This window comes from Rutidosis leptorrhynchoides, chromosome 6 (assembly GCF_046630445.1).
Source record: "Rutidosis leptorrhynchoides isolate AG116_Rl617_1_P2 chromosome 6, CSIRO_AGI_Rlap_v1, whole genome shotgun sequence".
NCBI classification, from domain to species: Eukaryota; Viridiplantae; Streptophyta; class Magnoliopsida; order Asterales; family Asteraceae; genus Rutidosis; species Rutidosis leptorrhynchoides.
The window spans coordinates 5,167,757-5,239,845 of record NC_092338.1 but is presented as its reverse complement, the minus strand read 5'-3'; the positions used below and the strand labels follow the sequence as shown (position 1 = coordinate 5,239,845).

Below are 72,089 nucleotides of genomic sequence, written 5' to 3'. Positions count from 1 at the left end.
ATCCGATTCATCGGAGAATTGGTAATCCTCCCAATATTTTACTTCCTTGGCAGAAACACCATTGACCATAATTAACCTTGGTCGGTTGGTTGAGGATTTTCTTTTACTTAACCATTTTATTATTTCCCCCACCGGTTCTATTTCTTCATCCGGTTCCGATTCTTCTTCCGGTTTCGATTCTTCTTCCGGTTCCGACTCTTCTTCCGGTTCCTCTTCGGGAACTTGTGAATCAGTCCACGAATCATTCCAATTTACATTTGACTCTTCATTATTATTAGGTGAGTCAATGGGACTTGTTCTAGAGGTAGACATCTATCACATAATATCAAACGCGTTAAGAGATTAATATATCACATAATATTCACATGTTAAAAATATATAGTTTCCAACAAAATTTGTTAAGCAATCATTTTTCAAGTAAACACGGTCGAAGTCCAGACTCACTAATGCATCCTAACAAACTCGATAAGACACACTAATGCAAAATTCTGGTTCTCTAAGACCAACGCTCGGATACCAACTGAAATGTCCCGTTCTTATTGATTAAAAACGTTCCATATTAATTGATTTCGTTGCGAGGTTTTGACCTCTATATGAGACATTTTTCAAAGACTGCATTCATTTTAAAATAAACCATAATCTTTATTTCATCAATAAAGGTTTAAAAAGCTTTACGTAGATTATCAAATAATGATAATCTAAAATATCCTGTTTACACACGACCATTACATAATGGTTTACAATACAAATATGTTACAACAAAATAAGTTTCTTGAATGCAGTTTTTACACAATATCATACAAGCATGGACTCCAAATCTCGTCCTTATTTAAGTATGCGACAGCGGAAGCTCTTAATAATCACCTGAGAATAAACATGCTTAAAACGTCAACAAAAATGTTGGTGAGTTATAGGTTTAACCTATATATATCAAATCATAATAATAGACCACAAGATTTCATATTTTAATACACATCCCATACATAGAGATAAAAATCATTCATATGGTGAACACCTGGTAACCGACATTAACAAGATGCATATATAAGAATATCCCCATCATTCCGGGACACCCTTCGGATATGATATAAATTTCGAAGTACTAAAGCATCCGGTACTTTGGATGGGGTTTGTTAGGCCCAATAGATCTATCTTTAGGATTCGCGTCAATTAGGGTGTCTGTTCCCTAATTCTTAGATTACCAGACTTAATAAAAAGGGGCATATTCGATTTCGATAATTCAACCATAGAATGTAGTTTCACGTACTTGTGTCTATTTTGTAAATCATTTATAAAACCTGCATGTATTCTCATCCCAAAAATATTAGATTTTAAAAGTGGGACTATAACTCACTTTCACAGATTTTTACTTCGTCGGGAAGTAAAACTTGGCCACTGTTGATTCACGAACCTATAACAATATATACATATATATCAAAGTATGTTCAAAATATATTTACAACACTTTTAATATATTTTGATATTTTAAGTTTATTAAGTCAGCTGTCCTCGTTAGTAACCTACAACTAGTTGTCCACAGTTAGATGTACAGAAATAAATCGATAAATATTATCTTGAATCAATCCACGACCCAGTGTATACGTATCTCAGTATTGATCACAACTCAAACTATATATATTTTGGAATCAACCTCAACCCTGTATAGCTAACTCCAACATTCACATATAGAGTGTCTATGGTTGTTCCGAAATATATATAGATGTGTCGACATGATAGGTCGAAACATTGTATACGTGTCTATGGTATCTCAAGATTACATAATATACAATACAAGTTGATTAAGTTATGGTTGGAATAGATTTGTTACCAATTTTCACGTAGCTAAAATGAGAAAAATTATCCAATCTTGTTTTACCCATAACTTCTTCATTTTAAATCCGTTTTGAGTGAATCAAATTGCTATGGTTTCATATTGAACTCTATTTTATGAATCTAAACAGAAAAAGTATAGGTTTATAGTCGGAAAAATAAGTTACAAGTCGTTTTTGTAAAGGTAGTCATTTCAGTCGAAAGAACGACGTCTAGATGACCATTTTAGAAAACATACTTCCACTTTGAGTTTAACCATAATTTTTGGATATAGTTTCATGTTTATAATAAAAATAATTTTCTCAGAATAACAACTTTTAACTCAAAGTTTATCATAGTTTTTAATTAACTAACCCAAAACAGCCCGCGGTGTTACTACGACGGCGTAAATCCGGTTTTACGGTGTTTTTTGTGTTTCCAGGTTTTAAATCATTAAGTTAGCATATCATATAGATATAGAACATGTGTTTAGTTGATTTTAAAAGTCAAGTTAGAAGGATTAACTTTTATTTGCGAACAAGTTTAGAATTAACTAAACTATGTTCTAGTGATTACAAGTTTAAACCTTCGAATAAGATAGCTTTATATGTATGAATCGAATGATGTTATGAACATCATTTCTACCTTAAGTTCCTTGGATAAACCTATTGGAAAAGAGAAAAATAGATCTAGCTTCAACGGATCCTTGGATGGCTCGAAGTTCTTGAAGCAGAATCATGACACGAAAACAAGTTCAAGTAAGATCATCACTTGAAATAAGATTGTTATAGTTATAGAAATTGAACCAAAGTTTGAATATGATTATTACCTTGTATTAGAATGATAACCTACTATAAGAAACAAAGATTTCTTGAGGTTGGATGATTACCTTACAAGATTGAAAGTGAGCTAGCAAACTTGAAAGTATTCTTGATTTTATGTAACTAGAACTTGTAGAATTTATGAAGAACACTTAGAACTTGAAGATAGAACTTGAGAGAGATCAATTAGATGAAGAAAATTGAAGAATGAAAGTATTTGTAGGTGTTTTTGATCGTTGGTGTATGGATTAGATATAAAGGATATGTAATTTTGTTTTCATGTAAATAAGTCATGAATGATTACTCATATTTTTGTAATTTTATGAGATATTTCATGCTAGTTGCCAAATGATGGTTCCCACATGTGTTAGGTGACTCACATGGGCTGCTAAGAGCTGATCATTGGAGTGTATATACCAATAGTACATACATCTAAAAGCTGTGTATTGTACGAGTACGAATACGGGTGCATACGAGTAGAATTGTTGATGAAACTGAACGAGGATGTAATTGTAAGCATTTTTGTTAAGTAGAAGTATTTTGATAAGTGTATTGAAGTCTTTCAAAAGTGTATAAATACATATTAAAACACTACATGTATATACATTTTAACTGAGTCGTTAAGTCATCGTTAGTCGTTACATGTAAGTGTTGTTTTGAAACCTTTAGGTTAACGATCTTGTTAAATGTTGTTAACCCAATGTTTATAATATCAAATGAGATTTTAAATTATTATATTATCATGATATTATCATGTATGAATATCTCTTAATATGATATATATACATTAAATGTCTTTACAACGATAATCGTTACATATATGTCTCGTTTAAAAATCATTAAGTTAGTAGTCTTGTTTTTACATATGTAGTTCATTGTTAATATACTTAATGTTATGTTTACTTATCATAGTATCATGTTAACTATATATATATATATATCCATATATATGTCATCATATAGTTTTTACAAGTTTTAACGTTCGTGAATCACCGGTCAACTTGGGTGGTCAATTGTCTATATGAAACATATTTCAATTAATCAAGTCTTAACAAGTTTGATTGCTTAACATGTTGGAAACATTTAATCATGTAAATATCAATCTCAATTAATATATATAAACATGGAAAAGTTCGGGTCACTACAGCTTAGGCAAGATTATTAAGCTTACTTAGTAATCTTGTCTATGGTATGACTTAGCTTAGACACTTGAGTGTCTATGTACATATGCATGAATGAAATGTGATTAAAGTAGCTTAGGCATAAGAGTATGTCTATGGTTGTGTTTAGCTTAGACATAATCACTAGGGTTGGCCTAGTAAGTTATGTCTATGGTAAGTGATGGGTCGGATCCGAAAGTATGTAAGCAACCATTTGGTTGGAAAGACAAAGTAATGTAATGATTATGCCAACTTTGTATGCTTTATTATTTTCCTATAACTCACTAAGCGTAAAAGCTTACCCCCGTGTTTTTTTATGTTTTATAGGAACGAAAGGTCATCGCGAAGGTAAGGTACCCATTTGTGGATAGCGGAGCATTGGCATTGTAGTAAGTGGTAGTGCAAGTCCCTATTTTGAATCTAGCTCAAATGATACCGCTTATCAACGCTAAGTCTTTTGTGTTTGATGATTATGTTTCTTTTAAGCTTTGGGACCAAATGATGTATTTGAAATTGTGTAAACACGTTTTTCTTGATTAAAGGATCTTCGTAATGTTTAACGATGTAAGAAATTGGTTTAACTAAGTTTGTTTATGATTTATGTTGTTTAATTGTGTTGGGTAAGGAAGAAATGGTGAAAATGTGATTTTTGTATCAAGTTGCAGAACAGTACCAGCAACCGTGAAAGGTCGCGCCGCGACCCCATATGTCGTGCCACGACATATCAAAGATTTTGATTACAGAAGGGCTGCTAAGAAGGGATGATTTCTTTTGTAATGTCGCGCCGCGACCAAGGCTTGCCGCGCCGCGGCATAACACTTGGTCTGGGCGGACACTTTTTAAAAAAAAAAAAAAAATTTATCGTTTAAAGGGCGTTAAAAGTTGGTATCAGAGCTATGGTTTAAGGGACTTGGATAACCTACTATAAGGATTATCTAGGCTTAAACCATTGTTGTTAAAGGATGAGCGGTTTTAGGACTTGCATGATAGTTAAGGTTGAATGATTGTGCCATGCTCCATAGGATAGAGTTGTTGACGAGACTTGTAGTGTGATACTAAGATCGTGGTTGATTTAAACAAAGAGTTTAATACTCATTAACCATGGGTCATAATGGATTAAGTGCGTAATAAGATGGTGTAATGACGACCGGCCATTGCCATTACTTCATTTTAGTACGCATGAACGTCAACTATGGTCATGGTGTAATGAGTTAGGAATTCTTTCGGTTTCTTTGTTATGATAAATTGATGATGCATGTAATTGAACTAATGAGTTGGATGTCTTGTTTCAGAATGGCTATCGTATCCCCAAATAGAGGTAATGATGAGGACGATGAGTATGTCCACACCCCGTCAATGGAGTCTATAGAAGGCTCACACTCTGAATCCGATGAGGTTACTATGGCAAATGATATTTCGGGACAAATAGGACAAGCTTTGATACGATACACCCCAACCCTTCTAGAGAAGATAAAGACATTGATTAATGATCAATTGGATGAAAAGTTAAAGACTCTTATGACCAATAATCCTACGTTAAGAGGGGAAGGGAGAAGTGGGGTAAGACAAGACGAAGTAGAAGCCCTGAGAAAGAAAGATGAGCGCTTTGAGTACAAGAATTTTGCTAATTGTCATCCACCGGAGTTTCACGGTAAGGTTGATCCGATTGTTAGTCAAAGGTGGATCAATGAGTTAGAAGAAACATTCATGTTGTGTGAATGTCCCGAGCACTTAAAAGTAATCTACGCGGCTCACCAAATGAAAGGAAGTGGTTATGAATGGTGGAATTTCATAGTTAAGTCACATGGGTGGGAGGTGGCAACAAGTTTTCCATGGGAAAAGTTTCGTGAAATGTTTATGGATCAATTTGCTCCACCTGCCAAGGTTAGTAGGTTAAAGTCCGAATTCATGAATATAGAGCATGGGAGTAAATCAGTGACTGAATTTAATGCCGAGTTTAATGATAAGTCTCGTTTTTGCTCGGACTTTGTTTCAAGTCCTAAGTTGATGATGGATCACTATCATGAAAAGTTAAATCCTGAAATAAGTGAGTTCATTGACAAGGGTACGTATAAGACTTTAGCCGAGGTGATGAATAGGGCCCTTGTGAGGGAACATGAACTTAGGAAGAAAGTCGCGTTTAAATGAAAGTTAGATCAAGATTCAAAGTCAATGCAAGGTATGAGCCCGAAGAAGGGCAAGTTTAATTCCGAGTCCCCGCACAAATCAAAAGGGGGTTTCATGACGGGGAAGAGTGGTGGTAAAGAAGTGAAGACATGTAATAGGTGTGGTAAAAATCATACGGGCGAGTGTAAAGCAGGTACTACCGATTGTTATTCATGTGGGAAGCCGAGTCATAGAGCCATCAAATGTTCTAAGAAGGGCAAACAGTGTTACTATTGTTTTGAAAAGGGTCATTTTCAAGCCGAATGTCCAGAGTATAAGAAAGATTTGGCGAGTGGTAGTGTTAAGAAGGAGGTTAAAACGGAACCAAAGACTAGTGATAGCCGACCAAGAGCCCGAGCTCATCAAATTACCGCACTCGAAGCAAAGGAGTCCCAAAATGTGGTGTCATGTACCTTTATCGTAAACTCTTTACCTGCGCATGTTTTGTTTGATTCCGGTGCTACGCGGTCGTTTGTTTCTTACTCTTTTTGTAAACATTTTAGCATGACCCCAAGTATGTTAGAGCATCTTTTAGAGGTTGAGATAGCGGATAATAAAACCGTTATGGTGTATTGTATCATTAAGGGATGTGAAATTATTTTGGATGATGAGAAGTTTGTTATAGATTTAATACCCATGCATATGGGAGAATTTCAAGTAATTGTGGGTATGGATTGGTTAGATGACAATGAAGGAATAATTTTGTGTCGTAAGAAAATTGTATTAGTTCAATCACCAAGTGGGAAAGTTATTTGGATTTATGGGGAACGGGCTAGACGTGTTATCCCTATATGCACGTATGCTAGAGCTAAAAGATTTTTGTCTCATGGGTGTTGTGCATTTTTGGCACACGTGGTAGATGATTCGAAGAAGGTTGTTGAATTAAGTGATGTACCGATAGTTAATGAGTTTTCGGATGTGTTTTCGAATGAGTTGCCCGGTGTTCCTCCCGAACGAGAGGTAGAATTTTGAATAGAGTTGATTCCCGGAGCCACGCCAATTGCCAAAGCACCTTATCGACTAGCTCCGTTGGAAATGAGGGAAAGGATGACTCAACTACAAGATTTAATAGATAAAGGTTTTATACGTCCTAGTAGTTCACTTTGGGGAGCTCCGGTTTTGTTTGTGAAAAAGAAGGATGTAACAATGAGAATGTGTATAGATTATCGTGAATTGAATAAGGTCACTATTAAGAATAGATATCCATTGCTGAGGATAGATGATTTGTTTGATCAATTACAAGGTGCATGTTTCTTTTCAAAGATAGATCTAAGGTCGGGTTATCATCAATTAAAGGTGAAGGAAGAAGATATCCCTAAAACGGATTTTCGCACGAGGTATGGTCATTATGAATTCGTGGTTATGCCTTTTGGGTTAACTAATACTCCGGCCACGTTTATGGATTTGATGAATAGGGTTTGTCGACCGATGCTCGATAAGTTTGTGATTGTATTCATTGACGATATTTTGGTGTATTCAAAAGGGGCAGAAGAGCATGCGGTGCATTTAAGACAAGTATTAGAAACTTTAAGGAAAGAAAAGTTGTTCGCTAAGTTCTCTAAATGCGAGTTTTGGGTTCGTGAAGTTCAATTTTTAGGACATGTCATTAATAAGAAAGGTATTTGTGTTGATCCAACAAAGATTGAAGAGATAATGAGATGGGAACCGCCTATGAATCCCACCGAAGTTAGGAGTTTTCTAGGTTTAGTGGGGTATTATCGACTGTTTATACAAGATTTTTCTAGAATAGCCACCCCACTCACAAAGTTGACCCGTAAGAATGTGCCATGGAGATGGGAAGAAAAGCAAGAACAAGCATTTCAACTCCTTAAGGAGAAACTTGTTCAAGCTCCTATACTAGTTTTACCAGAAGGAAATGAGAATATGACGGTTTATTGCGATGCTTCTAAGAAAGGTTTGGGGTGTGTGTTAATGCAAAATGGGAAAGTCATAGCTTATGCTTCCCGACAATTGAAGGTACATGAAAAATGCTATCCCACCCATGATTTAGAATTAATGGCCGTGGTTTTTGATTTGAAAATATGGCGTCATTATCTTTATGGTGTTAAGTTCTCTATTTATACCGATCATAAGAACTTAAAGTATTTGTTCGATCAAAGAGATTTGAATGATAGGTAAAGAAGAGGGTTCGACTTGGTGAAAGATTATGATTGTGAAATTTTATATCACCCCGGGAAGGCTAATGTGGTGGCGGATGCTCTTAGTAGAAAGACGAGTCATCAACCGATTAAGATAACGAGTTTGGTCATGGTAATATCACCACAAATATTCGATAGTATCCGAGTAGCACAAGATGAAGCATTAAAACCCGAAAACGTGAGGAAAGAAATGATCAAAGGGCAAGTTAATGATTTTATGGTAGATTCTCGTGATCTAAGGCTTAGAAATAGAAGGATTTGGGTACCTTTACAAAGTGGTGTTAGAAGTGAGCTCCTTGATTTGGCTCACAAATCTAAGTATTCGATTCACCCCGGAGCTACAAATATGTATAGGGATCTAAGGAAAGACTATTAGTGGCCTGGAATGAAGAGAGATATAGTAAAGTACGTGCATAAATGTCTTACTTGCCTTCAAGTAAAAGCCGATCATCAAATGTCATACGGTAAGTTACAACCATTAGAAGTACCGGTTTGGAAATGGGAACACATTACAATGGATTTAGTGACTAAGTTGCCTAAGACCCCTCGACAACACGACGCCATTTGGGTTATTGTTGATAGATTAACTAAGAGCGCGCTATTTTTGGTAATAAGAGAAGCTTCATCGTCGGAAGCAATGTCTAAATTATATATGAAGGAGGTTGTTGCAAGGCATGGAGTGCCGGTTTCCATTGTTTTGGACCGTGACACCCGATTCACCTCACGATATTGGAGAAAGTATCAAGAAGAGATGGGCACCAAGTTGCATGTGAGTACCGCATTTCACCCACAAACAGATGGTCAAAGTGAGCGAACTATCCAAACTCTTGAGGATATGTTAAGGGCGTGTGTCATTGATTTTGGTGGTAGTTGGGATACTCACCTACCTTTAGTTGAATTTTCGTACAATAATAGTTATCATTCTACCATCGAAATGGCGCCTTATGAGATGTTGTATGGAAGGAGGTGTAGAACCCCAATATGTTGGGGTGAAGTGGGTCAAAGGGAATTAGGAAGCACGGAAGTAGTACAACAAACAATCGAAATGATAGATCAAATTCGTGAAAGAATGAAGGCGGCACAAGATCGACAAAAGTCATATGTGGATAAAAGAAGGAGGCCGATAGAATTTCAAGTGGGTGATAAGGTAATGCTTAAAGTTTCCCCGTGGAAGGGTATTATTCATTTTAGAAAAAGGGGAAAATTGGGTCCAAGATTTGTGGGACCATTTGAAATAGTGGCGAGAGTCGGGAAGGTAGCTTATCGTTTGGCCTTGCCCGATGAATTGAGTAATATACATGACACGTTTCACGTGTCACAATTAAGAAAGTGTTTGGCGGATGAATCAACATATGTTCCATTAAATGAGATTGAAGTGGATGATAAGTTACGGTATACGGAGAAGCCAATAAAGATTTTGGATCAAAAGGTTAAGCAATTAAGGAATAAGTCGGTTACGTTATTGAAAGTGTTATGGAAATTTATTAAGGGCTCCGAATGTACGTGGGAACCCGAAGAATGGCTTATGAAGTATTATCCATCATTGCATCAAGAATGGTTCGCGAGGACGCGAACAATCCAACGGGGGGAGAGTTGTAACATCCCAATTAATTAAGGTATTATTTTATGTAATTTAATTATTATATATATGGATGGTATGATCTAGTATAAATAAATGGACAATAGTTAATGTTTGTTAGTTAAGTTGGAAGGGACTAGAGATGCAAAGTTAGAATTAAGGACCTCCCATATTAGAGTTTTGGTGGGGAGGATAGAAAGTGCAAATAAGACAAAGTTATTTTAATAAAAGATGTAAAATGCAGAATTTTTGTATCAGTTGCAAAAAAAAAAATCAGTGTGTGTGTGTCGACCCAAACAAGAGGAAGAAGAGGAAATCTTCAATTGAAGAAATTGAGCACATGCAATTGGAAATTTGTGAAATCTAGTGTACTCTAATCATCCTAACAAGTTTTAATTCTCCAATTTCTTCTCCCTTGTGCACAATTAGGGTTCTTGAATCCTTAGAGACAAGGTATGAACTTCTATGTCTAAGTATTACTAAAATTGGGTGTTTGTGATGAATCTCAAGCTTTAAAGTTGTAGTATGTTGAAATGGTGCACACTTGTATGACTAAAAATGAATTTGTTATTGATATTGGAAGTAAGTTTATGTATGAACTTGCTAATTGAGTGCATGTAGTGAATAAGATGGAATTGACGCTAATTTAGCTTAGAATCAAGTCATGCACACTAGGTGTTTGATGAAATGTCTCAATGAAATGTTTATGTGATTTAGTTAAAAATTGTAAAGAAGAAAGTTTATATGTGAATTGTTGTTATTGTTGTAAGTAATGAAATTTGGATAAATGATGATTTAGGGTTGCTAGTAGTAGAAATGGGTTTTATGCACATTTGATGTTTAATGAGATACTTGAAAGCATTGCAAGTCATGATTGTAAGAGATGAACTAGAGAATTGTGTAATTAAGGAAATGATGTTGGCATGATAATGGGGTTATATTAGAAAAAGATAAGTTAAAATGTTATGTATGTAAGTGTTCATGTGAATGTTGGAGTAAAAAGGGGATTAAGTCAATGTGTAAGTGTATAAAAGTATTGAAAGCTTTTAAAAGTTGTAATTTTGTTGAGTTATGATATTAATGAGATTAGCTCATGTATAGGTGCTAATTAAGGCAAAGGAGCTTCAAGTGACCAAGGAACCTAATTTAATCAAGGTGAGTTTATAGGGGGTAAATTGGGCGGGTCAAGAGTGGCTTAGTGTTCTCGGATTGCATCCGTGCAAGAGAGCAACGACTAAGTGCACTAGTTGGATAGCTTTGATAGAATTATTAGGTTCGCCTAATAATTGTATCTATGGATGATGATTAGCTTAGGCAAGATTATTAAGCTTACTTAGTAATCTTGTCTATGGTATGACTTAGCTTAGACACTTGAGTGTCTATGTACATATGCATGAATAAAATGTGATTAAAGTAGCTTAGGCATAAGAGTATGTCTATGGTTGTGTTTAGCTTAGACATAATCACTAGGGTTGGCCTAGTAAGTTATGTCTATGGTAAGTGATGGGTCGGATCCGAAAGTAAGTAAGCAACCATTTGGTTGGAAAGACAAAGTAATTTAATGATTATGCCCAACTTTGTATGCTTTATTATTCGCCTATAACTCACTAAGCGTAAAAGCTTACCCCCGTGTTGTTTTATGTTTTATAGGAACGAAAGGTCATCGCAAAGGTAAGGAACCCATTTGTGGATAGCGGAGCATTGGCATTGTAGTAAGTGGTAGTGCAAATCCCTATTTTGAATCTAGCTCAAATGATACCGCTTATTAATGCTAAGTCTTTTGTGTTTGATGATTATGTTTCTTTTAAGCTTTGGGACCAAATGATGTATTCGAAATTGTGTAAACATGTTTTTCTTGATTAAAGGATCTTCGTAATGTTTAACGATGTAAGAAATTGGTTTAACTAAGTTTGTTTATGATTTATGTTGTTTAATTGTGTTGGGTAAGGAAGAAATGGTGAAAATGTGATTTTTGTATCAAGTTGCAGAACAGTACCAGCAACCGTGAAAGGTCGCGCCGCGACTCCATATGTCGCGCCGCGTCATATCAAAGATTTTTATTACAGAAGGGCTGCTAAGAAGGGATGATTTCTTTTGTAATGTCGCGCCACGACCAAGGCTCGCCGCGCCGCGGCATAACACTTGGTCTGGGCGGACACTTGTTTTAAAAAAAAATTATCGTTTAAAGGGCGTTAAATTTTCCTTTTTCACGCATAATGCGAATCGCATTTTTGTAATAAACGACCTCTGCTCTCACCTTTTTCAACCAGTTCATGCCATTTATTACATCAAAACTCCCTAACTCGACTGGTATTATATCAATTTTAAACGTTTCATCCCCCAGTTTAATTTCTCTATCCCGATATTTATTATCTGCTGAAATTAACTTACCGTTTGCTAATTCGAGTAAAAATTTACTATCCAAAGGCGTCAATGGGCAACTTAATTTAGCACAAAAATCTCTACTCATATAGCTTCTATCTGCACCCGAATCAAATAAAATATAAGCAGATTTATTGTCAATAAGAAACGTACCCGTAACAAGCTCCGGGTCTTCCTGCGCTTCTGCCGTATTAATATTGAAAATTCTTCCGCGGCCCTGCCCATTAGTATTCCCCCGATTCGGGCAATTACTTTAAATGTGGCTCGGTTTTCCACATCCGTAACAAACAAAGGCGGCATTACGTGTTTCGACACTATTTGTCCCTTTAGTTCTGTTAAACTTTGGTCCGTAGACCTCACACTTTCTCGCACCATGGCCAGTTCATTTACACTTGGTGCAAAATGTCGTACAGAACTCATTCTGGTGGTACTCTTCACACCTTTGGCATTTTTGGTTTTTGTTGCCATTGTTGTTGTTGAGATTGTTGTTGGGATTTTTATTGTTGTTGAAACGATTGTTGTAGTTGTTGTTGTTGGGACATTTGTTGTAGTTATTGTTAGGATTACGGTTATTGTTGCGATTGTTGTTGCGGTTGTTATTATTGTTATTGTGATTATGGTTGTGATTGTTGTTGTTGTTGTTGTATTGGTGACCCTTGTCACTGGTTTCTTCCCACTTTCTCTTGAGTTGTTTCGTGTTAGCTTCTTCGGCCGCCTGCTCTTTAATTCTTCCCTCAATCTGATTTATGATTTTATTAGCCATTCGACTTGCCTTTTGTATGGAAGCGGGCTCGTGTAAACTCACATCTTCTTGAATCCTTGCTGGTAACCCTTTTACAAACGCGTCGATCTTCTCTTCTTCATTTTCGAACGCTCCCGGACACAATAGGCACAACTCTGTGAATCGTCGTTCATATGCGGTAATGTCGAACCCTTGTGTTCGTAACTCTCTAAGTTCTACCTTGAGCTTATTGGCTTCGTTTCTAGGACGGTACTGCTCATTCATCAATTGCTTGAATGCCGACCACGGTAGTGCGTAAGCAGCATTTTGTCCTACCTGTTCAAGATAGGTGTTCCACCACGTTAACGCAGTACCTGTGAAGGTATGGGTAGCGTACTTAACTTTGTCCTCTTCAGTACACTTATGGCAAACACCGATTCGACCTTCTCGGTCCACCGTTTCAATCCAATTGGTCCTTCAGTTCCATCAACTTCTAAGGGTTTGCAGGCAGTGAATTCTTTGTAGGAGCATCCTACACGATTTCTTGTAGAATTAGTTCCACTGCTAGATCCAGAGTTATTGTTATTTTGCATCGCAGCCTGTACTGCAGCTATGTTCGCATCAAGGAAAACACAGAAATTTTCCTCACTCATGTTCAAGTTCTGATGAGTCGTCGATGCCATTTCCTTCAAAAATAGCCAAAAGAATTGAGTTAATCATATAGAATTTAAGAGTAGTCAATAGTATTTCGTAGCATTATATGAACTTATTTATAAAAGCTTTTTCTTCATATTAGCATTTTATAGTTTTAATTCGGGTAGTACCTACCCGTTAAGTTCATACTTACTAGCTACTATACAACTCAACTACTATGCTTCTATATGAAAATCTTATTACAATAATATTTCGCGTTAAAACTTTATACAATATTTTACAATACCGCTATTATACATATAGGATGAAATATAGCACATAATAACTTTACTACTCGGCAGCTATAAAGGCAATTCTAGTTAATACGCAAGTTGTTCAGCAAAAGAAATAAAGACACGTAATTCATAAGTCCAGAAACAAGTCATGCATTCTGGTTTTACTAAGACGACTTCCCATCCTTGGTCTTGTGGAAAGTAACCGTTATGACCATTGGCTATGCAGCATGTTGTAATGTCGTCAAAAGGACGAGGGTTTCGTAATGTCCAACAGCCCCGTAATAATCTAAAAACCTTGTTTCTCACCCCAACTATTGAATCCGTCACTTGTGGGAAGGTTTTATTTAAAAGTTGTAATCCGATGTTCTTTTTCTCACTTTGGTAAGAAGCGGACATCACTAACCCGTAAGTATAACATGCTTCTTTATGTTGCATGTTAGAAGCTCTTTCTAACTCACGAAATCCTATGTTGGGATATGTTGAGTCAAAATAGGTTCTTAACCCGTAGCGTAAAATTGCATTTGGGTTCCCCGGATTTAACGCTTTAAAGAAAACACGGCGTAACTTACGGTCTCTCCAATGCGATATACCCCACCTATAAAAGGAAAGCCTTTTGTAAACTAAGGCATTTCTGGAAAGTCTTTCAAATGTTTGACAAGTTAATTTCGCCATAACTAAATGTGCTGATGAATTCTGACTGATTCTAGACAATATTTCCTCAATCATATCCTCTGGTAGGTCTTCTAAAATATTCGGTTGTCTACCCTTAACGTCCATTTTGTTTTTATACTATAAAATAGACAAGGATTAGATTCATAAAAGATAATTAACAAATAATGCAAGCAATTTTTACATAGAACATAAAAGTACAAGCACACTACAATACATATAATACTCAACATGATTACAACTCCCTAATCTGAATCACTAGTTTCTTCTTCTTCGGACTTTGTTCGTTTTCCTAATTTTCTAGGGATATATGGTGTTCCTCTAATACGAGCCGTCATTTTCCACAATGGTTTAGAAGAACCTAGTGGTTTAGAGGTTCTCGGGTTATTGTTACAATTTAGGAAATACGGAGGTTGCTGATACACATAAAGCTCATCGGGGTTGGAATCGGGTTTCTCTATTTTTACACTTTTTCCCTTATTATTTTCTTTTGCTTTATTAAATTGGGTCGAGGTAATTTCTATAACATCATCGGAATCCTCATCGGGATCTGATTCATCGAAAAATTGGTAATCTTCCCAATATTTTGCTTCCTCGGCGGAAACACCATTGACCATTTTTAACTTTGGTCCGTTAGTTGAGGATTTTCTTTTATTTAATCGATTTACTGTAGGTATCAATATTTCTTCCTCCGGAACCTCTTCTTCTTCTGGTTCCTCCTTTTCCAGTTCCTCCTCTTCTGGTTCCTCCTCTTCCGGTTCCTCCTCTTCCGGTTCCTCCTCTTCCGGTTCCTCTTCGGGAATTTGTGAATCTTCCCAAAGTATATTCGACTCTTCATTATTATTAGGTGAGTCGATGGGATTTGTACTAGTGGTAGACATCTATCACACAATATCAAACACATTAAGAGGTTAATATATCACATAATAATTACATGTTAATAATATATATTTTCCAACAAAAGTGTTAAGCAATCGTTTTTAAAGAAAACACGGTCGAAGTCCAGACTCACTAATGTATCCTAACAAACTCGATAAGACACACTAATGCAAATTTTTGGTTCTCTAAGACCAACGCTCGGATACCAACTGAAATGTCCCGTTCATATTGATTATAAACTTTCCATATTAATTGATTTCGTTGCGAGGTTTTGACCTCTATATGAGATGTTTTTCAAAGACTGCATTCATTTTTAAAAACAAACCATAACCTTTATTTTATCGACAAGGTTAAAAGGACACCAACTAGATTATCCAGAAATGATAATCTAAAAATATCACACTTACATACTACCAATACATATTGGTTTACAATATTAATATGTTACAACAAAGTAAATCTCGAAAGCAGTTTTAAACAATATTATACAAACATGCTGACACCAAATCGTGTCCATATTTTAGCATGCAACAGCGGAAGCTCTTAATAATCACCTGAGATTAAACATGCTTTAAACGTCAACAAAAATGTTGGTGAGTTATAGGTTTAACCTATATATTTATGAAATCGTAATAATAGACCACAAGATTTCATATTTCAATATACATCCCATACATAGAGATAAAAATCATTCATATGGTGAACACCTGGTAACCGACATTAATAAGATGCATATAAAATATCCCCATCATTCCAGGACACCCATCGGACATGATAATTTCGAAGTACTAAAGCATTCCAAATTTTAGAATGGGGCTTGTTGGGCCCGGTAGATCTATATTTAGGATTCGCGTCAATTAGGGGTCAGTTCCCTAATTCTTAGGCTACCAAGCTAAAAGGGGCATATTCGGCTTCAATCATTCACCCATATAATGTACTTTCATTTACTTGTGTCTATTTCGTAAAACATTTATAAAACTGTATGTATTCTCATCCCAAAATATTAGATTTTAAAAGTGGGACTATAACTCACTTTCACATATTTTTACTTCGTCGGGAAGTAAGACTTGGCCACTGGTCGATTCACGAACCTATAACAAATATGTACATATATATCAAAGTATGTTCAAAATATATTTACAATATTTTTAATACATTTTTACTATTTTAAGTTTATTAAGTCAGCTGTCCTCGTTAGTAACCTACAACTAGTTGTCCACAGTTAGATGTATAGAAATAAATCGATATATATATTATCTTGAATCAATCCACGACCCAGTGTATACACATCGCAGGCTAGATCACAACTCAAAGTATATATATTTTTGGAATCAACCTCAACCTTGTATAGCTAACTCCAACATTACTGCATATAGAGTGTCTATGGTTGTTCCAAATAATATATATACATGGGTCGATATGATATGTCAAAACATTTGCATACGTGTCTATGGTATCCCAAGATTGCATAATATATTAGAATACATGTATAATACAATATGAGTTAGCTAGGATATGATTAATATAGATTTGTTACCAATTTTCACGTAGTTACAACAAGCAAAAATATCCAATCTTGTTTTACCCATAACTTCTTCGTTTTAAATCCGTTTTGAGTGATTCAAGTTGCTATGGTTTCATATTGAACTTAAGTTTATGAATCTAAGCAGAACAAGTATAAGTTTATAGTCGGAAATACAGGTTACAAGTCGTTTTTTGTAAAGGTAGTCATTTTAGTCGAAAGAACGACGTCTAGATGACCATTTTGGAAAACATACTTACACTTTGAGTTTAACCATGATTTTTGGATATAGTTTCATGTTCATAAGAAAAATCATTTTTCCAAAAGAAAAACTTTTAAATCAAAGTTTATCATAGTTTTTAATTAACTAACCCAAAACAGCCTGCGGTGTTACTACGACGGCGTATATCCGGTTTTACGGTGTTTTTCGTGTTTTCAGGTTTTAAATCATTAAGTTAGCATATCATATAGATATAGAACATGTGTTTAGTTGATTTTAAAAGTCAAGTTAGAAGGATTAACTTTTGTTTACGAACAATTTTAGAATTAACTAAACTATGTTCTAGTGATTACAAGTTTAAACCTTCGAATAAGGTAGTTTTATATATATGAATCGAATGATGTTATGAACATCATTACTACCTCAGGTTTTGTGGATAAACCTACTGGAAATGAGAAAAATATATCTAGCTTCAAAGGATCCTTGGATGGCATGAAAGTTCTTGAAGTAGAATCATGACACGAAAACAAGTTCAAGTAAGATTTCCACTCGAAATAAGATTGTTAAAGTTATAGAAATTGAATCAAAGTTTGAATATGAGTATTACCTTGTATTAGAAAGATATCTTACTGTAAATAAGAAAGATTTCTTGAGATTGAATGATCACTTGAAATGGATTTGCAAGATTGGAAGTAAGCTAGTAAACTTGAAAGTGTTGTTGGTGTTTTCTTGAGTAGTTGTTTTGTAACTTGGTTTATGTATGGATTTATGAACTAGATTGAACTAGATTTTGATGAAGATGATGAAGAACACTTAGAACAATGTAAGAACACTTGAGAGAGAGTAATTTGATTCAAGAAAATTGAAATGAAAGTGTGTTTGTGAGTACTCTAATTCACGTGAGATTAGGGGTTCCATATAGGCTCCATTAGTTTGTAGTTTTGTGAGATATTTCATGCTAGATGTTAAATGATGGTTCCCACATGGTTAGGTGACTCACATGGGCTGCTAATAGCTGATTATTGGAGTGTATATACCAATAGTAAATACATTTAGAAGCTGTGTATTGTACGAGTACAAATACGAGTGCATACGAGTAGAATTGTTGATAAAAATGAATGAGGATGTAATTGTAAGCATTTTTGTTAAGTAGAAGTATTTTGATAAGTGTCTTGAGGTCTTTCAAAAGTGTATGAATACATATTAAAACACTACATGTATATACATTTTAACTGAGTCGTTAAGTCATCGTTAGTCGTTACATGTAAGTGTTGTTTTGAAACCTTTAGGTTAACGATCTTGTTAAATATTGTTAACCCATTGTTTATTATATCTAAAGAGATGTTAAATTATGAAATTATCATGATATTATGATATATTAATATATCTTAGTATGATATATATATACAGTTAAATGTTGTTACAACGATAATCTTTACATATATGTCTCGTTTCGAAATCAATAAGTTAGTAGTCTTGTTTTTACCTATGTAATTCATTGTTAATACACTTAATGATGTTTACTTATCATTTGTCATGATTAAACATAGTGTATCAATATCTTAATATGATTCATATGTATATAGTAAGACGTTATTATAACGATAATCGTTATATATATCGTTTCCGAGTTTCTTAATTTAATAGTCTTATTTTTTGTATAACTCATTGTTAAAATACCTAATGAGATACTTACTTATCATAATATCATGTTAATTATATATATATATATATATATATGTATATATATATATATATATATATATATATATATATATATATATATATATATATATATATATATATCATCATATAGTTTTTACAAGTTTTAACGTTCGTGAATCACCGGTCAACTTGGGTGGTCAATTGTCTATATGAAACCTATTTCAATTAATCAAGTCTTAACAAGTTTGATTGCTTAACATGTTGGAAACACTTAATCATGTAAATATCAATTTCATTTAATATAAATAAACATGGAAAAGTTCGGGTCACTACACTATCAATGGTCAAGCTATTGTCAATCCAGGCGATGTGAATCAAACAAACGTCTTTATCATCGAAGTCCAAAATTTCTCGATGTTTAATCTATATGGTGATATCAACAATTACTCAAACTGGGATGAGGAAAATCTATCAGATGATCAAGTCTCTGATGAAAAATCTCATTTAGACGGCGAAAACCTTGTGGAAGGAATCAGTGATAAAAATATGTTTACAAAATTCTCTAATTCCGGTCACTGGACCGATGACGTCTCACCGAAAAACCATGCCTCTCCTCGGTCATCCAAACGCATTAATACCGTTCACCTATGTAATGATCACGCCAGTTCCCAACATTCCCCAAACGATTCCAAATCAATAAACTGTATCGGAATACCCAACTCGTCACTCCTGAAACCTAATGAAACCGAAACATTACACAAGCCCAATCCCAATAAGCCCAATACTCCAACAGTAGACTTAACCTCCAATAGCATCTTTGAAACAAATGGCCCATCACCTATTCCGGATTGTATAGTCCATGCAACAATTACTGTTACAAGCCCATCGCATGCTGAAAAAAATATATCCCAACCCACCGAAACCCCACCCAGGCCCACTAACGTTTCCCCTGAGCTCACTGTTGACTGTCCCAAAACCCATATTGTTACCACTATTGACGAGCCCACTGCCACTGTTGACCAGGCCGGGCCCAACAATCATCCAAGTGACGGCCCAACAGATATTCAGGACGCTGTTACACCTTGTACCAATTCTTGTTCGCTAACAGGTATAGATATATCCAAATCACCTATAACCCCCGACCAAACTCTCCGTTAAACTTTATGCCCGCACCAAACGACACATAATCTACAAACTCCTACCCATTTGATCTTAACGCATTACTTTCTATTGGGAAAGCAAAAGCTAAAAAAACAAAGTACCAAAACCGTGGTCAACCCCATCCCCATTCTAAAAAATAATGTTCACACTTTCAAAAGAATCTGTAAAGATGACATCCATAAACCACATACACCTTCCGGCACCTCCCTAAATCTCGATAAAAAAAGACCTAGATCCAACATGCTTTACATTAAACATCTCGCAAGAAGCGGTCAAAAACTAAGGTTTTCCCAAATGGCAAAACGTAGTAAATCTTCATCTTTTGATGGTGGCAACACATCTTGTAACACTAGGGGATCACACAACGAAAAAACAGGCCCTTCTAAGAGTAATAATTTGGATACAAATGAATTCGGGAGAAGTATCTGTATCCGTCGCAACATCCATTGATCCCACCTTCCTAGCATCGTTTTCTGGTAAGTTTTCTTATGTGTACAATCTCTTTAAATATTTGGGGTATTGGACAAACGGGTAAAATTAATTGGCTTAAAAGTATTTTTAATAAAGAAAAACCTACGATCTTAGGACTTCAAGAAACTAAATGTGGCCAAACTCATGATAACACCATTGAGGCCTTCTAGGGAAATTCTGATTTTAAATTCGTTCAAAAGGATTCGGTTGGTGCATCCGGTGGTATCTTGACTATTTGGGATTCCAACATATTTTCATTTAAATATGCTATCGAGGGCGAATTTTTCTTAGCAATTTGTGGCTCATGGGTGGGTTATGACTCATAAATTGCTATCGTTAATGTCTATGGCCCTCATTCCAATTCGAAAAAATTAAAGACTTTGGAACGAACTTTCTTCCCTCGTAAATTCACTTAACATACCTTACATTATTTTTGGCGATTTCAACGAAGTTAGACATAAAACGGAACGAATGAACACTGATTATAATCAACAATGGGCCGACGACTTTAATAAGTTTATTAATAACTCGGGTCTAATTGATCTTCCACTTGGGGGTAAAAAATTTACGATGATATGTGAGAAGAGAATGCAATTTAGTAAACTTGATCGATTTCTCGTCTTCGATGGAATCCTTACGATTTGGCCCAATTCATCCTCCAAACTCTCGACCGAGATCTCTCCGATCATTATCATCCTAAGGAACAACTTATTCGATTCGGGTCCCAAACCAATACGTGTGTTCGATACATGGCTCGATCTTAAAGATGCCGACACCGTTATTGAAAGGGCTTGGATGATTCCAACTTTTGATAATAGACCTGACCACATCTTCCGTAATAAACTAAAAAATGTTAAGATGGAACTCAAAAAACATAGTAACCAACTTGATAACATCGACTTAGAAATACGTAATCACCTAACCGCTATTAATGATTGGGAGCAAACCGCTGAAAACAGACTCTTAACCGATCCAGAAAAACAAAAATGGTTAGAAGAAAAAAATGCATCACACTGTTAAAGCAAAAAAGAAATCAAATATGCTCAAACAAAAGTCAAGAATTAAATGGGCACTTGAAGGCGACGAAAACTCTAAATATTTTCATAATTATATTAAAAGACGAACAAGTAAAAATAATATCCATGGTATTTCAATAAATGGCACATGGTCCGAAGATCCCAACTCTATAAAACAAGAAACATATACTTACTTTAACACCATTTTTAAATCCAAACACCTTAATGACGAATGTCCCTTCGATAACGTACCTCATCTTATATGCATCTCCTCCCTAGACAACCAACTTCTAGAATCCGAATTCAACGAAAACGAAATCTGGGACGCCTTATGTGATTGTGATAGCTCCAAAACACCTGGTCCAGATGGTTTCAATATGAAATTCTTTAAAAAATATTGGGACCTAATAAAAAATGATCTTATTAAATCACTCGACTCGTTCTGGACCAACTCAGAAATCTCCAAAGGATGCAATGCTTCTTTTTTCATCCTAATCCTGAAAAAACCCAACCCTATCGGCCTAAACGAATATCGCCCAATCTGTTTAATAGGAAGCTACTATAAAATCCTTACCAAAATACTTTCAAACCGACTAGCCAAAGTCATCCATAAAGTCATAGGTGGTGAACAAACCGCTTTTCTCAAAGTTCGTAACATCCTCGACAATGTGCTAATTGCAAACGAAATAATTGATGAATTAAAACGTAAAAAATGTAAAGGTCTTATCTTCAAGGTCGACTTTGAAAAAGCATTCAACTGCATTAAATGGGACTTTCTATTTAAAACTATGCAATTCATGGGCTTTGGTTTTAAATGGATTAGTTTCATCCGGGCATGTCTTTCCTCCTCATCCATCTCCATTCTAATCAATGGCTCACCAACCAAAGAATTTACGCCCGAAAGGGGAATTCGTCAAGGTGACCCCATATCGCCGTTTCTAATCATCATCGTTGCCGAAGGCCTTAACATACTTGTTAAAAGAGCATTGTCCAATGGTCATTTGTAAGGGTTAAAGATCGAAAACGACATTCTTGAAATCACTCACCTCCAATACGCCGATGATACAATTTCTTCGGTGAATGGAACTAAAGAAATGCAAAATACATCTCTAAACTTCTAAAATGATTCGAGAAAATATCCGGCCTCAAAGTCAATTTTCGCAAAAGCAAACTTTATGGAATTGGAACATCCTCCATTGAAACCGAACAAATGGCCAGTTAAATAAAATGCTCTGCCGGAGCAACTCCGTTCACTTACCTCGGTCTCCCCATCGGAGTACCCACATCACACGCTTCTTCTTGGCAACCAATCGTGAAAAAGTTCGAAAAGAGGTTTTCTGATTGGTCTGCTAAATCTATCTCATTCGGGGGCCGCCTCACGATCATTAAATCCATCCTAAGTAGCATCCCATTATACTACTTCTCATTATTCCATGAACCATCCGCTATCCTTAAGATACTAGAATCTAAAAGACAGAAATTTTTCTTGGGGGGGGGGGGGGGGGGAGGGTTCTTCAAATGAAAATAAAATTAATTGGATTAAATGGGATCAAATAACTTTACCTTATGACAATGGTGGAATAAACGTGGGCTCTCTTTTCGCTAAAAACATATCACTTCTATGTAAATGGTGGTGGCGCTTTAAAAATGAAAATAACGCTTTATGGGTAAAAATTATCAAAAGTATTTATGGGCCGGGGGTGGACACTAACGTTTCATGCAGGTCTATTTCAGGTCGCACTGTATGGAAAGAGATTATTAAATCCAGAAAAGTCGCTGACAACTTAGGCACCTCTTTCACATCTTCGATCTCAAAGCGTATCGGCAACGGCACATCGATCAGTTTTTGGCATGATATATGGATTGGCTCCGAAAGACTCGATTTATTATTCCATAGATTATTCATGTTGGAATCAAATAAGGACGCAACTGTTGCCTAAAGAATCTTGAATGTTAACTCCACTTCGATTAGTAACTGGAATTGGTCACGCCCACCAAGCGGACGTGCAATTGGTGAACTCACGGAACTCAATAACTTAATATCATCCGTTATTATTTCAGACTGCCCCGATTCTTGGAAATTCACCCTCGACGCATCCGGCACTTTTACAACATCATCAATGTCAAGTTTAATAAACACATTAAAATTTGGTGTTCATGCTATAGGCCAATCATTACCGCGAAACAAATTAGTCCCACAAAAGGTCTACATATTCGTGTGGAGAACCATCCAACATAAAATTCCAGTTAGATATGAACTTGACAAAAAAAGAATTGACCTCCACACCATATTATGCCCACTATGCGACTTACATGTTGAAACCACTGAACATTCGATAGGTAATTGTCCAAAAACGATTGTAATTTGGAAGCAACTGCTAGATTGGTGGAACCAAGACAACACACTAATTTCCAACATAAACGATGTAATCATTACTGACCAAGGTTTCTCATGCAACTCCATTGGATCCGCCTTATGGCAAGCTACTAAATGGATTACTTGTTATATTATATGGAAACATAGAAATCTTAAAGTATTCTCAAAGAAAGAATGGAACCCTGCAATGATTATATCCGAAATTCAAACACAAAGTTTTAGTTGGATCTCTAACCGGTCGCGAAATAAGAAACCACTCGAATGGCACCAATGGCTAATCAATCCGTCCTTCTATGTCGCGTCCCCCCCCCACACCGTGTGGGCATCGGTTAATACACCATCTACGACCACGTGGGCAGCGCTCGTCATCTAATTAACTTATGTAAGATAGATTGAATGGGTTGGATTGTTGATAACTATGTTGCCGCTTGATCGACTCAGTTATCTCCTCTCACCCTGCTTGTTATCCAAGTTCGTTTCCCTCATATTGTTCGTTAGTATACGTCGCCACCCATTGATACAAAATAATTTTCACTCCAATCATATTTCCGTCTTTGTGTATTGTTCATACAAATTGTATAGATGCGTGTAGGGACTTGTAACAATATAATCCAAGTAATAATAATATTTTTTTGCTTTTCAAAAAAATAAATTAGTGTTCAATAACGATACTATTAATTCTGATCAAATGTATAATATAATTACAATGAAAAAACCTTATTATTGATAACATGAGTATGAATGCATTAGGATTGAAAACTTTAGTATTGTAGACATTAGTATTGAATATAATTACAATACAACAATCAATTGTTTTCATTCAGTGCCGCACACTTTCTTGAGCCCGTACGTTAAAATACGATTCCGCAAATGTTAAAAAGATTGATATATTTTAAGTTTAAAAATATCATATTTTGTATTTAATATAGTATTTGATTGTTTATTTAAATTAAGTTAGAAACCTAACTTTTATTTAAAGTTTATTCATTTATTTTTCGTATGTTTCACACACATTTGTGTATTTGGATCAAAATCGTCTTCACTATTTTTACCTAATAGCTGATAATACCGTTGTCACATTAAATATTTTAATAATTGTATTGTATTTAGAATATAATTTAACAATATTAACGTTTATATTTATCTTTATTTATTTATTTATTTAATTGATTTATTTAGTTTAACTTAATATTTTTAAATTTTTGTTACGGACTAAAAGTGAGTTTGTTACTTTCAATTACGTTTTTTATATTTATATTATATTTATATTATATTATTTAATTTAATATTGTCACATTTAATATTTTAGTAATTGTATTATATTTATATCCTATATCCTATTTAGAATATAAATAATTTTCTTATTTAAAAAAAATCAATTAATAAATTAGAAGAAACAACTAAGGCAACTCCCTATCGTAACTAGACTCTGCATCCTCTTAACCTTCCACACCAGCGCCACATCAACACCAATATCTTATAACTAACTCATAACTAAACACTTCCTATCATGGCTAAAGCAATATACCTCTTAATATACAACGTACAAGCAATAAAGCATCAAGTTCAACAATAAAAAGCCACTGGGATCCACAATTCCTATAACTAACCAAAACTCTTCCATTAAATCCATGGTGAGTGCGGGTAACTAACGCGGGTAACTAAGCCGTGCCTATGATTCATTACGGGTAACTACAGGTAATGAGCGGGTAATGACGGATAATGGAACCATAGGGAGTGGTCTAAGTGACGAGCATTATGACACACGCTTTATATAACGTAAAATATATAGATATATAATATAATTTGTATGACTTCTTTTCAATCTACAGTCTACACTTACGTTGCTCTATTATATACGGAGTATCACTATAAATCTTTTTTGGTGTACAATAATTAGCAAAACGGCTATTTTAACCCTGTGAACAGTAGCAAACTTATTACAATTAGTAACAGGGATTAATAAAAAAAATTAATGACTTAGGGAATGAGTGTCGAAAGTATAGTCATAACATTTGATAATTAAAAAAAAAAAATATAGATTGAAAACATGTATTATTCAAACTGTTAAAATAACAATATTAATCAATTTATCAATAAAAAAAAAGATGAATATTTTGCGTTGACTTTGGACTTCTCGCAAATTAAGTATTGGGGGATTAATCAGCTCACAAGACAAGTCATAAATCCAGATAAATAAATAATAAAAAAGAATAATGTTGAAGGTTCAAACGCAGTTTAATACTTTACTCTAAATGAAAAGTATTACAATTAAAATTAGATTATTTACTTGAACTGGGCTTGGCCCATGTTATGTAAATGTACTTTATACGGAGTAATTATTAATAATATAATATACTTTCTTTTTTGCTTAAAAAAAAACTATTACAATTAGATTAAGTTGACCATTGATACCTTTGCAAGTTCTGTTTTTTAGTATGGTACGATTAGCGTGGAAATCATTCCATTCCATTTCAGTATAACATCCTTGTATTAGAAGACTAGACTGCTAAATTGTTGTGTTATAACTTATAATCAACTCATTTTCTACGTCATCCAATCCAATTTAATAAAACATAAAACAGGATTATATAATAACATATGTATACATGTTCATAAGAAATCTCAAGAACATATTGAAAACGCAAATTAAGGCACACAATAATAACATAATCCAATCTCACAAAAGTGAGGTATGAGAGAGTTAAGATTAAACGTAGCCCTTAGGACTACGTTTAAGCTTACCATAATTAAGTTTGTAAACTCTCTTTAATTAATTACAAAGTATAATTATTCTTTTTTTAATATCAAATTTCCTTATATAATTTTGGTAATAATATTATTCATGGCATGTCAGAGTTATAAAAAAAGAATCATATTATTTATGATATGCTTAAATGTAGCCCTTAGGGCTACGTTTATCATTTTCCAAGATTAAATGATCTTTCCTCTACCATCGAATAAATTAGAAGTCATTTATCCACCTGCAGAGAAAATCTCTACCTACAGTAAGAGAATGTCATCCCTTCCTCTACTTGAGAATAGAGAGATTGATTTCACATACTTTGTTATTCTTTTTTTTTTTTTTTTTTTTGTAGTACTTCATTATTCTCAGTTAATCGTTAGTCATGACGTGTTTGTAAGTTTTTGTTCGATATATTTGAATAGTGGTTTTTATAAGATCAGGTAAGAACATACCGTATCAAAATTTCAGCAAATTAACGTTGTTCTTTTGCAATAACTTTCAGGTTAATAGTATATAAAAATTTGTTTACAAGGAACATTCTCACCGTATTAATACGGAGTAAAATGTGAATTTGTTTATGTTGATGTGACGCTGATGTAGATGAGAAAAGTTCAGTTAAGGGATATTAAGACATGGAGTAGTCTAATAAGACTATGCCTGGCAAACAGGTCGGGTTGAGTCGGGTTGGGTCGAGACCTGAATGGTTTGGGTCGAAACGGGTTAGAATTTAAATGGGTCAAACGGGTTGGGTCGGGACCCGGATTGGGTTTGAGTGGGTCGAGACACAACGGGTCGGGTCGGGTCGAGGACCATTTTATTCAATAAAATTTTAGTTTTAAATATTTTTTCTTATCATTTTTATTATTTCTTATTTTTTATTTTATTTTGAAAAACTACATCGTGCAACTAATTTAAAATTCAAAATTTTACAACTTGACCCCTTAGACCCATATACAAGACCCGTTATACCTGTCTCTATTTGTTGGACTTGGTTGATTTGAACCCGATCGACCCATTTCTTAATTTTTTGTCCAAGACCCAATATGTTTTAAAAAAACTCATTCAATTTTTAGAGATGCGAATCTCAAAAACTGAAAACTTCACAATTCGACCCGTTTGACCCATATTAAAGACCCAATAGACCCAAATTGAGCACATTGGGTTTGGTTTGCCATGTATAAATAAGACCAATCTTATCCGTGACATTCTTCCTCAACATGACCACTATCACATTAGCATCACGCCGACACATCAACATTTTCTCCTCACTTTTTCCCCAAGACATTAACACTAATATCAATGACATATTTTGCACAATCACATAGACCCATCAAATAAATTAAATATACCAGTTTACAAATATTGAAGCTAAAAGAACAAATGTTTAAATCAAAAACTTCCGTGCTTCAAATATTTTATCTAAGGAAATTTGGCAGGGCGAGAAATATGAGAGCAAGTGAGGGCTAACCATGAAACATTTGCCAATATGAGTGCCCTGTACGGTTAAAGTGAGGGGGCGGAGTGAGGGCGTAAATATAAAGTGGCCTAAGACTGCCATATATTAACCCTACATCTGACGTTAAAAACAATTAGTGCACTTTTTGGTCAAAAAGTGAAATCTGTCTATGACGTGGCAATGTCAGAATTTGTCCTTTATAAATTCAAATGTCACCTTTTTGTGTCAAATTTTTGTAAGGTCCACCAATTTTTTATTTTTGCATTTTATTATATAAAATTAATACATTATTTTAGATAAAACTAATAATTTAATATTCATAAAAATAAAAAAAGTACAACCTACTAAATTAAAACATACTAGTACTTAACAAAAATAATGTGAGGAAAAATTGGGCCAATATGTATTAGCCCAAAGCAAAAGTAAATTAAATAATGGGTCTTTTTTTTATTAAGCCTATAAATACTCGGGGATACTCCGTATATCATCTTGGATGTTTTTTCTTTTCTTCACAAGTTAATCAGCCATCATTTTTAATTTATAAAGCTTGAAGCCAACAAAGGAGAAGCAACAATAGAAAAAAAAGAAAAACTTAATAAAACAAGGGCAACAAGCATCAGTCAATCGTAGCATTTCACGAAATCCACACGCTCCAGTTCATTTCTGTAACACCTGCGATTGACGTCGGCAAGGCGTCACCTCTAACGCTGCGTTAGACACGCCACAGGGCGTCATAGGACATCCGAGAGCGTCAGAAGACATCAGAGGGCGTCAACTAGTGCCAACTTGTCTGACGGATTACGTTCTTTTTTTTTTTTTTTTACAACAAAATAAGCTTGTATCACAAACCAATATGGGCAGGGTTAACCACTAACCCATTCAAAACAAATACATCCAAATCAACAAAAGAAAACATAACACCAAATACTTTTCATGCAGTCTATTATCTAACCCATTTGGATGACATCATAAATCAAATTAATTTACAATTAAAATTTAATCTCTACAATTAATTATAATTTAATTATTATGATTAAGATATAATTTAATCTTTACAATTTTTTTAAAAAAATTCAAAAGGCATTTGTTATTAGTAATAATTATTATTAAAAATATAAATACTCAATTTTTAAGCAAATTTTATTATTATTATTAATTATTATTATTATTATTATTATAATGATAATAATAATAATAATAATTATAATATTAATATTTAAATATAGATTCTCTTTACGGGATTAATTACGTTACATATGTATGGGAAAATACATGTCTCTTTATGTTTGTAAGAACAATGACAAGTTTCTTAGTCAAAATTTGTGGTTTTAGGGGTCATTAAACTAAACAACTTTAGCATTTACATTCACTTAATTCCTACACATATTATTAAACTGTTTCGTTTAATTAAATCCGTAGTTCCACGGGACATTTCACTAGTTACTCCTATATGTGTTTGACTCTTAGTCAATCAAGTTTGTGAAATTAGAATATCAGAATCTTTTCGATAATCACGTTAAAAAATTATAAATTGTAAAACGTTTGGCAATTTATATTATATGTGTTTGATTTTATATGTTAAAATAAAGAAGTTTATATTGAAGAAGAATATGGTAAGTTTATTATAAAGAAAAATATGATAAATTTAATTTAGAGAAATTTATGGTAAGTATATTCTAGAGAATAATATGGTGTATAGAAAATTATCATAATGAATTTCATTTAGAGAAAAATATGGTTAGAATATTCTAGAAAATAATATTGTGTAGAAAAAATTATGGTAAGTTTATTGTAGAGAAAAATATAATAATTACACATGTCATAATTAAAGGAGATAATTACACATGACATCATTGAATCAAATTGCACGCGCTTTATATAATGTATAGATAGATTTTATATAAATATCATTTTTTATTTCTTTTATATTATACAAGAATATCTTCTTCTTTTTTAATCCGTGTAATTTTGTTAATTTATTGGTTTGATTTTAGAAATCTAGTGATGTCTAACTTGTAAGAGATTGTTTAATTTTGTAGAAGTTTACATATTTTTATTTTATTTAGTTAGTGAGAGAAAAAAAGTTCCAGATTTCTCTTATCTTTTTAAAGAAGAAAGGGTTAAAAGGACATAAACACCCTCACATGTTTGGCACATGTCAGGAGTTAACGGAGGCAATTCACGGAAGTAACGGATTTGGACTATCCGTGGAAAACGTGCAACTTCTGGACTATTCAGTTGAAAAAATCAAATTTAGACTATCCATGTATTTTCCTGCAAACTGTAAGGACTATCCGTGTAATTTTGTCTAATATATATATATATATATATATATATATATATATATATATATATATATATATATATATATATATATATATATATATATATATATATATATATTTGGAAGAGGTCGGGTGGCTCACTTCGTTGAACCAAAAACTTGACCGAAAAAACCAAATTTCTTAAAAAAGGTTAAATAGAAAAATGACAAAATAGATGATATCATGTTGACGTCAGCATGACAATGCAGCTACAGACCAAAGACTTCCGCTGATATAGTTATTAGGAATAATACCAACAAAATAAGTGATTTGTTGGTGTGATGATATCTTTTGAATAAAATATAATTTCATATTTCAAATTTCAATGTTATCAACATGTATCTTTTTTATTTTTATTTTTATTTTTATTTTTTTGCAAAAAGCGAAAACTATAAAAACGGGATCTTCATCGAAAGATGAAGATCCTAACCGATATAGCGAAAGATTACAACTAGACGACTTGAAACAAGTAACGTTATAAGTCGACGATAACTCCAACCGAGCCAAATCAAAATCACAACAAAAAATTCGGAAAAAATCTACCAAGGCAAACTAGACTAACGGCAAACATCATAAACCATCTAAACTGCCATTAAAAACCATACCAACAAAAAAGCTTACAAATAAAACACATTAGCATATTATCTATTAGACAAAATTTGTCTTAGTACTATTTACATTTTTGCTTTTCACAAAACTAACCCCCTAACTTTCACTAAAATACAAATCAAACCCCTCACTTTATACCTATATCCTAAATTGTAAATTATTATTTATTCCATTACTAAAACCAAAAATACCGAATAATAACACCCACCACGCATATCGACTTGTACGCTGCGCTCAAACAGTTGAACCCACAGGGGCCACTACTGTGCTACAATATTTATTTATTTATTATTTTTTTTGTTTCCAACGATAAAAGAAGCAACTTTCGTAAAAGAACCAACCCTTCAATATTACCAAAAGATGTCGAATTTTTTTTTTTTTTACAAAAAAATCAACTAACTTTTTTTTCTTTTCTTCCTCAACGATAAAAGTGGCAACTTTCATAAAAGGAACAACCCTTCAATGCTACCAATAGATGTCGAAAAACATTCTTTTTTACAAAATAGATCAACTAACTTTAAAAAAAAAAAAAAAAAAAACTCGAACGCTAAAAGAAGCAACTTTCATAAAAGGAACAACCCTTCAATGTTAGATGCCGAAAAAAATTCTTTTTTACAAAATAGATCAAGACTTTTTTTAACTCGCATTCAAAACGGAGCCCCCGGCACGAAGCGAGGGCTCCACAACTAGTATTATCTAATAGACAAAAATGGTGAATAGTAACTAGGGGCATTTTCGACCTTTCACCTTTTTTATTATTCTAATTAAATTTCACTACACCAACAAACACCCCCACACTTTTTTCAAATATTTAAATCGACCCCCAAACAAGGCGTAAAGTGTCAAATAACCATTTTTATAAAAATCTTAAATAAACTCCATCCAAATATTCAACTGGTCATATCTTCTCTCTCGCAACGAGTTAAATTTTCCCGACACCATCGTTAAACTCGAAATAATTTTAGGAACACAATGTCACTAACTATACGCAAACCAGACGCTTTTTAAAAAACGCTAAATGTTTGGGGTACTTTTCATACACGTTGATTTTGCGTTATATTTTTAAATGTCGATAATAACATAGCTAAACGCGGAGATGGACATATATTGTTAATTTAAAATAACATTTAAATCTTTCACGGGTTATACCTTTTAGTTCGACTCGAGTTGCGCTTCAACGACATCATTCTTTAGCCACGAAATAATTTTACAAACCAAACGCAATAAAATACATTGAAAACCGAACCCCGGCGCGAAACGAGGGTTCAACAACTAGTTAAAACTAAATATTCAAGTTGGGCTATGTAGGTAATATGGAGTATATGTAACGACTCAACCCGTTATCCAACCGAATAAGCAACAAGTTTTTTTTAATATATATGACAGAAGGGTGCGCGGCGCTCTCCACTGCCTGTGCGCGGCGCGCACAAGGCCTGGTCAGCTTCTGTCCGAAATTTCCAATTTTTAATTAAAGATCTCCCACTTCCCGACACTTTTAGATGAAACGCGTTTCACAACATATAATATTAGATAAAACTAACACGTTCCAATAATAAAACGAGTTTTACAACACCGGGCCCACATCGGCCGTTTTACGACTTTTGTACAAAATACAAGTTTCAATCCCAATTTACATTTAGACGAGTTAGGACTCTATAACCCAACCAAGAGCATAATCCCGGGGACTACCAAATCCCCAATCCGCGTCCGCATATCCAAAAGCTACCCCATCGAGCCCAAACGCTCCTACGCAACTAGTCTAACAACTAGCTAGCCTCATAACACAATACCTGAAAAAGGTAAACAACGAGAGGGGTAAGCTAACGCTTAGTGAATGCAATAGTTATACATATACATATATAACCTACTTACTTGCAACCACTTACACAATTACCTCATACACGCTAGCAATTTAAATTAGCATACCATTTCAACGCACAACGCTAAATCGACGATATCACGAGCTAGCACAAACGATAGCATATAACACGAACAATATAATATGCTATACTACAACACATAACCATGGTTAACCAATCATACAAAGGGAACGATTCTCGCGAATGAACCGTTAGCCACGCAGACGCCACTACTATGCATCACTAGTCCCTTGGGTGGTATCGCATACCCGAACTTAAAACCCACCCGTCACGTGAAATGTGGTATCGCATACCCAAACTTTAAAACCCACACTTCACGCCCGCACACACACACGATGGTGATGAGGTATCGCATACCCGAACTTTAAACCCTCATCCCATGCCAACACGATGTGGTATCGCATACCCGAACTTAAAACCCACATCGCATTTCACACAAGTAAATACATTACATACACACATGTATAATTATTCCACTCACCTCGAAATGCACGCACAAGTCATGTATGTAAATCGCCTCCAAACGCAACCGAGCAAACCTTTACCTATAATACGCATATAGGTATACAAACAATCAACATACATTCTCTACGAGAGAATTTGACTCCAACACCCTTAACTAAGGGTTTATACCGACCTCCACAAACTGCCCATTTAGACACCTAAAGGGGACTTCACCAATTACCACTACGGGTGGTAATTTCGACCCATCAAACAAGTACAATTTAACCTAAATTAAACTTGGCACCATTTAAACCAACCTAGGTCTTAACACGAAATTACTACTTAGGTAGTAATCATTTCAAACACCATTAAACACTTAACAAAAGTGATTATCATCCAATTAATCCAAAATTAGTGTCATTACCAAATTTGACCAAATTCAATTCACCCATTTGACATAAGTCCTGAAAACATCCTTAATCACTAACGGCTAGTGATTAACTTTCTAAAACACCATTTAACGCATGAACCAAGCATTTACATACTTGATTCTTCAAATCTTGACTCAAAACTTAGTTTGACACCAAATCAAGGTTAACACCCATTTTGTCATACAAACATGTTCTTATGAACATCTAAACACTAACACACTTACAAGCTAGTGATTTAACACCCAAACCATGAACAAATTCGTCCTCAAACCCTAAACCCACAATAATCGAGTTTACTTACACAATACATATAGCAAAACCCCCAAATTCATGAGAAATGGGGTTTAGAACCCTAACAAGCTCAAACCCTAAACACGAACAAGAGTCTTAATAATTAAATTCGGAGTTAGAGCTTACCAATACTACCAAAACGTAGCCAAGAACGAGATGAACAACTTTAACACTCGAGCTTTTGATCGATTCAAGCTTCTTCTTCTCCAAAATCCCAAATCTCTCTCTAGAACTCTCTCTCTCTCTCTCTCTAAGAATGGATGAGAGTGTTTAGTGGATGTGAAAATGATCCAAAACTAGATTCAATTCTGGTGTTAAGGCTACAGATCCGACCCCAAGTGAAAAGACACAATTGCCCTTCATTTAACTCTAATTAACAGAAAACAGAAAACTATCACCAGGTGTAGTGCGCGGCGCGCACCCCTAGCCATGCGCGGCGCGCACGATGGTCCAAACAGTCTGTCAGCTTTTAAATTTCCTCCACGCTTCACACACTTAATGTGCATCATTTTTACTCTATGTACAATAATTATTTGGGTCTTACAGTATATATTAATACTAGTTGGATGGTTGAGGTTGGCTTAACCCTTAATAAATTTTTAAGAAATAATTTTAAAATATAATTTATAAGTATTTTAGTAAATTTGAATGAGTTTATCAGAAGTTGGAAATTTCACTTCCTAGTATCTTGTAAATAGAGAAGACTAAATTAGACCATGATTAACGCGCATGTTGCACACGATTTTTTGGATGACACGCCACTAACAAGCTTATATCGCGGCGTGCTAGTGGGTATTTGGGTTCGGCGTGGTGGCTCCAGGCTCGAAAGGATTTGTTCCCGTGTTTCAACTGCTTAGCTACGTGGCTTCTTAATCGTTTCTTCAATCGAGTCGGCCGTTTACATGTGTCAAACGGATAAATTCAAACTCTAACAAACGGATATAAATTTACTAAGTACATAAATATGTAATAGTAATAAATTTATACAATTTCATATAATAATACACTTCACTTAAACACAAATTTCTACAATTCAACTCTCTTTTCTCTCACTCTCTCTAAATTTTATACTACTTCTCAAACACTAATCAATGGCCCCGAATAAGGTTTCGTCGATATACATTACGGGGATAAACCAACGTTTAACTGGAAATCATACGTTGGCGGTGTAAATAAATCGTTTAACGATTTCGACGTTACTGATTACTTTGATATATCAAAGTTGACGAATTTCCCCGAAAAGAAATATCGTTTGTATTTTCGAATATTGTGTATTTAGACGAAGACAAGATAGAATTGTTGCACCTGTTTGCGGTTGACGTACGAAAAAAAAACTTAGCCAAGACACCAGTTGTATCTTTTACAATAACAATTAGGCCGATGGATGTTAATCCGATCATTTTCGATTCCGAAAGTAGTCCCGAATCAGGAGTGTCGTATTAGGACTTTTAATAAGTAGTAATCATATTAGGAATTTTTAGTTATTTTAATTTTCAGTTTTTAGTAGTTGTAAATTATAATCGTATATTAATTTTAATTTAAGTGCGTTTTATTAATTTTTGTTTTAATAATTACAAAATAATAATATAATTAATCAAACAAATAAAAAATTAAAATAAATTATACAATAAGAAAAATGAAAAAGAAATAAAAAATACTCACTCCTACCCTCAAGAGGTCATTCAACGCACCCCTCATTATTTCTCAGTTTACCAACACACCTGCCACGTTAGCGTCAAACACCCCACCTCAACACGTACATAGTCACTTTTGTCCATCACCATTCAAAATGTTCTAAGTTTCATTTATTTCTAAGGTAAGTTGACTACTTGATTCCATGTTATGATTTACGTCTTTACACAAACGTTAAATTTAAGCCACACTTTATTATGATATATATCAATGATCAATGACAAGCTTATGACAAGCTGATGACAAGCTTTATGAGCCCCATATTTACAAGTAACGATCCAGTGATTTTTATTTACGAAGTACCACCAACCTAGCTTGATAATACAAGATCTTGTTTTGAACTCAAATACTCCTATTTTGACATCAAAGAACCAACAACACCAGCAATTAGAGTAGTGGGATCACCAAGAACTGCTGATATTACAAATTGCATAGCCAAACCCGCCATCTCACAACACTTTTTCACTTTCCCTTTGCTTTGATGGTTGTGGTGATAACTTTCCAATGTACCCTTTAAGCTCGGAATTCGCGTCTCAATTTTCCGGCTTCGTCCAAATAGGTCACCACTAAATTTACCATTCGCTTCGCCAATATCCTTACCAAAGTATATCTCATGCCAACTTTCCACCAACATCTCTTTCACACACGCCACGTGCAAGTTGTACTTCTTGCACGTGGACCTGTAACTCCAACTTCGTCCTTTCCTGCCACATCTGTGGCAGGCGGACCCTACTTTCCGGTACAAATACAACTCCACCTCACCATCGTCCAACATAGTTGGAAGTTTGGCACAACATGGATGTAGGTCGAATCCGCACAACTTACAATGGTAAACAAATCCTGACACAACTTTCTCACATGCGTTGCAATAACGGGCAATGGGCCCTGGCGGACGAGCTAGGAATTGAAAGGAACACTTGGTGTAAAAAGGGTGGGTGATGGACGGGGATGGGAGAGCACAATGGACATGTAAATCGTAGTTGCACGTTGTGCATTTATAGTTGGACCCTATACCGACTTCTTTACATCCATCGCACTTGAATGGGACCTCAGTGTATCCATGTTTGAGCCGGTGCTGAGGGTGGCTAAAATGGGATATCTCATTGTATTTCATGGTTGATTTTGGGTAGGTTTTGGTTGGTGACCTATATATATAGAAAGTGGACCTTGGTATACTATACAAGATTATGTAAAAGAAAGAATAACGTATAGGTAAGGTTTTTTTGTGTGTGGTTAATTGGTCTAGCTATGAGGTGAATGTTGAAGGGTAGCTTTGGTACGAAGCAAAACAAGATAAAGAGAATCGAATTTTATGACTTTTTTCAGTCACTAAAAATATAAATATCGGATAATTAATTAATATTGGAATTATGAAAATGGAGATATAATACATACATAAATAAAAAAATTAACGTTTTCGACTAACATACAAATTTATGAGTATTTACATACAAATTTCAAAAGAATATACAATGTGATTAACGAAAATCATGTTATATACAGTATAAACTTTGAAATTGATTAGTGAGAATTGTGAGATGGCCAGTTACCTTAATGATAAAGTAAGATATATGAAATAATCAGTATATAATAGAATCCAACATCAGAGACTTTAACCTCCTGGTGGGAATAATTTTTAGAGCTTTTGCATCTTGCTTGGGTAGTTTGGTTGATTTATTCTTGTATATTATTGCTTTGATGGAATATATTCCCTAAAAGTAATGTGGAAATGCTGGGCTGTGAAATTGATGTATAGGTTGGATAATTGGTTAACAGAAACAAAATGAGTGAATTGTTATGACATGTTTTAACAAAATTGATACCATTTATTTATTTGTTTTGTTTAGTTCTAGGACAGGAATAGGATTATAATGGAATTATATAGCGCTTTGACCGAGCTTTTGTATAACGGTTTTCAAAAATGCCACACGCCCGTTATGATTATGAATTCACTGGGGTGGAGCACAGTCTGCCAAAATCGGCATAGGTTAGGTGCTATTGATGGAACATGGTAAGCCTATCTTTCTCCATATGAAAGTGCTATGAGGAAAAATCACTTTCTCAAGGAATAGTCTAAGGCCAGTTAGAAAGTCATCTATCGAAAGCAAGGGGCAAGTTTGAGAAAGGGAGTTCGTAGATTCAATGGTCTTTTAATAAATAGGACAAATAGGACCCAACGAGGTGAATGGTTTATCAGTAGGCCCTTTCTTTTGCACTCCTTGCTCGCGGAGCGGCATACCAAAAAAAAGTTAAGATTTGAATCAGTGACTTAAACCCTTGCGCTAGTTACCAACTGACAAAACAACAATGGTTCTAATAAATGAAGCCTAATATAATGGTTGTTCTCGTAGCTCCTATCAAACAATAGGTGGTCTCATAAGTAACATCATTACTATTGCTAGATTAGCTTTAGTTGATATACCGGTGTAGAAGTAGAAAAGGGGATTTTAGTAAACCTCCTGCACTTTGTACCACCACTCTGCTAAGGATAACCACTTTTGTGGCGCGAGTGGCCTTATAGGCTACTCTTAATAATTAATTTAAGGTTCGTTCATGTCATTTCTTCTCTGAGCCGTGCTTCCATTCATGGAAATTCACAATTCTTTTGAGTTCTCAAATTAAGACGCGTCTTACTTATGAAGTAAAAAACAAACGCCTTTTAGTAACTTTTCGTATTAATTTCCATTGTATTAAGTCAATTAAGTGCAAAACAAACATGACCTTAATATATATGGAACAACATACGAATTTTAATACCATAAAAGAATTTCTTGAATATAACTAATCTACAATGTGCGCGCGCGCGCATACACACACACACACATATATATATATTGTTCGTAGAGGAAACCTTGCCAACAGCGACCACATTGAATCCTTACTAGCGAGTAAAACTTCTGGGTGACGAGCAAGAGCGGATCTACCATAGATCTAGTAGTAGCACGAACTACCACTGAAATACGCGATGCAATGTAAATTTTTTCAAGTTTTTAATTAGTGACGCATGTAACTACGGTTTCTAGATCCATCACTGGTGACGAGCCCAGAGAGAGATAATCTCTCTATTTTTCTTAAAACTTATGGAGTATATGTCATTAACTATTAACTAATAACACTATAACTGTGACACTATCACTATTCACTCTAACTATTAAATGTAAATAACTAGTGTTCGAGCCCTCGCTTCGCGGCGGAGGTTCGGTTTTCAATATATTTTACTGCGTTTAGTTTGTAAAATCATTTTGTGGTTGACGATGATGTCGTTGAAGCGCAACTCGAGTCGAACTAAAAGGTATAACCCGTGAAAGATTTAAATGTTATTTTAAATTAACAATATATGTGCATCTCCGCGTTTCGCTATAGAATTGTCGACTTTTAAAAATTTAACGGAGAATTAACGTGTATGAAAAGTACCCCATGTAACACCGGCCATTTTTTTTTTTTAAAACACAGCGGAAGACTTTATTAACAAACACACTATAAGTCGCGTCATTACATTAATCTGAGTAATTAAGTTTAAGTTTACACAACGGTGTTACGTTATCACAAAACATTATTTATACAAAAAACCACATCAGAGTTGGGTTTTCAAACATGTCTTCTGCAACAGCACCCATCCCGACTAGCAGTACCTAAACCTGCAAAAGGGGGAAACCTGTGGGGGATTAGCGCACCGCTAAGTGAATGAAATCTATCTAACAGATATAGCTTAAGCCACACACAAGCTATATACTAACAACAACACTTGCTAACTACCAACTAGCATACAATAAGACAATACGAGGATCGGCGGCTTGTACGAGCACACGAATCTCAGCTGATCGGGCCTGAGTCTACCGATAGTCCCTGCTACTCAATTCACAGTATAGTTATCCAGATGCAGGGGATGCATCATTCACACTATACTCCACAATCAGTAGCCTATGGACCCAACCTCCCATAGGCACGGTTGACCTCATACGGACTCTAACCTCTCCTAGGCACGGTCTCGAGTCCCCAGTCTCCCTAGGCCCGACTGGTGCCATTCACACAGTGTACACATAATTCACATACAACATCAGGCAAACGATATTATTCTATCATAGCAATTCCTACACTATGCATGGTAAAAGAGTCAACCACAGTAGCATGATATGCTACTTAAACTCTATCCGTAGATAGACCCACTCACCAATTACCAGCAACTGCTCAGTTATTATTTCTGAGCTTCCTCCTTGTCCTTATAACCTGAGAACAACACAAACAAAGTTAATGTACATATTCAATAAATAATATAATCATTTCATACAATTAACTAGGTCATAACACCATATATTCATAATTTTATGAGTCTACATCATGACTCCACTCAATAATGGCATACAGGTGCGTGCAAAACACGACATACACACTAAAACTCCTTTTTCGGCCCAAAAATAGTTTGATCTAGTTTCTTAAAAGTTCACCATTGAAAAGTATTCTTTATTACGATTCTAACGATAGTTTATTCATCAAAAACGGAGTTACGTTTTGAAAGTTACGCTCGTTTCAATTTTCATAAAAGGTACTGTAGCAAATAGTGGCACTGTAGCAACTTGGTACTGTAGCAAATAGTGACTGTAGCAATACTGACTGTAGCAACTCGGTACTGTAGCAAATAGTGTCACTGTAGCAATTCAGGCACTGTAGCAACTCGGGCACTGTAGCAATTCGGGCACTGTAGCAATTCGGGTACTGTAGCAACTGGGTTTCGAACAAAAAACGCTGATTTCGAACATTTTTCACCAAAAACTCAATTTTTGAGCGATTTTGATCAAATTTTAAGCACATGGAAGCTAATAAACATATATACAACCTATTTCTAACATCAATTAACACATACAAACATATAATATGAAGATTCAAGCTCAAATTCATCAAAAACCCATTTACACCCAAAACCCAATTTCTATGAATTAAAACACGAATTCAAGCTAACAAACCTGGATAAATGATCACAAGGATGATATGAATCAATCCTTAAAGCCTCACAATCCAATTTAAGACTTAGATTCAATTAGGGTTTGTGAATGGATGAAGTTTGGTACGTTCTTGTTTGAGAAGGTTCAAGAAATGAGAAGAGTGAAGCAGATATTACACACTTATGTGGGTTATAAACCCATGCCCCATAACACACGGGTATTTATCAGTTATCTTAACTGATAACCTTTCGTATCTCCTTAGGCGGTCCTAACGGAGTCCAAATTAAATAAACCAATCTGTTCTGGGACCCTTGTCACAAACTGGTCATAACACAATTATAATAAAACACTAATAAAATAATTAAAATAAAAGCACTTAAGACTAAGCACAAACCCTAAGGCAAAATAGGCAACTTACAACTAGTCCGGGTTTCAGTCTGTTACAAATCCACCCCCCTTAAGGAGATTCCGTCCTCGGAATCTGGTCTTGGTCAAACAAATGAGGGTAACGTTTTCTCATCAACTCTTCCGTTTCCCACGTAAGATTAGAACCCAAACTGTGTTTCCACTCAATCAACACCATCGGAATCTCTTTCTTTCTCAGCTTAGTCACCTTTTGGTCAACCACACGGACCGGCTCTTCCACCAATTTCTTATTCAAATCGACCCTTAAATCTTCTAAAGGAAGAAGTTGTGTTTCATCGTCGACTTTACACTTACGAAGATAACATACGTTGAATGTATTATGAATACCAGCTAACTCTTGCGGAAGATCTAACACCACAGTCTGATCATTCAACACTTCACTGATCGGAAACGGACCAATAAATCTCAGTGCTAACTTACCACGTTTACCGAATCTGATAACCCCTTTCCACGGCAAAACTTTCAGATACACTCGTTCACCCACATTAAAGGTTACCGGACGTCTACGCGGATCAGCATACATTTTCTGCCTATCTCTAGCGGCTTTCAACTTTTCTCTCGCAATTGCAACTTTTTCGGCTGTCATTTGAACAATTTCGGGACCTGCAAACTGTTTCTCCCCGGCTTCTAACCAACAAGTCGGAGTTTTGCAACGACGACCGTATAACATTTCATAGGGCGGCATCCCTATACTCGAATGATATGAATTATTATACGCAAATTCGACCAACGGCAAATGTGTATCCCACGAACCACCGTATTCTAACACACAAGCCCTTAACATATCCTCCAAAGTCTGTATCGTTCTTTCACTCTGACCGTCTGTCTGAGGATGATAAGCTGTACTTAAATTCACACGTGTACCCAAATTCTGTTGAAGACTATTCCAAAAATTCGACACAAATCTGGAATCTCTGTCTGAAACGATCGATAATGGCACACCATGTCGACTAACTATCTCATTTATATACAATTCGGCTAACTCACTTAACGAAGCTGTTTCACGAGTAGCAAGAAAATGAGCACTTTTAGTTAGGCGATCCACTATTACCCAAATCATATCATGTCTTTTCTGAGTTCGAGGTAATTTGGTCACAAAATTCATCGTTATATGTTCCCATTTCCACTCTGGAATCTGTAACTGACGTAACGAACCATAAGGTTTCTGATGTTCGGCCTTCACTTGAGCACATATATGACACTTTTCGACATAACGGGCGATATCTAATTTCATTGTTGGCCACCAATACACTGTTTTCAAATCATGATACATCTTATTACTACCCGGATGTACTGTCAATCTGGATTTGTGAGCTTCCATCATGATTAAATCCCTCAAATCTCCAAGCTTAGGCACCCAAACACGATTGTTTAAGGTCTTTAGTCCACGTGAGTCATCAATTAAGTCCACTTTTCGTTTGGTCATTTGTTCAGATTTAATATGTTCGTCCTCTAAAGCACATGCCTGAATGGATTTTAAGCTGTTAATCAAATCTGAAGTTATATTCAAACGAAGAAATTTCACATTTTCACTTGACTTTTTACGACTTAGCGCATCTGCAACCATATTTGCCTTACCCGGATGGTATTTAATTTCACAATCGTAATCTTTGATCAACTCTTGCCATCGTCTCTGACTCATATTCAATTCTTTCTGTGAGAAGATATACTGCAAACTCTTGTGATCTGTACATATAACACAATGGGTTCCATACAAATAGTGTCTCCACAGTTTCAAAGCAAACACTACTGCAGCCATTTCAAGATCATGCACTGGATAATTCTTCTCATGAACTTTCAACTGTCGCGAGGCGTAGGCGATTACTTTATCTCTTTGCATTAATACACAACCCAACCCGGAATATGATGCATCACAGTATACCACGAAGTCGTTTGAACCTTTTGGTAAAGCTAACACTGGTGCCTGACACAGTAGCTGTTTCAAAATCAGAAAAGCCTTTTCCTGTTCATCAGTTCATCGAAAGGCTACATCTTTACGAGTCAACTTAGTCAACGGACCCGCTATTTTCGAGAAATCCTTGATAAATCTACGATAATAACCGGCTAATCCCAGAAAACTCTTAATCTCAGTCGGAGTCTTCGGAGAATTCCAATTCATTACCGCTTCTATCTTTGTCGGATCAACTTTTATACCTTCGGCACAAATCACATGACCCAAAAACTGCACTTCACGTAACCAAAATTCACACTTTGAAAATTTTGCAAATAGTTGTTCACGTTTCAACATGTTCAAAACCTGCCTCAGATGTTCAGCATGTTCACTTTCGGTCTTTGAATACACTAGTATATCATCTATAAACACAATCACAAACTTATCTAAGAACGGGCGACACACTCTATTCATTAGATCCATGAAGATTGCTGGCGCATTCGTCAACCCAAACGGCATGACAAGAAATTCATAATGACCATACCTTGTTCTGAACGCTGTTTTCGGTATATCTGATTCAGCAACACGAACCTGATGATATCCGGATTGTAAGTCTATCTTAGAAAAGAATGAAGCACCCTGTAACTGATCGAACAAATCGTCTATTCGAGGTAACGGATACTTATTCTTCACTGTTCTTTTGTTCAATTCATGATAATCAATACACATACGCATTGACCCATCTTTCTTTTTAACAAACAATACCGGAGCACCCCACGGTGAAGAACTCGGTCGGATAAACCCACGATCTAATAGTTATTGAATCTGTGACATCATTTCACGGATTTCAGACGGCGCTAATCGGTATGGAGCTTTTGCAACTGGAGTTGTTCCAGGAACCAATTCAATCTTATATTCAACTTCCCTTACCGGCGGCAGACCTGGTAACTCATCTGGGAACACTTCGGGAAATTCTGATACTATCGGAATATCGGCCACTGTTTTCTTTTCTTTCTTTGCATCAATCACATATGCAAGAAATGATTCACAACCCTTTGCCATCGACTTTTTCGCTTTCATCATGGTTATCAACAGAAAATTATACCCTCCCCGCTCCCCTCGGGCCACAACACGGGTTCCATCGGTCGAACGAAAGGTAATCATTTTCCTATCACACTTAATATTAGCCCTAAGCGAGCTCAACCAATCCATTCCTAGTACTACATCAAAGCTAGGAATAGGTAACACTAAACAAGTCACCGGGAAAGACTTCCCTTCGATCTCTATACAAACCCCAGTCACATAGGTTGTGACGGGTGTGGTCTTACCATCAGCTACTTCTACACTAACCGGCTTGGGTAACATAGTAGCTGGTAAATTCAACTTAGCACAGAAATCTAGGGACATAAAACACCTATTGGCACCACAATCAAACAATACGCGAGCAGGTATTGAGTTGATTAGAAACATACCGGTGATTACTTCGTCGGTTGCCACAACATTTTCCACCGACATCTGAAAAGCTCTAGCCTCTGCTGTTGGAGGGTTCTTCCTCTTCTGCCCACTCGAGGCAGTTGACCCTCCAGCTGATGCTGAACGCGCCCCTGACCCTGCCCCGGAACTACCACTCTTCGACGGACAACTAATTGCACGATGCCCTGGTTTGTGACAACTCCAACACACACTATTCGGATACGGGCATGCTGAAGACTCATGCCCAACAACACCACACTTTAAGCATCTTCTTGTAGCCTCAGAACACTGACCACTGTGAGAAGATCGACACGTGTGACACCAATTCCCTTTACCTGATCCAGATCCAGTACTACTCTGACCACTTTTACCCTTCGATTTAAACCCACTAGACTTCTTAAATTTAGATCCTGATTGACCAGATACTTGTCCACCTTGTTGTAGCACATTACCAAACATTCTGTTTCTGGCAGCCTGAACATCACTTTCTACCATCTTAGCCATCACAACAGCTTGAGACAATGATGTAGCTGTTCTAACAAAAGTTCTGTACTCAGGCAGAATGATATTAACAAAATGCTGGATACGAGACGCTTCGTCTGGCACCCATTGTTGTACAAACCTCAGTTTATCCATAAACTTCTCTACTACCTCATCGATCGTCATTTGAGGTGTCATCTTCATTTCAAGAAACTCAGTCTTGATTCGGTTCATATCAAATGGATTACAATATTGTTCACACACCTTCCCATGAAACTGCTCCCATGTGATCATACTCACTTGCTCTTTTGGTATACTAGAAATCAAAGAATCCCACCAAATCATAGCCCTACCTTTCAACAGTCTACTAGCATATGTTACCTTCAGCTCGGGTTCACACTGACACGCTTCAAATACCCTTTCAACTTCTCGCAACCAATTGAGAGTTACAGTCGGATCAGTACTTCCAGAGAACTCGGAGGGTTTGCAACCACAGAAGTTCTTATACGTACATCTTTTGGGTGGTTGCATGTAAGGTTGATGGAACATTTGCATTTGGTATGGATTCATCATCATGGGATTTTGGTAAGTAAAGGTGTTTTGTGGTGGCATATAATATTGGTTAGGTATTTGATTCTGAAACTGGTTCTGGGGCACATTAGGTATCGTTTGGGATTGCGCGGTTGGGAATCCAGGTGGTGTATCATCATTTCCAGAATGCCTCGCCAATTCAAGCTCATTAATTTTGTCCTTGGCCTCTTTTAGCTTGCTTTCTAACTGAAGGATGTAACTACTCTGATCATCATCTGACTCAACACCTTCTTCTGGTGCTCTGAATGTTCCGGGGTTAGATGGGCCAGTTGCGTTTCTATCAGCCATACCTGTGCTACAAAACAGCTCACACAAAAACTTAGTGGATAACAGTTAGTTCAATCACAACTAACACACGTATATCCTATTTTCACTTAGTCCCCACTCCCACAGACATGTTTGACTTGCCTCAGGGTTTGGGAACAAAATACGCGCACGTATTTGCTGCCAAACCATGCTCTGATACCAACTTGTAACACCGGCCAATTTTTTTTTTTTTTAAAACACAGCGGAAGACTTTATTAACAAACACACTATAAGTCGCGTCATTACATTAATCTGAGTAATTAAGTTTAAGTTTACACAACGGTGTTACGTTATCACAAAACATTATTTATACAGAAAACCACATCAGAGTTGGGTTGTCAAACATGTCTTCTGCAACAGCACCCATCCCGACTAGCAGTACCTAAACCTGCAAAAGGGGGAAACATGTGGGGGATTAGCGCACCGCTAAGTGAATGAAATCTATCTAACAGATATAGCTTAAGCCACACACAAGCTATATACTAACAACAACACTTGCTAACTACCAACTAGCATACAATAAGACAATACGAGGATCGGCGGCTTGTACGAGCACACGACTCTCAGCTGATCGGGCCTGAGTCTACCGATAGTCCCTGCTACTCAATTCACAGTATAGTTATCCAGATGCAGGGGATGCATCATTCACACTATACTCCACAATCAGTAGCCTATGGACCCAACCTCCCCTAGGCACGGTTGACCTCATACGGACTCTAACCTCTCCTAGGCACGGTCTCGAGTCCCCAGTCTCCCTAGGCCCGACTGGTGCCATTCACACAGTGTACACATAATTCACATACAACATCAGGCAAACGATATTATTCTATCATAGCAATTCCTACACTATGCATGGTAAAAGAGTCAACCACAGTAGCATGATATGTTACTTAAACTCTATCCGTAGATAGATCCACTCACCAATTACCAGCAACTGCTCAGTTATTATTTCTGAGCTTCCTCCTTGTCCTTATAACCTGAGAACAACACAAACAAATTTAATGTACATATTCAATAAATAATATAATCATTTCATACAATTAACTAGGTCATAACACCATATATTCATAATTTTATGAGTCTACATCATGACTCCACTCAATAATGGCATACAGGTGCGTGCAAAACACGACATACACACTAAAACTCCTTTTTCGGCTAAAAAATAGTTTGATCTAGTTTCTTAAAAGTTCACCATTGAAAAGTATTCTTTATTACGATTCTAACGATAGTTTATTCATCAAAAACGGAGTTACGTTTTGAAAGTTACGCTCGTTTCAATTTCATAAAAGGTACTGTAGCAAATAGTTGCACTGTAGCAACTCGGTACTGTAGCAAATAGTGACACTGTAGCAACTCGGTACTGTTACAAATAGTGACTGTAGCAATACAGAACACTGTAGCAAATAGTGACACTGTAGCAACTCGGTACTGTAGCAAATAGTGTCACTGTAGCAATTCAGGCACTGTAGCAACTTGGGCACTGTAGCAACTCGGGCACTGTAGCAATTCGGGTACTGTAGCAATTCGGTTTCGAACAAAAAACGCTGATTTCGAACATTTTTCACCAAAAACTCAATTTTTGAGCGATTTTGATCAAATTTTAAGCACATGGAAGCTACTAAACATATATACAACCTATTTCTAACATCAATTAACACATACAAACATATAATATGAAGATTCAAGCTCAAATTCATCAAAAACCCATTTACACCCAAAACCCAATTTCTATGAATTAAAACACGAATTCAAGCTAACAAACCTGGATAAATGATCACAAGGATGATATGAATCAATCCTTAAAGCCTCACAATCCAATTTAAGACTTAGATTCAATTAGGGTTTGTGAATGGATGAAGTTTGGTACGTTCTTGTTTGAGAAGGTTCAAGAAATGAGAAGAGTGAAGCAGATATTACACACTTATGTGGGTTATAAACCCATGCCCCATAACACACGGGTATTTATCAGTTATCTTAACTGATAACCTTTCGTATCTCCTTAGGCGGTCCTAACGGAGTCCAAATTAAATAAACCAATCTGTTCTGGGACCCTTGTCACAAACTGGTCATAACACACTTATAATAAAACACTAATAAAATAATTAAAATAAAAGCACTTAAGACTAAGCACAAACCCTAAGGCAAAATAGGCAACTTACAACTAGTCCGGGTTTCAGTCTGTTACACCCCAAATATTTAACGTTTTTTAAAAAACGTCCGTTTTGCGTATAGCTAGTGACATTGTGTTCCTAAAATTATTTCGAGTTTAACGATGGTGGCGGAAAAATTTAACTCGTTGCGAGCGCGAAGATATGGCTCGTTGAATATTTATGTGGAGTTTCTTTAAGATTTTTTTTAATGAGAATGAGTATTTGACACGTTAGCCCCCTATTTGGGGGTGGGTTTGATTTTTTGGATAAAGTGTGGGGATTTTATTGTTCAATTTGAGGAAAAAAATGAAAAGTGTGGGGATTTTATGGCCTATTCGTTTATCCTATGGATTTTAGATATATACTAGTTGTGGAGCCCTCGCTTCGCGCCGGGGGCTCCGTTTTGAATGCGAGTTAAAAAAAAAAAATCTTAATCTATTTTGTAAAAAATAATTTTTTTCGACATAACATTGAAAGGTTGTTCCTTTTGTGAAAGTTGCTTCTTTTAGCGTTCGGGTTTTATTTTAAAAAAAAAGTTAGTAAAGTGGGGGTTCGATTTGTATTTTAATAAAAGTTAGTGGGTTAAGTTTGTGAAATTTGAAAAAACTTTACGTATAAAGTGAGGGGTCGATTTGTATTTTAATAAAAGTTAGGGGGTTAAGTTTGTGAAAATTGAATATTAGTAAAAAAAAAAGAAGTTAGTAAAGTGGGGGTTCGATTTGTATTTTAATAAAAGTTAGGGGGTTAAGCTTGTGAAATTTGGGAAAAAATATACGTATAAAGTGGGGGGTTCGATTTGTATTTTAATGAAAGTTAAGGGGTTAAGTTTGCGAAAAGTGGAAAAATGAATAGTACTATTCGTTTGCACTTTATCTTTTAGATATAGGTATATAATTTTATTTTTCTCCGAAGTCATAAATAAACAATAAACAATAAACATAAACAATAGTAATAAATGATATCTTGTTCGGCAAGGTTATCCGCAAATGAACCTTCTCTTTTAAATCTCGTTAAGGTCCCATAGATAGAACCTGGTACGAAGTACTGAACATAAGACCGGGAGCGAAAATATCCTTTAGCAATACTTAACAGTGAAACCAAGGTTTCAATTGATATAATTAGATTATTTATTAAATAAAAACTGTTGTTAAAGAAAATAACTTACCAGTTTGAAAACTCGTAGTCCAAATAATTGGGCTGGACTTGAACTTGGACCACAAAAAAAGAATTCATTAGCCCAAAATTAAACCACAACTACAAGTAACTTAAGTAATCAATAATCATAATCAATCTCATAGAGATGAAGTTTCTAAACCCAATGGCTTTAGTCCATACCAATGTATCCAAACGCACCCAATTCTTCTCCCAAGCCAAAATCCTCATACACTTTTCTTCCGCCGCTTCACCACCGTTTTCCTCCAACGAAACCACCATCTCCACCGCCGTCTCAATTCTCAAACACCACCGTTCTAAATCCCGCTGGTCCGAACTCCGCACACTCTTCCCATCCGGTTTCACTCCATCACAATTTTCACAAATCACCATCCAACTTCGTAACAATCCACATTTAGCCCTTCATTTCTTCCAATTCACTATCAATCACTCTCTCTGTCAACACTCTCTCTTATCCTACGCCACTATCATTCACACCCTTGCCCGTTCCCGCCAAAAATCAAAAGCCCTAACTCTAATTCAAACTGCAATTCGCAAATTCAACGACGATGAAAACACCAAATTAGCTTCAAATTCACTGCCTCTGATCTTCGAAACGTTGATTAAAACATACAGAGTATGTGATTCTGCACCGTTTGTGTTTGATTTGCTGATTAAAGCATGCATTCGATCTAAACGAATCGATCAAGCTTCCAAAATCGTTCGATTGTTGCGTACGAAGGGTGTATCTCCGTTAATCAGTACTTGTAACAGCTTAATTATGGCTGTGTCTAAACATTATGGAAGTGTAGCAGGTTATGAGGTATATAATGAGCTGTTCGGAGTTGGTGTCGAATTCGGAGGTAAAAAGGCCAAAGTTATTGTACCTAATATTCATACATATAATATAATTATGCAAGCTTTTTATAATGATGCTTTAGTTGAGGATGTAGAAATAGTGTGGAGTGATATGATTGTGAATGATTGTACGCCTAATGAATATAGTTACAGTATTTTGATGGCGGTTTATTGCGATAATGGAAGAATGGATGATGCTATGAGAATGTGGGAAGAAATGCAGAATAGCGGTTTAAAGCATGATGTTATGGCGTTTAATACTATCATAGGTGGGTTTTGTGATGTTGGAGAGGTTGATAGAGCGAATGAGTTTTTCAACGGGATGAGATCGGGTGGGATCGAGAGTAGTTGTGTTACATATGAGTGTTTGATTAAGGGGTATTGTAAAGTATGTGATGTTGATTCTGCAATGATAGTGTATAAGGATATGTGTAGGAAAGGGTTTGTGTTAGTTGGTTGTGTTGTTGATTTGTTGATTAAGGTGCTTTGTGAGAAGAATGGGGTTGGTGAAGCGTTAATGGTCTCAAGAGATGTAATGAAAGGGGATAATGCGGCTATTAATGGTGAAAGCTATGTCTTTTTGATTAAGGGGTTATGTGATGATGGTAGGATGGAAGAAGGTATGAAGCTTCAAGCGGAAATGGTAGGACGAGGGTATGAACCGAATTCAGAGATATATTGTGCGTTTATTAATGGGTATGAGAAAGATGGGAATATAGAACTGGCGGAGAAGCTGAAGACAGAACTTCTTGGAATGCAGTAGACTCTAGAAAGAAATATCGTTAAAAAGAATATGCCAGACAATTATTTGAAAGTATGAATAATCACACGCGTAATCATAGAAGGAAGACATGCTTCTGTGTCTGTTGTATGTTCATATAAGATTATACAGCTAGTTTTGTTCTATAACAAATGTGAGAAATAAGCATGGGTTGATAATTTGGAGAACAAGGTGGCTGCGATAAAAAGATTCATTTTAGTACAGAACGACTTGTGCAATGAAGTATGAGGTACTGAACCCGAGCCCTAACTTTCAAGGAAGATTAGCGATTATGTCCATTATTTGGTGGTGTAGTTACTGTCCAGTGGTGCTTTAATTTGGCCCAATGATTTCAGTTTAACAGACCTCGCGAGGTAACACACAAACCCTGTTTTGGTTCAGTAATCTTGCAATCTGTTGTACGTCTGTTTATTCTCTGCTTTTTCATTTTCTGGACTTTCCATCTGATAGAAATTGTTAATTTGTGATTCGGTTGATAATAAATTAAATGATAGAATTATATTACATGGTCAGCCTTTTAAACGTTTTTCTACATTTGTAGAAGCATTTATTTGTCTACTAGGGGCCCAGGAAGCTTTCCGTAGCTTGATTATGATTAAAGTTTAGAACTCATGTTCAGCTTGGTCACAGAAACGTGGTTTATGTTTGGAGTCAAATTGTTACAATATTCGGATTTTAAATTCACCATGAGTGCCTGATTCTATGTAAGGTTTTTATAGCAGTCATTTGTTTATCATCTATTACATGGCTGCATATATAGGATTGAATTATGTATCCCTTTGAGTTAAAATATCCTAAAATATGGTTGTTATAATGATATTTTGGCAGAATACCGTGATTGATTATCTTACTTTTGTATAGTAAAAATATATTATGCAGTTTTTAAACAGACACTTGTGAATGTACAAATTGTGAGTCCTTAAAGAAAATGCTTCTATGTCCGATAAGCATTTGTTTTTTTCACTCATGTATACTTGAAACGACTATCTATATCACAAAGATGGAAGAAGCCATAGATTGAACAGAGAAGAAGCCATAGACAAGAACCACAACAAGAAAGCAAATATGGTAGAAAGCAGATATTGGCTGCAGATTTTATGGGAGCAGACTGATTTGTGCTCTGTTAGCAAGATATCCACCACGCTAGCGGCAGAAGAGGCGGCACCTAATGTAAGTGTCGATAACCACTGTTTCCAATCAAATGAACAAAACTATTAATACCTAGTAACCTTGGTACAAAAGTTAAATAGTTAAAAATCAAGAATTTACCCAATCCCTTATAACTACGAGGAGCAGTATCTCATTTTGTCGAATTTGGTGTGTTACTAGAACAAAGTATCCATCAAGCAGCACTAATGCAAAACTCCATAGAATAACTAATCCCTTGATCTTCGTCAAGAAGCTGGTTAATCAATAAAGCTAACTAAATTATGAACCGTAAGGCTGCGTTTGCTTAATAATAGTCCCAAGGAATACGGTGAAAATTCATCTATTTTATATGCATTTGTTAGAATTTACACATGCATTCACATTACTTAAAATTCCATTTCATTTGATGAATTCCAATATCGTCAAAACCAAACGCACCCTAAGAAATGTGAAATTTTAGAAAACTTGAAGGTTGTGTACCAGAAGGATGTATAGCTGTAGAACTGAACACCAAATGACATTAAGAGAAGTGAAGCAGATGAGAAGATGGTCTGACCGAGTCTCAGAGTGAACCCTGCACTGGTACCCATGGAATCCGGGAGCGTCATCCATACCCAGCTGATCTGAGTTGCATGAAAATCAAATCCACTTGGCAGGGCCGTCCAAGTTTAGAGATGAATTGATGGATTGTACAATAAGTAAATACGAATTAATACTTAATGCCTCACAAGTTTAGAGATGAATTGATGAATGCCGACGTTGAGATAAAGGTGGAGACACGAAAGACAAGTCGAGAATATGTCACCTACTTTAGCATTCAAGTATTCTTATTTAATTTTTTTAAACCTTGATAAATAAGTGGTCCGGACCTATTTATTTTGTCTAGTAAATCATGTCTAGGACGAATATTTAGCTGTGGCTAGGGATGGGTTGGAAACAGCCAGAGAGTAATCCTGCTGGGCTGCGTACATTAGAGTATGGGGTCAGTTTACTCGTCCTCCCGGGTAGCCCGAGCAGAGAAAAACATTCTACCTAATTAGATATTAAGCCATGTGCAAATGCACATCTTGCACGCGGTTTGTACGATGATGAAGATGATATTGATTGTGCCTGCGAATGTAATACAACATAGCAGAATTTGATTCAAGGTCTTGGTTTCGATGTATTCAAGTGTCAGTTCATGTGTCTTGTGATGTATATGTTGTCTGGTAGAATCCATGTGTGTTTTTTGACAAAGACAACAAGTGTTGATTTTTATTGAGAATTTGGATCGCAGAGGTTATGGAGGGTGTGAGTGTATGAATGGTTCTTTTTCTTTTCACGGAATTTAAGTTGATTGTGTTGATGTAAAAAAAAATGGTTATCAAATCTGTCGGCGGCATAACCTTAACCTTTGAACTTTCACTCATAAATTTCTTGTACCTTAAACAACATTATAATGTGTGTGGACCTGTGGTGGTGATGTGAAGCATTTTTCCAACTTTATGAACTTTAAAAAAAAAAAAAAAAAAAAAAGTAAATAAAAAGTTCAGATTTTTTTGTTTATAGAGTTTAGATGCATGTGAGTTTTTTAATTTTTTTTTTTTTTTTTTTTTTTTTATGATGATAAGGTAGAATGATTAAGGAAATGTATAATTGAAGACATACAGGGGTATGTTTGGCAGAACTAGCTGATAGCTGAAAGCTATTAGCTGTTAACTATTAGCTGTTAGTTAGTAGCTGCAAGCTGGTAGCTGTTAGCTGTTAGCTGTTACCTGAAACTTTTTACATGTATATAATTGTTTGGTAAAGTAGCTGAAGCTGTTAAAAAATAAGTAAAATGACAAAATTGGACACAAGAAAAAATAGTTAAATATCATCATCCATTTTAATTTAATAAAATGTAGCCATTAACAAATAACCGAATAAATATATTGTAATACTAAATTATTAACGACGAGCATTCCATATTAAAGTAGCAATATTGTTACGAACATTTTAAAAAAATAATAAAATGATAAAAATGGACAAGAGTAAAAATAGTTAATCTTAACTATAATCATTTTATTTAATGAAACGTATTCGTTAACTAATATTAAAAACATAGTATAGTGACTAAATCTTTAATAACGTGTATTGCAAATTAAAGAAGCAATATCGTTACAAAATACAAACGTATTTCATTTCATTGTGGTTCCTTCAAACAGCGTTAAATGAAAATACGTATGGCTAAATTTTATATTTTGTTGAAAGAAAAGAAAAATGATATCTTTGCATGTATCTTAATTATATTGCTTGTACACGTACACGTGTTACGTGTAAATGGCTGAGAGCATCGTTTTGTATTGGAGATATTTTTATCTCTACTCTATTGAAAGTACTGGATAAAATTCTATACTAAAAACTTGATGCACCACTATTGGATTTACCGTTTACGTGAGATAGTATTGGATTGGAGGGTATTTAAGAAATTAAGACCAAACACTCTTCCTTATTTTCTAAACGTTACATGATAAAAATGTCCACAAATTGTTTTAAATTTAAGAAGAAAAAGACATTCCATCAATCATCACCAACAACATGAAAATGATCAAAAACCTAACTTATACTGTATCAAATTAAACACTCCAATAATAACAAGGATCAAATGTGTATGCAACATCAACCCTGATAATGACCCTGTAGGATACAATACTATTGAATTACTTTAACAACCAGTACTTTTTAAACCAATTGTGCTACGAACTAACCATTACTTTATATGAAAATGGTCGGAGTTAGTAATCGTTGAATCATAGTCATTATCGTTACTTAGTATACCTGGAAATTATCCTATGTAAGGTGCGATTCTTTTCTCGAAATCATTCATATATATAAATGAGGCCATGAGTTTATAAAAAGGAAAGATGTAAGAAATATGTGGCCACTCCTATGTTATCAAGATGCCTATCAATCTATTTGAAGAAAAGATGTTGAACTTTTTCATGTAGCACTACAGTATGTAACTAAGACCGGTGGTAACCCACCGTGAGACTGGGGCGTGAGATGACATGGAATCCAATGTGGCAGCTCTGTGACGAGTCTAACGGGATGTCACTCGTGATGCTGGAAGGGCGTCAGTCACAAATATGACAGAAATAACGAAAAAGTCGGGGTTTTTTAACCAATCGGAATCCACCACTAATTTTTATATATTATTATTTTATTTATTTTATATCCAACTTTCAATCATATTTTACCAAATCACCCGCCACAAATTTAACTCTCAAATTTGACACTTATCTTTATTTAATTTCACTTCATGTCCTTGCCACATCACCCAAAAAGTGTACCACTTGATTAGACATCACCGCTAGGGTTAATGGAATTCTAATATCTTGTATCTCATCCAGAAATCAAGCCCATCAATAAAACTTGATACCTTAAAAATTGATAGTTGAGGGATATCATGTATCTCAATCTCATTTCTGTTTTAATGATATGTTAAATTAAATTACCAGATATATGCATCATCAAGTGCTAATAGTATAAAGTTTGATATGATGTTAGAATGTTTCGCCAGATATGGTAAATTTGAGATCTACAAGAGTTAACATTTGTCCTTTTTTGTTGGATTGGTATTCATTTAATAATATATTATACACAAAATAAGTTAAAAACTGCCAATGGCTGCTGCTAACCTTTCATTTGACCAATCAAACTCATGGTTTGTTTCTGAATTTTGATGATTCCGTACTATTAAACATCAAATTATCCGTAGTATCGAATTGGAGATGTATTTTCTTTTGACACGTGTATATTCTTCCAAGAAGCATACTCTTCATACTTTGAGTAGGGTTATATGTATGATACCAAGTCAAAAATATAATATGGCAAACAAGTCCATGGATGATGTTTTTCTTTACTTTTGTTTGCCAGCACTAATTAAGTCAACTATCCCTACACAATATTTGTTGCCATTCACAACACTTGTTTTTGTCAATATGGACTCCCTATCTCCTTTTGATCATACATTTTTCGTCATCGCCAATTTTATTTTCGTTAGAACAAAAATGATCAATTCGTGAAATAATAATGGGTGGATCAAGTATTGCACGAAGTCATCATTTGCAATAAAGAGGCGATGTGTAGACCATTAAGATTTTTTTGCACATTACAATCAAACAAAGATCTCGGAATCAATCTCTCTATCCATCGAATAGAGAGATGGATGACTTTCTCTACTTTTGGAAGTTTTACTCTGGGTAGAGAAATGACTTGTTTTTATTCTCGGATAAGATAGGGGAATGGTTGTCTACATCTCACATCCCCATACACCACTTAGGTGGTATTGAGTTTTGTTGTTGTTGTAATCATACAAAGATCGATGAGGTTGTACTATATGAATTGATTAACTGAATTTGTGGTGTGTATATCAAGTCAATACCCCATTACAACCTGAGTGAATTAGTACAATACACACAGGTCTTAATGTATGTTAAGGCCTTAAGGGTCCATCAGAAGAAGTGTTTTGGACCATCTACTGTTTAAAGTCTTTGGAGATGTATATGTACCATCCAGACATCTTTATGCATAATGCTTTACATTCACATGTCTTTATTCTATCAACGGTAAATACGGTTGAAAACCAATTGCTTGTACTTTCTTACACATCCACTTTACAACCATTCATACATTGGTCAAACATTATTTATTATCTAAACAACCCCTTTTTTACTTCCAAAACACCTTACAATTATACATCCAAATAAAACCACTTGTAACGGGGTCACGAAACGAAAAGAGACTTTTTTTGAGGACACCTGTTGAAAGGACACTTATGTTCTTATAAAAAGAGTAGCTAGACGAGTATTGATTTGTTAGGATGTTTTAGAGGACTTTCTCGTGTGTAAATACATGAATAAATTAATCCCCTTACACTAATACAAACTTGCTACATCACCTAAAAAAGCTTATACAACCTTTCTCACTATACCTTCAAAAATTTGATTTGCCTCGAGAAAAACCAGTGGCGGAACGTGAAGTTTATGAATGGGAGGGCGATAATTACAAACATTCAAAAGATTTAAGTTTAATTACGAACATTCAAAAGATTTAAGTTTGACACTTAACAAAAATATACATCATCATATTCACATATACGATGATGAAAATCACTACAATTCAGCTCGACGACCTTTAAGCATTTTAAAATCATCGATAATAGAATCCGAATCAAACTTTTCAGCAATTTCTCTTTCAATATAAACCAGCAAATTATCTGCAAGAAAGTCATCAGAAATCTTATTGCGAAGCCGGGTCTTGCATAATTTCATCCCAGAAAATGCTCTCTCGGTTGTGGCAGTCAAAACAGGAAGCGTTAAGATCAGTCGAATCAACTTGTCTAGCACATTATAGTTCTCATGTTTCTCAGTTTCCACAAGACCTCTACATACTTCAACAAGAGTTGATGCACCACTAAGCTTTGGGTTATTTTGCATCTCATTATTGAAAACTCCATCTCAGATTTCAACCGGGTCCTCTCTTGCTTTGTAAAATATGCAAGATAGTATTTCTCAACAAGAGAACAAAGATGATCAATATTTAACACTTTCGATTTTTTTCTGGGAACTAAAGTGGAGCTAAGAGTTAATAACTCCATAGCTTGATCATTAAATCTATTATTCAGCTCTAACAACTGTTTGTCAAGTGTGCTAGTGAAGACGTCTACTCGATAATAATGTTCAAAAGAAACTTGATTATCTTGTTGACGACGGCGATATCGACCAGACTTGTATAAAGCGCTCAAATCAGGAATATCTACTTCGTGCTTCTCACAGAATATTTTTACCTTTGCAAGTAAAGAATCCCATCCATTATTTCTCAAATCATTAAGACTTTCCTTCGTTGCCGCAACTAGCTTCATGGCATTGATTATATCTTGTGATTTCTTTTGCAAAGCTTGAGAAAGAATTTCAGTCTTTCCCATTATGTCCTTCATCAAGTGTAAAATCAACACGAACTCAAATGACTTTGTATAACAATAAGCTGAATCAGCATCTCCACGTTGTAGAGAACAAGATCCATCATCAATTATTCCTTTAAGAACAACACGTGTAGCATTAAACATTGAAAGCAAACTACAAACTGAAGAGAAATAAGAGCCCCAACGAGTATCACCTCCTCTTTTTAAGGTCCCAACCTGGTTTGCTCCTTTACCAGTTTCAATTTCATCAAGTTCCAATAAACGTAAGGTTTCAAGAGCCTTTGCCTTTTGCAATTCATCATGACGTTTAATAGAAGCACATATCACATTTATAAGAAAAGTTAGCTTTTCGAAGAACTGGTGAACTGGTATTACTTCTCTCGATGCTGCAACTAAAGCAAGTTGTAATCTGTGAGCAAAACAGTGTACATAGTATGCATAAGGACAATCTTTGAGAACAAGAGCTTTTCAAAGATGTTTGCAATATGTCCAGCTTAGTTCAACAAATTATCACGAAATACTAAAGCAATTTTATGTTGTGAACTTCGAATGTGCTTATCGAATGCACATCGGTCTCCATCATTAACCTTTTTCCATTTATCAAATCCTTTAACAATAAAAGTGTCACGCAAAACTGGTTTGTCACAAAGCAAGTAACAAAGAAAGCAATATGCGGCATCTCTTGTAGGAGAATACTCCAACCAATTAGGAAATAAACTAAACCACGAGTATTGAAACCTACGGGCGTGAGTAGATGTACCTTTAGTAGGATACTTTTCCAAATGAATCTGAAAAGGTCCTTGATTCAAATAAAACCGTCTTACTTGTTCTCTTTTACCAAACAGATATTCCCATATTTGTTTGCGCTTCCCAGGATCTCTTTCAAAGTAATTAGGGCCCACATCTTCTATATTTGGTCTTGAAGCTTCAAAAATAGGTGGCTCTGGTTGATTTTGTTGTTGCTCATTCTCATTTGTTGATGGTTTGCAACGTTTATTATTTTGAAGATCATTAGCCGGACAACTAGTGTTTGTGGTATCATTAATCCTTCTCTTGAAAAATGAAGTAATAGGCTTCTTTGTCCATAATTACTCCTGAGAACAAAGATAAATATAGACATATAGTGTACTGTTAGTATTTCTCCTTAGTCCCTAACTTCATAAATAAAATAATAATCATAAACATATTTTCTCAAATCTCAACGTTTAGTATAGTGTACTGTGTGTATTTAATATTCAATCTCAAAGAAATTTTCTCAAATCTCAAACAATTCGACTAAGACTCGGAGTTTATATCACACAAATTTACAAGGGTTTCATTAGTTCATTTAAAATTAATCATGGAAGTTCAAATATTCATTAACTACCCATTAGTATCATTAATACTATTATCTTATCATAATCCATAACCTTCAAATTCATGAATTTAATACACAATTGACCATTGTCGTCTCTTCTTAACACATTATTAATGACTAATTTATATAAAATATAACATACAGTAGCATTAAATACACAAAATACTACTACTACTACTACTACTACTACTACTACTAATAATAATAATAATAATAATAATAATAATAATAATAATAATACCTGATTAAATGCCATAATTGACTAGGAGAACGATAGATTAATTTTGAGAAATAAGTCGGAGTCCGATGGAAGCTTAGAGAATACGTACAGTTGTTTTGAAGATTAAGATTTCTAGGTTGATTTGTAAAGTAAAATCTGCACAAATTAATTTTAGGATGGCCCAATAGAGTAAAAAAAAATTTAGCCCATAGAATATTAATAAAGGTCCACTAGTAGCCCAAAATTCTAGGATGGACATGGCCCTCCTAAGGCCCAAGGAGGATCCGCCTCTGAATATATAGCAAGTAGTGAGTAATTTTCAATCGGAACAAAGGTTGTCAATGTGAGAGAATGTAAGAGATGATGGAGAGTTGGAAGTCATTGTAAACACAAGAATGTAAATGTGACTAAAGAACGAGTTCTAGAATTGACTTCACATGATTAGATTGATGAAAGTGCACAAGTTTTCAATGCAAATCATAGTGCCCAATTTATATGTTTTTCTCTTTGTTTAGTTTTATTTTTCATTCTAATAATCAATTGTATATGATTTCGATAAATTCTACTACCTCCGTATGTGCAAAACTTTTTGTATGTGTTTATATTACTACGTATTTCTTTTTTAATCTTTTTTGTAGGTGGCTATCATTATAGGTGAAATGACTAAGGAGGTTTGTGATGAAACTCAAATTTGCTTTGTTTAACTTTAGTTTTCATTCTAATATTCAGGTCTGTGTCATTTTTATAAATCACATGTATTTATGTTATTATTCTTTTATAATCCTCTTTGTATGTGGCTATCATTACATGTGAAATGACTAACATAGATTGGGATGAAATTCGATGGTGTCCAATTTAGTGAGTATGTTTTATGCTTGGTGTCTTTGTTAAATTTTATTTTTCATTATAATAATTAAATTTATTTATGTAATATTGATAAATTGTACGTATATGTATTATTCCTTTCTGTAATATTTTTCGTAGGTGCAGTGGGTGTCATTATATGTATAAAATTACAAAGGAAGATTGTGATGAGAATCAACAGTGATGATCAATTATAGTTATTCTTTTAATCTTCAAAAGGCAAATTTTATACTTATTTGTGTTTTTAACCGTTTTAATGCTATTTACTTACCTTTTTTTTTCATTTGTTATAAGAATAAGAATTTAACATGTTTGTTGGAGTATACTGAGAGACGAAGCTTCTTAAGAGATAAATGTCATATTCTCTAATTATTTAGCCTTAATTGTCCTTTAATTTATATGTTATATATAATATATAAGGGTTGAAACATATATGGAGTAATAAATTATATATGGGTTACGTATCCTTTTCCCTCAAACTATACGATCAAAACATGGTATTTTATTAACATTGTATTTTGTTGATTATTATTATTAGTATTAATTCACGGCTTACATAGTATTTTTAAATAGTTGGAAAATAATAACCTATTATTTAAGTTCACACACAATGAAACTTAGATTAAAGGGACAAATCAAAAGTTCAAACTCACTCAATTAAAATAAAGTTAAAGTAAGAAGAGAGTAATTAGGGGGTTTAAATGATCAATCCTTAATTAGCGATGTTACTTAATTACGGATTGAGTGCAATAAGAATGTAATAGAGGATGGAATGTTTGATGATTATTTTGGGCCCCGATGATCGTCTTTCACTTTAACTATCAAGTGATCAACCACCCCGTCCTGGTCTTGATTGTTAATTAGCTTAATTCACCTTTGCGCGGTGTAAAAATCCCTTGGGCAAGATCACAAGTGGAAATTACAAAGGCTTAGGCAAAATGGCAGAGAATCAACAACCTATAAATGAGAGACCAAACTCTCTATTTATAGTGTTCGAGATAACCGCGATCCGCGGATTGCTTATCCTTCCGCGAAAACTCAGCGGATTGAACCGCAGTCCCCGATTAGTGCGGAAACACAGCTGCTATGCTTATTTTCAGCGGATACTTCATGACTTTGCATTATAATCCGCATAACTCTGCTCTTGGCTTTTGGCAAATAAAATATACATATACAATGCTATGTATATGATCAAGTCCCCCCAGTTTATTATGATACACTTTCGCGAAGCAAATATATCATGATAAACTCCATGAATTCGCCGTTAACCTGACCACTATCCGCATTGAAACATATTTCGCGTTATCTTTGTTACCGTTATAACAGTCAATATTACCGTTTGAATTATCTCAATAGATAATTAACATAATTAACCCCGTCGCCTATATATATTGTGATCTGAAATCACAAATTCACTACTCATTTTTCCAAAATATCAGAAAATTTCTCAATTCGTCAGTCAATCTTTATCATTTTAGTCATTACTTGCAGCTCTTATTTAATTTTAAATGAAGATTAACGAGTTAGATAGGAAGGCTGATCCAAAAACCCTGATCACCAAACTATTAACAAGCCCGGAAACTAAATCGTCATCATCAAAAGAAAAGCAACCCATTCCAATCGTCGACTTAACCTCCAAATCTCCCTATACAAAGCCGAGCTCTACCAAGCGGCCATTACAAACGCCGCCGTCTTCGCAAAGCAAAAAACATAAACAACAGGAGACCCCCCCCTCACGATAATCCATTTATATCGGAACACGAAGGGGACCAGCAAACTGGTATATTGCTGATTGTTATTGCATATGTAAAATATACATTATTTTTATTTCGCCGACTAACCAACGATGTTATTTTGCAGGCGATTCTTCTGGTGATCCTATCTTTCCAAGCCCGAACACTCTTGATCAAATCACCGAATTGTTCCGCACTCCACCTGACTCTTATGGAGTGCGGATTGACGGTTTAGCAGGATACACTTATGCTTCAGCTGCTGCTGCTCTGGATCAGCGCCAACAGATGAAGTTAGCAATCCCCGACGAGCTTCACCGCGAGTTATCTAAACTCTCTGCGCTGGACGCGCATAATAGTTTTGTTCAAAATTTCTACATGTGCTTCAATTCAGCATATGATGTTATATGCTGTCAAGAACAATTTTTCAATGTTCTTGAAGCTGAACAACTAAAGTACAATGCTGAGAAGATCAAAGCTGAAGATAGCGAAAAACGCTGTGCTAATCTCTCCCATGAGCTAACCGCAGCAAAAACCACCGTTGATGACTTGAAACAACAGGTTACTGTTGCGACTGAGAAAGAAAACCAACTGCAGGACACCATTAAAGCATTGTCAGAGAATGTGACAAAACTAAAGACAGAGCGAGACAACGCTGTTGCTTCTAAAGCCTCTGCGGAACTTGAATTCACCAAGGTCCGCCAACATCTCCCTGAACTGGCTAGAAAGATTCTCAATTCCAAGCCTGTTTCTGTAAATTTTTCAACATTTGCCGCCGCGTTAAGGCTATGCGAGAGGGTTGAATTTATGGATGAGATTGCTATTCGCTGCCCACTGCCAGACCCGCTACCATCTGCATTAGCTGATCGCCTTTGCTCACTGGAAGAGGCCAAATCAGCATACGCGGTTGCTCAACAGGGCATAGCCGAAATTCCCCTCCCCAAGATAACCGCAATAAGTGAGCAAGAAGATGTCACTGCAGATGACATCATCAAGCTTGACTTAACCAAGGATTAGTACTCACTTTGTATAACAGCACGCAGCTGCTTCTGCGACCTTATTAATAAAATTTCGCTTTTTCATATTTTTGCAAGTACTTCTATTTTTATAGCGCTTTCATTATCAACATTCATACCACAAACTTGTCCTTTGCAATTTCCAACATATATTATTGTGCACATAATAAATGCGTACTTTTGCGAAACAATTTGTATGCGTATATCCTTATACGTTATGAATCTTCTAAGTCCGCCGAAACGATCCTTAGGCAATTAATTAGCATTGCGAAGCATCTAAGCATTGGCAAAATCAAACACTTAGAATATAAAATTCCTTTCGCAATAATTCGCATGCAAAAGTGGGCAATTTCATCACTTTACTATTTAAACACTGCGAAATACTATAATCATTATGAAACAATCTTTAAAACATTTCATAACTATTCGTATTTCACAAATAAGCTTTTCGCATATTTTTACAAGTGCTTATTTTTAAAATTCCTACAAGCGTGATCAAGACTTTCAAGAAAAATAAAAAAACAAAAACACCTAATAAGCATATCAGCCATATGCCTTGAATCCAATGTCGCACTTTGTACATATATCTTTGATATTTTTCGCAAAACTACACGTAATATCACTTTAACAAAACAGCATGCCACGCATTAGGTAAAACTCGCCCATCCATATCCGCGAGCTTATATGAACCTGCGGCATTAATTGCCATAATTTGATAAGGGCCTTCCCAATTAGGACCCAACTTGCCAAGCTTTTCTGCTCTGCTTGCTTCATTGTTTCGCAACACCCATTCGCCTATAGCGAAAGACAAAGCACACACACTTTTGTTATAATACTTAGCAATTTGCTGCTTATTATTCGCTTCTCTAATAGCAGCCATTAATCGCCGCTCCTCAATGAAATTCAGGTTTTCGCTCAACGCAGCATCATTTCCTTCTTCTTCAAAGTTAACTATTCTATGCGTTGGTACCAGAATTTCCGCAGGAATGACTGCCTCAGAACCATACACCAAGCTAAAAGGTGTTTCACCTGTGCTTTTCTTAAATGTTGTGCGATGTGCCCATAACACATTGGGTAATTCATCTACCCAACCTGTTCTCTTTTCATATAATCTCTTTTTAATACCGCTTACTATGTCACGATTAGTTACTTCGCATAAACCGTTAGCCTGTGAGTGCGCCACTGATGTAAATTTTTGTATAGTATTTAAATCAGTGCACCATGTCTTAAAAGGATCTTTCGCTATTTGAGCACCATTATCGCTAACCAATTCTCGCGGAATGCCAAATCGGCAAACAATGTATTCCCATACAAAATTTCGCACTTGCACACCAGTAATAGTGCGAACCGCCTTAGCTTCAACCTATTTGGTAAAGTAATCAATCGCGACAATCAGGAATTTAACATTTCCAGGGCCTGCAGGAAATGGCCCTACAATGTCAATAGCCCATTTATTAAACGGCCATGGTGAATTAACAGGAATCATATCATGCCGCGGCATTCGATTCTGTGGAGCATGCCTTTGGCAACTTTTACAACGTTTAACAATTTTTGCTACATCGTGGTATAGGGATGGCCAAAAGTATCCCATTCGCATAATTTTTGCTGCGATAGTTTTGTAGCCTGAATGCAGTGCACAAGTACCATTATGCACTTCTTCTATAATCATTTCTGCCTCGATTGGGTCGACACAACGCATCATTGGCCCGCAATATGATTTGCGATATAAGATATCATCTTGGATGATATACATCGGTGCTCGCTCTCTTACTAAACGGGCTTCGCGACCATCATCTGGTGTAACACCCGTTTTTCAGTTACATGTTATTTCGAGCGTCATTCGAAATACGAGGCATGTAAGCGTATATTTGGATCCCAAATAAAATTAGAGTTGATGTTCTAAAACCTTACCATTGGATAGTAAATCTCATTATGTTTCCAACGATATTTGGTTCATCAAAAACGGAGCTACGGTTTGAAAGTTACGACCAAAACAAGTTCAGTTTCAGGCTCAGTTCATTGGGACTCCGTCCAGACTTTGGGACGCCGTCCAAGAATGAAGGGTGGGACGCCGTCCGGCCATTTTGGACGCCGTCCAAAGTGCCTGACAAGCCAGCAGCTGTATTTTTAAAGGTTTTAAAAGAGGGTATTTGAGTCTTTTCACTTGGGGGTCGGTTTTGAGCCATTAAAACTGATCCACTCTCATTCTTATCCCCATTTCACCTTCTCAAACACTCTCATCAAACCCTAGTGAGAGAGAGAGGTTCTAGCGAGAGAGAGTTGGGGATTTGGAGAAGGAGAAGTGTGATTCGGGTCGGGTCTCAAGAGTTAAAGTTGTTCACCTCATTCACGGCTACGTGGTGGTAGTGTTGGTAAGCTCTAAATCCGAATTTCTTTGTTAAGATTATTGTTTGAGTTAAAGTTTGTGCTAGTTAGAGTTATAACCCATTTATTGTGAAGTTTGGGGGTTTTTGGGGAAGATTCATGTATGTAAACCCGAATTGGTGACTTAGGGTTTCAATTGATGGAATTGTTAGTTTAGACCTTGCATGTGCTAGTTAAACCTTAGAACACTTGTGTTGACTTGATTTTTGGATGTAAACCCTAATCTAGGTCAAAATGGGTCGAATGGGTATTTTGGGTCAAGTAAGCTTGATTCGGTGTCAAACTAAGTTATGGGTCAAGATTTGATGAACCAAGTATATAAATGTTTGATTCAAGTGTTAAATGGTATTTTGGAAAGTTAGTCACTAGCCGTTAGTGATTAAAGATGTTTTTGGGACTTATGTCAAAATGGGTTGACTTAGATGGGTCAAATTTGGTAATGACTTTAATTTTTGGATTAATTGGATAATAAGCAATTTTAGTTAAGACCTAGATTGGTTTAAATGGTGTCAAATATAATTTTGGTTAAATTGTACTTGTCGGATGGGTCGGAATTACCACCCGTAGTGGTAATTGGTGAAGTCCACTTTATGTGTCTAAATGGGCGGTTTGTGGTAATAGGTGTAAACCCTTGGTTAAGGGTGTTGAAGTCAAATTCTCTCGTAGAGAATGTATGTTGATTGTTTGTATATCTATATGTGTATTATAGGTAAAATATTTGCTCGGTTGCTTTTGGAGGCGATTTACGTTTATGACTTGTGCGTGCAATTCGAGGTGAGTGGAATAATTATATGCATAGGTATATAATGTATCTATTTGTTGTAGCGTGAAATGTGTAGTGTCGAGGTGTTAAGACACCACGTTTCACGTGAAGAGTGTAGCATCGAGGTGTTAAGATGCCACTCGGGTGTAGCATCACGGTGATAAGTGTAGTGACCCGAACTTTTTCATGTTTATATATATTAATTGAGAGTGATATTTACATGATTAAATGTTTCCAACATGTTAAGCAATCAAACTTGTTAAGACTTGATTAATTGAAATATGTTTCATATAGACAATTGACCACCCAAGTTGACCGGTGATTCACGAACGTTAAAACTTGTAAAAACTATATGATGACATATATATGGATATATATATATAGTTAACATGATACTATGATAAGTAAATATATCATTAAGTATATTAACAATGAACTACATATGTAAAAACAAGACTACTAACTTAATGATTTTTAAACGAGACATATATGTAACGATTATCGTTGTAAAGACATTTAATGTATATATATCATATTAAGAGATATTCATACATGATAATATCATGATAATATAATAATTTAAAATCTCATTTGATATTATAAACATTGGGTTAACAACATTTAACAAGATCGTTAACCTAAAGGTTTCAAAACAACACTTACATGTAACGACTAACGATGACTTAACGACTCAGTTAAAATGTATATACATGTAGTGTTTTAATATGTATTTATACACTTTTGAAAGACTTCAATACACTTATCAAAATACTTCTACTTAACAAAAATGCTTACAATTACATCCTCGTTCAGTTTCATCAACAATTCTACTCGTATGCACCCGTATTCGTACTCGTACAATACACAGCTTTTAGATGTATGTACTATTGGTATATACACTCCAATTATTAGCTCTTAGCAGCCCATGTGAGTCACCTAACACATGTGGGAACCATCATTTGGTAACTAGCATGAAATATCTCATAAAATTACAAAAATATGAGTAATCATTCATGACTTATTTACATGAAAACAAAATTACATATCCTTTATATCTAATCCATACACCAACGACCAAAAACACCTACAAACACTTTCATTCTTCAATTTTCTTCATCTAATTGATCTCTCTCAAGTTCTATCTTCAAGTTCTAAGTGTTCTTCATAAATTCCAAAAGTTCTAGTTTCATAAAATCAAGAATACTTTCAAGTTTGCTAGCTCACTTCCAATCTTGTAAGGTGATCATCCAACCTCAAGAAATCTTTGTTTCTTACAGTAGGTTATCATTCTAATACATGGTAATAATCATATTCAAACTTTGGTTCAATTTCTATAACTATAACAATCTTATTTCAAGTGATGATCTTACTTGAACTTGTTTTCGTGTCATGATTCTGCTTCAAGAACTTCGAGCCATCCAAGGATCCATTGAAGCTAGATCCATTTTTCTCTTTTCCAGTAGGTTTATCCAAGGAACTTAAGGTAGTAATGATGTTCATAACATCATTCAATTCATACATATAAAGCTATCTTATTCGAAGGTTTAAACTCGTAATCACTAGAACATAGTTTAGTTAATTCTAAACTTGTTCGCAAACAAAAGTTAATCCTTCTAACTTGACTTTTAAAATTAACTACACACATGTTCTATATCTATATGATATGCTAACTTAATGATTTAAAACCTGGAAACACGAAAAACACCGTAAAACCGGATTTACGCCGTCGTAGTAACACCGCGGGCTGTTTTGGGTTAGTTAATTAAAAACTATGATAAACTTTGATTTTAAAGTTGTTATTCTGAGAAAATTATTTTTATTATGAACATGAAACTATATCCAAAAATTATGGTTAAACTCAAAGTGGAAGTATGTTTTCTAAAATGGTCATCTAGACGTCGTTCTTTCGACTGAAATGACTACCTTTACAAAAACAACTTGTAACTTAATTTTCTGACTATAAACCTATACTTTTCTGTTTAGATTCATAAAATAGAGTTCAATATGAAACCATAGCAATTTGATTCACTCAAAACGGATTTAAAATGAAGAAGTTATGGGTAAAACAAGATTGGATAATTTTTCTCATTTTAGCTACGTGAAAATTGGTAACAAATCTATTCCAACCATAACTTAATCAACTTGTATTGTATATTATGTAATCTTGAGATACCATAGACACGTATACAATGTTTCGACCTATCATGTCCACACATATATATATATTTCGAAACAACCATAGACACTCTATATGTGAATGTTGGAGTTAGCTATACAGGGTTGAGGTTGATTCCAAAATATATATAGTTTGAGTTGTGATCAATACTGAAATACGTATACACTGGGTCGTGGATTGATTCAAGATAATATTTAACAATTTATTTCTGTACATCTAACTGTGGACAACTAGTTGTAGGTTACTAACGAGGACAGCTGACTTAATAAACTTAAAACATCAAAATATATTAAAAGTGTTGTAAATATATTTTGAACATACTTTGATATATATGTATATATTGTTATAGGTTCGTGAATCAACCAGTGGCCAAGTCTTACTTCCCGACGAAGTAAAAATCTGTGAAAGTGAGTTATAGTTCCACTTTTAAAATCTAATATTTTTGGGATGAGAATACATGCAGGTTTTATAAATGATTTACAAAATAGACACAAGTACGTGAAACTACATTCTATGGTTGAATTATCGAAATCGAATATGCCCCTTTTTATTAAGTCTGGTAATCTAAGAATTAGGGAACAGACACCCTAATTGACGCGAATCCTAAAGATAGATCTATCGGGCCCAACAAGCCCCATCCAAAGTACCGGATGCTTTAGTACTTCGAAATTTATATCATATCCGAAGGGTGTCCCGGAATGATGGGGATATTCTTATATATGCATCTTGTTAATGTCGGTTACCAGGTGTTCACCATATGAATGATTTTTATCTCTATGTATGGGATGTGTATTGAAATATGAAATCTTGTGGTCTATTATTATGATTTGATATATATAGGTTAAACCTATAACGCACCAACATTTTTGTTGACGTTTTAAGCATGTTTATTCTCAGGTGATTATTAAGAGCTTCCGCTGTCGCATACTTAAATAAGGACGAGATTTGGAGTCCATGCTTGTATGATATTGTGTAAAAACTGCATTCAAGAAACTTATTTTGTTGTAACATATTTGTATTGTAAACCATTATGTAATGGTCGTGTGTAAACAGGATATTTTAGATTATCATTATTTGATAATCTACGTAAACTTTTTAAAACCTTTATCTATGAAATAAAGGTTATGGTTTGTTTTAAAAATGAATGCAGTCTTTGAAAAATGTCTCATATAGAGGTCAAAACCTCGCAACGAAATCAATTAATATGGAACGTTTTAATCAATAAGAACGGGACATTTCAGTTGGTATCCGAGCGTTGGTCTTAGAGAACCAGAATTTTGCATAGTGTGTCTTATCGAGTTTGTTAGGATGCATTAGTGAGTCTGGACTTCGACCGTGTTTACTTGAAAAATGATTGCTTAACAAATTTTGTTGGAAACTATATATTTTTAACATGTGAATATTATGTGATATATTAATCTCTTAACGCGTTTGATATTATGTGATAGATGTCTACCTCTAGAACAAGTCCCATTGACTCACCTAATAATAATGAAGAGTCAAATGTAAATTGGAATGATTCGTGGACTGATTCACAAGTTCCCGAAGAGGAACCGGAAGAAGAGTCGGAACCGGAAGAAGAATCGGAACCGGAAGAAGAATCGGAACCGGATGAAGAAATAGAACCGGTGGGGGAAATAATAAAACGGTTAAGTAAAAGAAAATCCTCAACCAACCGACCAAGGTTAATTATGGTCAATGGTGTTTCCGCCAAGGAAGCAAAATATTGGGAGGATTACCAATTCTCCGATGAATCGGATTCCGACGAGAATTCCGATGATGTTATAGAAATTACCCCAACTGAATTTAAAAAGGCAAAAGAAAATAATAAGGGAAAGGGCATAAAAATAGAGAAATCTAATTCCAACCCCGATGAACTTTATATGTATCGTCAACCCCCGAAGTCCTTAAGTTGTAACAATGACCCGGGAACCTCTAAACCACCAGGTTTTTCTAAACCAATGTGGACAACGACGGCTCGTATTAGGGGAACATCATATATCCCTAGAAACTTGGCAAAACGAACCAAAACCGAAGAAGAAGAAACGAGCGAGTCGGAATAAGATAGTTGTATTCGTGTGGTGTAATATATGTAATATAGTGTTCTTATGCTTTATGATATATGTAAAAATTGCTTGTATTAATAAGTATTTTTTATGAATCTAACTCTTGTCTATTTTACAGTTTAAAAACACAAAATGGATAGACAACCCAATATTTTAAGAGACCTACCCGGAGACATGATTGATGAAATCTTGTCTAGAGTCGGCCAGAATTCCTCGGCACAACTATTTAAGGCGAGATCAGTTTGTAAGACATTCGAAGAACGTTCCAAGAATGTCTTGGTTTATAAGAGACTTTCGTTTGAAAGATGGGGGATATCACATTGGGAAACCCATAAGTTACGATGTGTTTACTTTGACGCATATATTGCGGGGAACCCAAATGCTATTTTACGCAATGGGTTAAGAAATTATTTTGACTCAATATATCCGAATATTGGACTTCGTGATTTAGAAAAAGCGGCTAACATGCAACATAAAGAAGCATGTTATGCTTACGGATTAGTAATGTTCGCTTCTCACCAAAGTGAGAAAAAGAACATCGGGCTACAACTATTAAACAAAACATTCCCACAAGTGACGGAGTCGGTAATTGGGGTAAGAAATGAGGTTTTTAGATTGTTACGGGACTGTTGGACATTACGTAACCCTCGTCCCTTTTACGACGTTACAACACGCTGTCTTATCAACGGCCATAACGGTTATGTTCCACAAGACCAAGGATGGGAAGTAGTCCTAGTAAAACCAGAATGCATGACTTGTTTCTGGACGTATGAATTACGTGTCTTTATTGCCTTTGCTGAACGACTTGTGTACTAGCTAGAATTATCTTCACAACTATCTTGTATCAAAGTTATTGTGTGCTATATTTCATGCTTTATGTAAAATAAGTGGTATTGTAAGTTTGTAAAATATTGTATAAAAGTTTGAATGCGAAATATTATTATAATCAGTTTTTCATATAGAATTGTAGTAGTTGAATTGTATATTAGCTACTAAGTATGAACTTAACGGGTAGGCACTACCCGAATTTAAACTTATAAAACGCTAATATGAAGAAAAAGCTTTTATAAATGAGTTCATATTATGCTACGAAATACTATTAACTACTCTTAATATTCTGTATGATTAACTTGTTCCATTTGACTATTTTGAAGGAAATGGCACCGACTACTCGACACACCGTGAATATGAATGAAGAGGAATTCCGTACTTTTCTAGCTTCAAACATAGCCGCAGTACAGGCTGCGCTACATACCAACAATAACCTTGGATCTAGCAGTACAGGAAATCGTGTAGGATGCACCTACAAAGAATTCACTGCCTGCAAACCTTTGGAATTCGATGGAACCGAAGGACCGATCGGATTGAAACGGTGGACCGAGAAGGTCGAATCGGTGTTTTCCATAAGTAAGTGTACTGAAGAGGACAAAGTGAAGTACGCTACGCATACCTTCACAGGTTCTGCGTTAACATGGTGGAATACCTATCTAGAGCAAGTGGGACAAGACGATGCGTACGCATTACCGTGGTCAGCATTCAAGCACTTGATGAACGAGAAGTACCGTCCCAGAACCGAGGTCAATAAGCTCAAGACAGAACTTAGAGGGTTACGAACCCAAGGATTTGATATTACCACGTACGAAAGACGATTCACAGAATTGTGCCTATTGTGTCCGGGAGCATTCGAAGATGAGGAAGAGAAGATCGACGCGTTTGTGAAAGGATTACCGGAAAGAATCCAAGAAGATATAAGTTCACACGAGCCCGCCTCCATATAACAGGCATGTAG

General features: G+C 35.3%; 4 protein-coding genes across 6 annotated transcripts; 1 reads left to right on the top strand and 3 right to left on the bottom strand.

The window, feature by feature from the left end:
• Positions 1-35,553: 35,553 nt before the first annotated feature.
• LOC139855589 (uncharacterized) lies at positions 35,554-36,748 on the bottom strand. The gene has a single exon (XM_071844829.1). The coding sequence runs from the start codon at positions 36,691-36,693 to the stop codon at positions 35,932-35,934; it is 762 nt and encodes a 253-aa protein (XP_071700930.1). The 5' UTR covers positions 36,694-36,748; the 3' UTR covers positions 35,554-35,931.
• A 12,409-nt stretch (positions 36,749-49,157) lies between these two features.
• Positions 49,158-53,069, top strand: LOC139851836 (uncharacterized). 3 transcript variants are annotated; one of them, XM_071841012.1, is made up of 3 exons: positions 49,158-50,983; positions 51,631-51,800; positions 52,251-53,069. In XM_071841012.1, the coding sequence occupies exon 1, from the start codon at positions 49,158-49,160 to the stop codon at positions 50,610-50,612; it is 1,455 nt and encodes a 484-aa protein (XP_071697113.1). In that variant the 3' UTR covers positions 50,613-50,983; positions 51,631-51,800; positions 52,251-53,069. The 3 variants fall into 3 exon arrangements, with proteins under 3 accessions (XP_071697113.1, XP_071697112.1, XP_071697114.1); XM_071841011.1 differs by having other exon boundaries at positions 52,240-53,069; XM_071841013.1 differs by lacking the exons at positions 51,631-51,800; positions 52,251-53,069 and adding an exon at positions 51,172-51,425.
• LOC139852254 (CASP-like protein 5C1) lies at positions 51,623-52,387 on the bottom strand. The gene is made up of 3 exons (XM_071841494.1): positions 52,260-52,387; positions 51,900-52,032; positions 51,623-51,817 (listed from the first exon to the last, which is right to left on the bottom strand). Exons 1-3 carry the CDS (start codon positions 52,385-52,387, stop codon positions 51,623-51,625), a joined length of 456 nt encoding a protein of 151 aa, XP_071697595.1.
• Positions 53,070-56,914: 3,845 nt separating the features above from the next.
• LOC139852253 (uncharacterized) lies at positions 56,915-59,336 on the bottom strand. Its single transcript, XM_071841493.1, has 4 exons — positions 59,322-59,336; positions 58,228-58,775; positions 57,272-58,132; positions 56,915-57,185 (listed from the first exon to the last, which is right to left on the bottom strand). The coding sequence occupies exons 1-4, from the start codon at positions 59,334-59,336 to the stop codon at positions 56,915-56,917; spliced, it is 1,695 nt and encodes a 564-aa protein (XP_071697594.1).
• Positions 59,337-72,089: the final 12,753 nt, after the last annotated feature.

What these genes read in the sequence shown, in the direction of transcription:
- LOC139855589 (XM_071844829.1), bottom strand. Translation starts at nt 36,693, where the DNA reads ATGAAATACAATGAGATATCCCATTTTAGCCACCCTCAGCACCGGCTC.
- LOC139851836 (XM_071841012.1), top strand. Translation starts at nt 49,158, where the DNA reads ATGGCTTTAGTCCATACCAATGTATCCAAACGCACCCAATTCTTCTCC.
- LOC139852254 (XM_071841494.1), bottom strand. Translation starts at nt 52,387, where the DNA reads ATGACGCTCCCGGATTCCATGGGTACCAGTGCAGGGTTCACTCTGAGA. An exon ending in TACAGCTATACATCCTTCTG is followed by an intron (nt 52,033 to 52,259) that starts GTACACAACCTT and finishes TTGATTAACCAG; the next exon opens with CTTCTTGACGAAGATCAAGG. An exon ending in TCGTAGTTATAAGGGATTGG is followed by an intron (nt 51,818 to 51,899) that starts GTAAATTCTTGA and finishes GATTGGAAACAG; the next exon opens with TGGTTATCGACACTTACATT.
- LOC139852253 (XM_071841493.1), bottom strand. An exon ending in TTAGTATTTCGTGATAATTT is followed by an intron (nt 58,133 to 58,227) that starts GTTGAACTAAGC and finishes TTTTGCTCACAG; the next exon opens with ATTACAACTTGCTTTAGTTG. An exon ending in ACAAAGCAAGAGAGGACCCG is followed by an intron (nt 57,186 to 57,271) that starts GTTGAAATCTGA and finishes TGAAGTATGTAG; the next exon opens with AGGTCTTGTGGAAACTGAGA.